The sequence below is a fragment of the Camellia sinensis genome, chromosome 2 (genome assembly GCF_055761805.1).
Source record: "Camellia sinensis isolate YWXY chromosome 2, ASM5576180v1, whole genome shotgun sequence".
NCBI classification, from domain to species: domain Eukaryota; kingdom Viridiplantae; phylum Streptophyta; class Magnoliopsida; order Ericales; family Theaceae; genus Camellia; species Camellia sinensis.
Window position 1 is genome coordinate 184,717,484 of NC_138962.1, and position 72,089 is coordinate 184,789,572.

Consider the following 72,089-nt stretch of genomic DNA (forward strand, 5'->3'; position numbering starts at 1 on the left):
ACACATTCCGTCACTCGGAGTACGGAACGCACCTCGTTTCCCGCGCCCGGGCTAACTCCTATCCCGGACACGATGCAATATGCATGACATGCATGAAATGCGACTAAGATACAATCCTAACATATACAATGCTGTGAAAATGAGATGCCTCGAAGTGCGTGCGCACGGGCACGCAAACCGAAGAAATGACATACACGATGCAAATGATATGAAATGCGATATGGGTTTACACTAACATGAGAGAGCCTCAGCCACACTCACGTAAGAGGCCGATAGATGAAAATGAAGTGCCTCGAAATGCGTGCACACGGGCACGCAAACCGAGGCAATGGTATATGCAATGCAATGGCATGGAAATGGCATATAAAATGCAACATGGACTTATACTAACATGAGAGAGCCTCAGCCACACTCACATAAGAGGCCGATGGATGAAAATGAAGTGCCTCGAAATACGTGCACACGGGCACGCAAACCGAGGCAATGGCATACACAATGCAATGGCATGGAAATGGCATATAAAATGCAACATGGACTTATACTAACATGAGAGAGCCTCAGCCACACTCACATAAGAGGCCGATAGATGAAAATGAAGTGCCTCGAAATGCGTGCACACGGGCACGCAAACCGAGACAATGGTATATGCAATGCAATGACATGGAAATGGCATATAAAATGCAACATGGACTTATACTAACATGAGAGAGCCTCAGCCACACTCACATAAGAGGCCGGTGAATGAAGATGAAGTGCCTCGAAATGCGTGCACACGGACACGCAAACCGAGGCAATGGCATACGCAATGCAAATGACATGAAAATATGATATGCAAACATGCTAATGGATTTTCAGCAATGAAATGTGGGGGAAAACAGCCCCGAAATGAGGCGAAAGCACACCCGATGCATGGAATCTCTCCCGAAATGCAAAATTAGGCACATAGAATGAACTACAGCTATACAAAGCATGCATAATTGGTACATGAGATGAAAATACAGAAGCAAGGCGGCCTCAAAATAAGCATTTTTACAGTACAAATCATGGCCAAACAGCAAGCAAAGATAGGGCAACAATGGCATGCAAAAATGGCCCTAAACATGAGATTATGAAGCAACTCATAGCTGCTAACTCCAAATAGGTTAGGGCCCTTCAACAACATTGAAGAGGGGCCAAAAATAAGCCACTTTACAGAACTGTAAAAACCCTAAAAACAAACATAGATATGGATAAGCTCTCATGCAAGAAAAAGGGCCAAAAGGTGGCCAAAGAGGCAAGTGGTATATGCACAGCCCAAACTGAAAAATTCCCTTCTACAACATTGAAGAGGGACCAAAAATAAGTATATTTACAGAACTGTAAAAACTCCAAAACAGTATACAAACATGCTAGAAATGCAATGCAAAATGAGGCTCAAAAGAGGCTATAACACAAAGTATACAAAATATTCCACAAACAGCCAAAGACCCTTAATGAAACATGTTAAGAAGGTCAAAATAAGACTATTTCTAGGCCTGTAAAAAGACCAAAAACAGAAGCATGATAGGCTGCCAAAGCATGCAAGAAAATGGCATTCAAGGAGGATATTGAAGCAAGTGCAATATGGAGGGCTCAAACAGGGTTGAGCCCTTAATGAAACAAGAAAATGAGCTCAAAAAAATGACCTTTTCAGTTTTGGTCGGAGCTCAAATCAATAAGCATGTATGGCTTATAAATGGTGCAAGAAATGGACCAAAAAGGGGGAAATGCTACTCACCTTTGAAGACCAATGTTTTTGTTGCTTCTTGGACCAACTTTGATGACTTCAAGCTGCTGGAATTCCTCCCTTTGCTGCTGGAATGGAGGGGTGGTGGCAGGGCTTGATGATGATGAAGAAATGAGGTGTAGAACTTGGATATTTTTGAGAAAATGAGAGAGATAGAGGGAGAGTTGTATGTAAAGCTTCAAAGCAATTTTGTTCCAACCACTCATACAAGTGTTGGCAGCTGGCTATATGGAACAAAAAGAGGGTGTAAAGTTGGGGAAAAAAGGAGGCAAGCTTTCCCCCCACAAAATATTCCCCGGATTGAGATATTTTCTAGGGGAAACAGCTATACAGCTATAAAGTGTGCAGAGAGAGGAACATGGCCGGCCCATTTTCAAAGCTCCATGTGGCTGGCCGGCCACCTACCCTAGCCGGGCGGCTAGGGGTCAAAAAGGCCAAGTTGGAATAGTGGCCGGCCACCACAAAAAGGTGGCCTCCTAGGTCTCCTCTTCACAACCCTGTAATTTGAATTTGGAAACTCTAAAACAGGAGAGAGAACAAGCCATTTTGAGGAGGGGTTCAAAAGGTTTAAATGGAATTAATGGCCGGCCATAAACTTTTAGGGTCCTCCCATGTGTGTACAACACAAATATGTGGTTTGGGGTTGAAGAAAGTGGCTCCAAGGTGTTCAACATTGGCTCGGAAGTGCGAAAAAACGGGTGTCGGAGGGCGAAAATGGAATATAACTGGTTGCTCAGATAATTGCTGGCCTCCCACCCTCCAGTGACCTTCCTGGTGATAAAACAGAGGCACCTGCCAAAAATGAACGAAAACCGATGCAAAACGAATGCTCGGGGGCCAAAACACGCAGTTCGGGGTCCCGAAAATTGCCTGTTAAGCACCGAAAGTGGCGTTCGGCCACGAAGTGGGTTTCTCAGACCCCAGTGTCCCTTAAAAGGGAGAAAATAAGATGTATGCCAAAAACTGGAGCAATAGGAGATGGTTAAGCGGTCCCGAACCGAGGCACACGACCAACGGTCCCGAAAAACCGGAAATCGGGCTCCGAAATGGGCAAAATGGCCTATGGCCACGAAATGTAGACCACGGCCACTAAGAGATGGTCTACAGGACCTCTCCCTCCCCTCAGGAAAAGAAACAGAGAAAACCGAGTCTGGTTCGCAAATCGAGGCAAGGCACAGAAGAGGGTTCGGAAGTCCAGAGGCAGGGCTCGCAGCCAAGACTCTGAAACTTCTGAACGAGCACATTATGCAACATCACCAAGCGCTCAATCGGTGACGTCTGAGTCTTAAGGTCGGTCAAAAATGGGGTGTCTACAGTTACTTTTCATTTTCCATTTTTCAACAGATAAGCATATTAGCTCCGTCATCATTTCAGCAGATATATATAAAAACTATATCCCACATTCACAGATAAGCATATAAGCTGTATCCACATTTCACAAAGATAAGCATATGAGCTCTATCTTCACTTCTCTAGACAAGCATATGAGCTGTATCTACGGAGTTCATCCCCTATCTCCTCCCAACGCTATCCGGTTTAGAGGTACATCCCCCATCTTCCTCTAAACCGCGGAGTACATCCCCCATCTCCTCCTCTACACATAACGTATACAAACACATTGGTTCTATATGAAATCACTCAATACATACAGTTAATGTATTCTATCAACCGTCAAATTCCATGACACATTCCATTGATTAGTTTCCGTTTGCCTAATCATCATGCATTGTCTACAACAATCACGACTATCCTCCACCGATAGCCCAAAGCAGTTATCTCTAAACAGAAAATAAATGCACAATGGATATTCAATCAACATTTCATTCCGGTGAGTGACAAATAATTCAACTACACCCTTTAACCCCATACATTCCCACTCTCAACAATTCCATTTCATTTCCTCATTTCTCACAATTAATTATCCCAATTAATCAAACAATGTAATTAGGTCATTTTCCATAATTAACATTCCAACCCTTAGGTCCCATTTTCATCAATGATTCAACATTTATTCCATTTCTCTATGCCAAACATGCATCTAGGTTTATTATGAATAAAACCCCAACTTTTGTAAAATAACACAAAAGCCCCAAACTTTCACCAAATTACCAAACCAACCCCAACATCTCAAAATACTAAAATTTAAAGACAAAATCCATAGAGAGGAGTAGGATATCCCTACCTCGAAGTTTGAGCCAAAAAGGAGATGAAGACTCGAAGATCAACGTGCTCCAAATCCAAACTTTTTCAGATTAAGTCGAAGCTCTCAACGCCCTCTATCTTTTTAACAGGCTAGGTTCACACTCTAGGGAGATCAAATCTTAGAGAGAGTGTAGGTTTAGAGAGAGAGAGTCTCGAATCTAGGGTTTGAAAGAAAAAGAAAGTGAAAAACTGATGTTCAAAAACGCTACTGACCGCTGATATAAAACACGCTCGCTCGAGCGAAGCCTTTGTCGCTCGAGCGACCAGACACAGAAAACTCTCGCTCGAGCCAAGAAGTTCTCGCTCGAGCCGAAAAGTTAGAAGTGCACTCGAGCGAAAGAATGCTCGCTCGAGCTAACAACTCAAACCCTCAAGTCTGAAACCAGAAGCACGCTCGAGCGAAGAACAAACCAGACCGCTCGAGCGAAGAAAACTCGCTCGAGCCAAGAAATGTAGCTCTCAGGTCCAGAACCAGACGCAATCGCTCGCTCGAGCGAAGCCACTCTGGCTTGATCCACCAGACACGAACTCAACTCACGCTCGAGCGACCAACTCTTCGCTCGAGCGAAGGTCCAAAAATCTGGGCAGCAGCACTAGGCTCCCAAACACAACCAACCTGTAACAAACCTGCCCAACACATCCTATAACTCAATATACAAAGTAGTAACAGATGTAAACAAGACAATAATCAATTATTATCATCCACGGACACATGTCCGGATCACTGTACAACAAGGGTAAAACCGGGATCGCTATAACCTCCCACCCTTAAAGAATTTCGTCCCCGAAATTAAGCACAAGTTTTCAAAAACAGGTTTTCCTCCATTTTAGATAATGTTACATTTTAACATTCAACAATTCGACCCATTACCGGTCATCCCATCCCTTTAACAAGAGGCATTTCACAATATGTAAACAACATATGTACTTTCAACATGCATCAACATTACGCATTATCTTTCCAATTTCAACAATATATTCAACATATATAGTGTTACATTCAACTTCCATATGAGGCAAGTTCCAAAACATACTTCCAATAAACCAAAACATTTTCAATGTTTCACAACTTAAGACATATATAAAAGCTCTTAAGTTCAACAATAGTTCAAAATTTAAATACAAGATTACATATCAACAAACAAGTCCGGATATTTCTCACGGACTTCCAACTCACGTTCCCAAGTGGCTTCCTCCACTCCGTGATGTTTCCACAAGACTTTCACCAAAGGAATGGTCTTGCCACGCAGGACCTGATTCTGCTTATCCAAGACCCGAACCGGTCTCTCCTCATACGAGGCATCCTCACCTACCTCTAAATCGGTCCAATCCAACACATGTGATGGATCTGGCTCATACTTCCGAAGCATACTCACATGAAACACGTCATGCACTCCGGACAACTGCGGCGGTAAAGCTAACCGATAAGCAACCTCGCCAATCCTCTCAAGGATCTCAAAAGGACCAATAAACCGAGGGGATAACTTCCCACTCTTCCCAAACCTCATCAAACCTCGCCTAGGTGATATCTTCAGAAAGACATGATCACCTACCTCAAACGCCAAAGGCCTCCTTCTACGGTCAGCATAAGATTTCTGACGACTCTGGGCTGTAACAAGCCTCTTACGGATAAGTTTAACCTTCTTCGTCGTCTCCCTAACCAACTCTGGACCCAACAAAGGTGCATCACCCACCTCGGCCCAACAAACTGGAGACCTACACGGTCGGCTATACAAGGCCTCAAACGGTGCCATACCGATGCTAGACTGAAAACTGTTGTTATAGGCAAACTCTACCAATGGCAAGTGCCTCTCCCACGTCCCGCTAAAGTCAAGGACACAACCCTGAAGCATATCCTCAAGGATCTGAATAGTACGCTCGGACTGCCCGTCAGTCTGTGGATGATAAGCCGTACTAAAGGTCAACTTAGTGCCCAAGGCACTCTGCAGACTATGCCACAACCTAGCAGTAAAACGAGGATCTCTATCCAAGACGATCGTCACTGGGACCTCGTGCAATCTCACTATGTCCCGAATATACAAGTCGGCAAGATGATCCACCGAGTCTCTCACGCGCATAGGAATAAAGTGCGCCGACTTAGTCAACCGGTTTACAACCACCCAAATAGCATCACTACCCCGCTGAGTCCTCGGAAGACCTACAACGAAGTCCATAGTGACATGCTCCCACTTCCACTCGGCAATAGGCAAGGGTTGTAACAAACCCGCTGGCCTCTGATGCTCGGCCTTCACTTGCTGGCAAGTAAGGCACTTCGATACGAAAACAGCCACATCTCTCTTCATACCCCGCCACCAAAGCTGGCGACCCAAATCCCGATACATCTTAGTGCCTCCCGGATGCACCGCAAGACGTGAATGGTGAAACTCTCGGAGCACTTCCTCTCGGCAAGACTCCGGTACAAACAAACGGTCTCGATATCTCACACTCAGGTCGGGATACACCGTCAAACCCTTCTCAACTTTCCCACTGGAGATCTTCTCTCGGAGGGATTCTACCTCAAGGTCACCTCTCTGTGCCTCTAACACTCTAGTCACAAGTGTAGGCTGCGCAACAACAGAAAACAAGGCCGCAGCCTCAACAGATTCGCCCAGTAGCAAATCAAACTCGCCAAGTGCTCCCAACATCTCCCATTCCCGGATGGCTATACAAGCTACATCACTAATGGACTTCCTACTAAGGGCATCGGCCACAACATTGGCCTTTCCCAGGTGATAGTGTAACTCAAAATCATAGTCCTCAATGAACTCCATCCATCTCCTCTGCCTCAAATTCAAGTCTCTCTGTGTAAACAGATACTTCAAACTCTTGTGATCCGAGAATACCTCGAACCTCTCACCATAAAGGTAGTGCCTCCAAATTTTCAAGGCAAAGATCACTGCCGCTAACTCTAGGTCGTGTGTGGGGTAATTCTTCTCGTGTATTTTCAACTGACGTGAGCCATAAGCTACCACTTTCCCCTCTTCCATCAACACACAACCCAAATCCTCTCGTGAGGCATCACAATAAACCGCATAACCCAACCCTCTCTCCAGAATATTTAACACCGGAGCGGTGGTTAATCTAACTTTTAGCTCTTGGAACGACTTTTCACAAGTCTCACTCCACACAAACTTGACTCCCTTCCGAGTCAGTCTAGTCAACGGTGACGCTAACCTGGAGAAATCTTTCACAAACCGACGGTAATACCCAGCTAATCCCAGAAAACTGCGGATCTCAAACACACTCTTAGGCTGTGCCCAATCTTGCACTGCCTCAACCTTGGATGTATCAACAGACACCCCTTCCCCAGATACCACGTGGCCTAAGAATTTGACTTCCCTCAGCCAGAACTCACACTTCCCAAACTTGGCATACAGCCTATGGGCTCTAAGTAACTCAAGCACCACTCTCAAGTGTGCCTCGTGCTCCTCCTCAGAAGGCGAATAGATAAGGATGTCGTCCACAAAAACGACTACAAACCGATCCAAGAATTCCCTGAAGATCCGGTTCATCAAGTCCATAAAGACTGCCGGTGCATTGGTAAGCCCGAATGGCATCACCAGAAACTCGTAATGGCCATACCGCATACGGAATGCCGTCTTAGGAACATCCTCCTCCCAAACCCTCAACTGGTGGTAACCCGATCTCAAGTCTATCTTAGAGAAACAACGAGAACCCTTCAACTGGTCAAACAGGTCATCTATACGGGGCATAGGATACTTATTCTTAACCGTAGCCTGATTCAACTTCTGGTAGTCAACACACAATCTCAAGACACCATCTTTCTTTTTAGCAAAGAGAGCCGGTGCTCCCCACGACGAAACACTAGGGCGAACAAAGCCCTTATCTAGCAATTCCTGGAGCTGAACTTTCAACTCAACCAACTCTGCTGGAGCAAAACGGTAAGGTGCCATAGAAATCGGCGCTGTGCCAGGCACTAAATCAATAGAGAACTCTATCTCTCGGTGAGGTGGCAAATTAACAAGGTCTTCAGGAAAGACATCTGAATACTCACAAACCACTCTCGGCAACACAAGCTGGGTCTCACCACTCTCACCACTCTCAAAGCTGGCAAGTAGACTACTAAGCTCACTTCGCCCTCGCGAATCATACCCCGGTGGCAACACACAACCAACCCGGTCTCCCAAGAAAACCACTCCCCGCTCAAGGTACATAACGTGACCTTTTGGCGGTAGCAATCGATAACAGCCCGGTATGACGATAGCCAGTCCATACCCAAAAAAACATCAAAGCCCTTCATGGGCATGACAACAAACGGAAAATGAAGCCTATAGTCGGCGACCTCTATATCACAACCTCTAACACCTTGCTTCAAGATCAACTCACCACCCAAAGGCGATACCACACAAATAGGAGATGCTAACTGTGCCAACTCCAATTCTAAAACAGATGCAAATGCAGCAGATACAAAAGAATGAGATGCACCCGTGTCAATCAACATACTAGCAACTGAGTTGCAAAACAGAAAAGTACCTCTCACTACCGATGGAGCCGGTACTAAATCCTGCGCGGTAACAGCATACACGCGCCCCGTAGGCCCCTGGTCTACCTGCTCACCTCTTGGAGCAAAAGACTGCTGCACAGACTGGGATGACGAAGCTCCCGGATTGGCCCTCGAGGCCTGCACAGACTGAGCCGGCTGAAAACCCTGCGTCTGCCTAGAACCAGACGCTCCCGAAGTGGCACTCAACTGCGGGCAAAACCTCTTCAGGTGCCCAGGCTGTCCACACTGATAACAAGACAAGGGCTGCCCCCTGCCCAAACTCTGACTCTGCGGTCTAGCTGAAGAAGAAGCAGCTCTCTGACCCCCACCCTTCTGCGGGCAAACAGAAACCTTGTGACCCAGCTGGCCACACTTGTAACAAGCACACTCCCCCTGATTGCCTCTTCCCGAGCCTGCACTTGGCACTGGAAAGGTCGATCTAGAAACTGCTCCCTGAGACTGCTGAGGGTTATAACCCCTCTGTCTCCTACCATCACCCTGACCATCTTGGCCCCTCTTGGAACCCCTCTGTTCTTCCTCCTCTTCCTGCATCATAATTTCGATATGAGCAGCGGCATCTACCTGGTGCCTATACTCTCGGATATAAGACCCACCAACTCTCAACTTGAGGCCCCGCCTCAACTTCCGCTCAAACTCATAGCAACGGCGTTCCTCAAACGCCACTAGTTCCGGTGCAAACCTGGACAGACTGGTAAAAGTAGCCTCAAACTCGGCCACTGACAAGCCCTACTGTTTAAGCCGGCTAAACTGGTCCCTCAGCTTCTCCCTAGCTGCTGCAGACAAAAACCTCTCCTGAAAAGCATTCACAAACGCCTCCCAAGCACCACCAACACGAGCCTTCTCGTACTTCCACCATTGACCCGCATCTCCCTTCAGTTGGAAGGATGCCAAGGTCACTTTCAGTGCTCCGTCCTCGATGCCAAGCATCTCGAACGTCTTACTCATTTGCTCTAGCCACTCATCAGCCTTCAGTGGCTCCTTCGGATCCCCGATAAACTCATCCGGATTAGACCGAAAAAATTCCCTCTTCAAGAAAGAAGGCCCTGCCTCAGCTACCTGATTCCCAGCTCTAAGAATACCCAAAGCTCCTGCTATCTCTCTGGCCAAGGCACCCATAGCCTGCTGACCTGCTGGCTCGGCCACATTGGCCTGGCCAACTCCCTCCTGCACTGCCGGAATCTCACCCGGTAACGGTACTTCCTGTCTCGCAGGTCTACCACGCCTAGCACCTCTTCCTCGTCCTGACATCCTAATAAAGGTAATACAGAACGTTAGAACATTCACAAATGTGCCAAAACTAAACACTCACGTCCTAATGCATGGACAACTGTAATTCACTCCACGTAAGCACATAAACACATAAGCACTTACGAATTTCATTTCCGGATAATAATAGTCCCGAGGCGTTACTAGAGTTCCGGTTAGAAATAGCATTGATCAAGTGCCTTTCCAACAAGACTCCCAGAAACCCAAGGATCCAATCAACATCCTAGAAACTAAATCCCATACCCACATAGTCACATAAGCATGTTATCAATTAAGCACGTAGCATATAACACTACATCTAAGTCTCTATCAAGCGAGACAAACCCATTGTGACACTAATCACTTCCCACGTACCCAAAGTATTCGAACCCGGTACGCTCTGATACCAAGTTGTAACGCCCTCAAAATGACAACATTAAACCCATCAATAAAGATATGCATTGATATGTAAAAGTTCCACATTCTTCCATTTATCAGAGTTTCATTACAAAAAGTATTACATGTTAACAACAAAAGCAAATGCCCTATGGGCTTACAGCTTTCCAAGTTAACACTTGGTTACAACAAAAGAGTACTAACTCATTTACACATTGAGCCCTTGACTTGAATTTACATGTAATACATCAAAAATAAAACGACAAAAGTATGTCCGCCTCTAGCCTCCCAAGCTATGTCCTTGGAGGTGGCATGCTACCTGTACCTGAAAATGATATTCCCATATAGGGTGAGCCACAGCCCAGTAGAAATACACTAAACCAATCATGAACAATGACTAAAAGATTAGCAATTGATAGATGGCTAACTCTGATGCATTCACATAAATCATATATTTATGTCATACGACTAATGAGTCCAAGTTACTTTTTATTTTCCATTTTTCAACAGATAAGAATATTAGCTCCGTCATCATTTCAGCAGATATGTATAAAAACTATATCCCACATTCACAGATAAGCATATAAGCTGTATCCACATTTCACAAAGATAAGCATATGAGCTCTATCTTCACTTCTCTAGACAAGCATATGAGCTGTATCTACGGAGTTCATCCCCTATCTCCTCCCAACGCTATCCGGTTTAGAGGTACATCCCCCATCTTCCCCTAAACCGCAGAGTACATCCCCCATTTCCTCCTCTACACATAACGTATACAAACACATTGGTTCTATATGCAATCACTCAATACATACAGTTAATGTATTCTATCAACCGTCAAATTCCACGACACATTCCATTGATTAGTTTCCGTTTGCCTAATCATCATGCATTGTCTACAACAATCACGACTATCCTCCACCGATAGCCCAAAGCAGTTATCTCTAAACAGAAAATAAATGCACAATGGATATTCAATCAACATTTCATTCCGGTGAGTGACAAATAATTCAACTACACCCTTTAACCCCATACATTCCCACTCTCAACAATTCCATTTCATTTCCTCATTTCTCACAATTAATTATCCCAATTAATCAAACAATGTAATTAGGTCATTTTCCATAATTAACATTCCAACCCTTAGGTCCCATTTTCATCAATGATTCAACATTTATTCCATTTCTCTATGCCAAACATGCATCTAGGTTTATTATGAATAAAACCCCAACTTTTGTAAAATAACACAAAAGCCCCAAACTTTCACCAAATTACCAAACCAACCCCAACATCTCAAAATACTAAAATTTAAAGAAAAAATCCATAGAGAGGAGTAGGATATCCCTACCTCGAAGTTTGAGCCAAAAAGGAGATGAAGACTCGAAGATCAACGTGTTCCAAATCCAAACTTTTTCAGATTAAGTTGAAGCTCTCAACACCCTCTATCTTTTTAACAAAGGCCCTAGGCTAGGTTCACACTCTAGGAAGATCAAATCTTAGAGAGAGTGTAGGTTTAGAGAGAGAGAGTCTCGGATCTAGGGTTTGAAAGAAAAAGAAAGTGAAAAACTGATGTTCAAAAACGCTACTGACCGCTGATATAAAACACGCTCGCTCGAGCGAAGCCTTTGTCGCTCGAGCGACCAGACACAGAAAACTCTCGCTCGAGCCAAGAAGTTCTCGCTCGAGCCGAAAAGTTAGAAGTGCGCTCGAGCGAAAGAATGCTCGCTCGAGCTAACAACTCAAACCCTCAGGTCTGAAACCAGAAGCACGCTCGAGTGAAGAACAAACCAGACCGCTCGAGCGAAGAAAACTCGCTCGAGCCAAGAAATGCAGCTCTCAGGTCCAGAACCAGATGCAATCGCTCGCTCGAGCGAAGCCACTCTGGCTCGATCCACCAGACACGAACTCAACTCTCGCTCGAGCGACCAACTCTTCGCTCGAGCGAAGGTCCAAAAATCTGGGCAGCAGCACTAGGCTCCCAAACACAACCAACCTGTAACAAACCTGCCCAACACATCCTATAACTCAATATACAAAGTAGTAACAGATGTAAACAAGACAATAATCAATTACTATCATCCACGGACACATGTCCGGATCACTGTACAACAAGGGTAAAACCGGGATCGCTATAAATATCTTCATTTCTTCCAAATAATTACAATGACAGGAGAGTTAGTATAATTTTCTAAACATCATGGGTGATATGTGTTAAACCCAAACCTTAGTACATCACCCCTAACGTTTAAAAAATTACACTAACCCCCTATCATTGTAATTATGTAGACAAAATTAAGACATTGAACTTCTACACTCTTTCTTTTCTTATTTTGCTTTACTTTGACAGGGGAATTAGTGTAATTTTCTAAACATCATGGGTGATATGTGTTAAACCCAAACCTTAGTACATCACCCATAACGTTTGAAAAATTACACTAACCCTCTATCATTGTAATTATTTAGACAAAATGAAGGCATTGAACTTCTACACTCTTTCTTTTTTTATTTTGCTTTACTTTTTCTGTTTTTTTTTTTTGCCCTTTCCTTTACTTTATTTTTTTTAATGTAATTTTCTCTATTTTTCTAATAAGACTTGTTGCCTTTTATATAAGCAGAGAGTTTGTATAATGAGACTATCAATCACAGGGTGAGAATGTAATTTCCAGATGGTCGGGGGGTAGGATGTAATTGGACTAAATCTCAAGAGATATTAGTATAATTTACCCAAAAAAATTCTCAAAATTTTAGTCTTTTACTAAAATGAATCTTAATTTTTTTATTTTATCAATTCATATTTTAATCTTTTACATGTTTCAATATAAACTATTCGCATATTTTTGTTAAATAAAATTGACAAAAATAATCATATATATGTATAAATATATTAAAAGTAATATTATTCTCATATTTACGTGACACATTATATAAGGACTTACTTTATTCTAATAGAGGCACGTTAGCATGTATTTTTTTAATTACATATAAAGTTTTACATAAATCCAAACATAATTTAAATTATACTAATTTTACCTATTTTAGATGGAGTTTGTTTGACAAATATTTATTTTCTATATATTTTTCATCGTAAATTGAGATAATCCATAATTTTTTCAAGGGTATTAAAATTTTTTTTTAATTCTAAATTATTTCTTTTTTTTATATTGTTATTTCTTATGTTTCGTGCATTATTCTATACCCATTACCAATTCTATATTATGGATTTATCATTTAAATTTTACAATAATTCTATATGAGATTATACTTCATTTTTTACATTATTTACATGACACAACTCAGTGAAAGAAAAACATGCACAACAATCATACACTTGAGGAACCTCTAAAGTTTAAATTTAAAGCTTGAATTATTTTTTTAATTGTTGAACAGTAAGTTCTTTTTTATTTTTTTAATATCATATTACAGATGATTAATCAATTCACATACTAAGATATATCTATTGTTTGGATGTTTTTATTATTTTTTCTTTTTGGATTAAGATGTTGTTATGTGATTCTTTCTTGGTTAATCGTTGTTAAATTTCTTTTATACGGTTGATATTTTTAATTTAATTAAGAGTGTTTATTTTATAATTTTATAATTTAATATATATCATAGAAAATCATATATGATAATCCAACTACAACAAATTTATATTTAATTTTTTTAATAACTTTTATATAATTTCTATTTTTACATATTTTTATTTTCCAAATGAATGTAAAAGAAAATTAAATAGTTAGAATTACTTTTAATTTTATATTATTAATTCTTCTTATAATTTAACTATTATTTTTAATATCAAAATGAATATTTATTTTATTATTTTATAATTTAATATATATCATAAAAAATTATTATATGATAATTACACTTTTATAATACGATAGAATTAAAATTATCAAAATACAAAAATAATTTAACAAAAATTAATATATATATATAAGTATTCAAGCAACAATTTTATAGAACGATAGCGCCAATGTCATCAAAATAAATAATTAAAATCATACTTTAATTTTAATTTTAATTTTAAATTTAAATTATTCTCTTATAACACATATTGTATCATCAAATATTTTTTGAAAAAAAAAATAATAACACGTGCATTGCACGGGTCAACTGCTAGTTTTAGTCATTAAATTCAATGTACGTGTACAAAAATATCTAAAACACATTTTTTTTTATTAAATTTAATGGTTAAAATATTTAATTTTATGCCAAATAATTTAGATTAGAAATAAATCAAAATATTAAAGTTTAAATTAATACTCAAACTGTGATTTTTATTTTATTTTATTTTATTAAACTGATGTCTTTTCAAAATTAAATTTTTGTCTATCTAAAAAATAGATAAATAGAATGAAATTTTTTGTAAAGTAATAGCTTTAAAACATCATTTATTATTTAAGTTTTGTTTAAAACACCAGTTTAATAATAATAAAAAAAAATTAAACCGTGACTCTAAACTTGAAGTTGTTACGACTTATAAATAAAAAAAAAAAGCAAGTTGAGAAAATAAATTCAAAATTACATTTAAAAAAATAAATTTTGTTCTGATCAGTTTGGACCGTTGATGGGGTTGCCCAAATTCTAGCTTTATACATTTTCCATTATGTTCAAGAATCAACTAAAAATAATCTCACACCTTCTTCTTATTTTATTTTAGGTTTGAGTGAATAATACTTTTTACTTATGCAATTCAATGTGAGTTTGCTTTGAGTGAGTTTTCTTAAAACAGTATATGAGCATAAACTACCTTGAGGCACTTGTACTTTCTCAGTTAAATTTTAAAATTTCATAACTTTCACTTCATATAGATATGGTTTTTCATTTTAAAAAAAACTATATATTTTGAGAAGCTTCTAGGATATCTATTAAATAAGATTCATATTCAATATACAAGTTTGAGGAAAAAAATTTGAGAAAAATTGTTTTGGCAAATTGAGAAATTTCTCAGTAATTCAAAAATTGCAAAATTTTCCAATTTTTGTACTGTGAATTTTCTCAATTAGCCACACAAAAACTATTAATTGAGAAATTTTCAATTACACACAAAAATTGTGAAATTTCTCACTCAATTTTTTTAGATCCAAAATGGATATTGTTTGATAAATTTTGACAAGTAGTTTCCAAGAATATAAATTTTATAAAATATGAATATGTTCCAATTAAAGTTATGACATTTTATAATCGAACAACTTAACAACTCAATTGGCGTTACTGAGCATGAAAATGTGCTCTACTAAAGGGTAAATCTGTTTGAATCGTCACTTAAAATTTTTAAATGAAACTCAAATCATTAAAAACTAAAATCAATGGGACCTATTAGGGTAAAAAAAAATTTATGGGTCTAATTTAACATGAAATCCATCTAAAGGACTTTTCACCAAATAATCCGTTTATTTTTTTTTAATCACTTGTTGCTCATGTGGATTCCATGTATGAGTTTATATAGATTTCACGTGGAATTAATCTAAGTAGATATCTTGTGTTTTAATTCTTTTAAATCTTTAATGAGAAAGTTGACAAGATTTGGAATCACTGAAACTAGTTAAAAAAATTCAAAGTTCAATGTATTAAAAAAAACGAAATTCGTCTTAAATTATATGAATAAAGAGTGAAATTTCCCTTTGTGTTTTTTATTATTTCATTGAATAACGATTCCAAATTAAATAAATTGATTTTTTTTTTAAAAAAAAAAAACCAAACAAATTCATGGTTGATACAATGAAAAATATAATTAGAATTTTCAACTAATTTATGTTAGAGCATATGTTGTCGCAATTGTAAAACTCAAATTTTTAATTACTTTTTAAAATTTATATTAATATAATTTAATTTTAATTAAAAAAATATATGATTTATTTTGTAACAATATAATTAATAAAAAATTTAAAAATCAAAGTATAAATAAGTAACTAATCTGTACTTATCCATTAGTGTAGGATAAGATTTAAACCTATTGATGATGATGGCAGCTACATATAAAAGGGTCATGTGGTGTGGCCACGTGTCACTTGAAGTTTCCTGAGCAAACATTTCACCTTGTGTAAAAGGAGGAGTGATTGTGCTATGAATGGAACAATGGAAGGAAACGAAGAAAAGGGAAATAAAATAGAAAAATGTTTGAGGGCTATAAAATTAGTGGTTTAAATGATTTGAAATTGTTAAAATGACGTCGTTTTGATTTGTTTTGTGTCCAAAATGACGTCATTTTGACAGTTTCAAGCCATTTGAGCCACTGAATTTCGGGCCACCAACCATTGCTAAATAAAATAATGGAAATCGAAAAAGTCTTTATAGTGGAAAGAAAGAGTAAGGTACTATTTTTAAGGTGAGTTATATTATACTTTGAGTTACCATTATATATATTACGTATGTTTTGAGTTATCATAATTTATTTTACGTAAATTGTGTTTTATATATTATATTAGCATTTTTAATTATGTTATTTATTTATGAACCTTATTTGATATATTAAGGAAAACCCATTGATATAACTATTTATTAAAATGTGTTTTGAGTAATTATTTTATAAGTACCACTACGGAGGTCTATGCATTTGGGGACTTAGATAACCATTGGCCCTCTGATTAGTCACTTTGTAACCCTTTGTCATGGATCCACTGGCACTCTGATTTCTGGTGTGAAACAAAGTGTTGTACGAAGCTAAGTGTTACACTATTGTGGGAGCCACCTTTAGAGTTCGTACGAGTCACCTCTTGAGTTTATACTGTTCTGTTTTGTATTGTGATTATGATTTCTGGTGTGGAGCAAAGTGTTGTACCGAACTAAGAGCTACACTATAGTGTGAGCAACTTCTAGAATTCGTACGAACCACCTCTTGAGTCCATACATCTGTTCTGTTCTATTTTGTACCGTGGTTATGATTATTTTGTTTATATAATTTCTATATTATATGTCAAATGATCTCTGTATTATATACCTTGTATTTTAATGTCAAGCTTGATTTAGCCAATAATTATCCATGGTGAATTTTATGCCCTTATACTCTTAGTATAATATTTCTCACTTTATCCTGTCCTTATAGTTGTTTACCACTTTCAAGTGACATGTCAGGACAGCACGTGGGGTAGACACAAAACACTTTGTAAATATAGTTCAACTCTGACAATTTAATTAAATAGAAACTCCAGTGATTATTTTGGTACTCTTACTTAAATATTATTTTCACCAGCATTTATTTATTTGTTCAAGAATTGACCAGAGATAACTTCAGTTATTGACCATCACAATACTTAACCCTTAGATACGATGAGCGGATCGTGACACCAATGGTTAAGACTCATGTCCCTCAAGCGTGAGCTCATTTGACTAGGATTCAAAACCCAAGTCTCTTTCCACTAGCGTAGCCAAAAATTTCATCTAGGGTTTTATCCAATAAATCATCATCAATGTCATAGGTTTTGCTAGTAATGGTAAACCAAACTTCTTCAAATGCTTGAATCGAGTTAACTTGCAAATCTTCCGGGCATCAACTACTAACAAGCTTTTTGTATTTTTATTTTATTTTAAAGATGGTGACAAGAAGAGTTTACATAAATGAATGAAAATTGAGAGAAAGAATGTTGTAGGCTGGTTTCTACAATCTTGATAAGTCATTTTTAGTGTTTGGTTCATTAAAATAAAAATATAATGAAAATAATTATTTCATTAGAATGTTCATTGTCATGTTTAGTTTATTAAAAAAAAAATGATGAAAATACATTGAAAATAGTGTCATCATTCACCATTTAAAGGAAATGATTATTTTATGGGGAGGTTAAGAAATAATTGTTATATTTCATTCCATTGACCTTATTTGGTAGGGTTTATTTTCAGTTTATTTCAACTTTTAGCTTAATTTAAGCTATTTTGATATGTTTGGTTCAGCTTAATAATACAGCTTATAGCTTTTTGTAAATAAAAAATTAACTTATTCTTTGAGTGGGGGAGGAGAAGCTTAATGTATAAGTCAAAAATCAACTTATGTTCACAGTTATAAGCTATAAGCTGTTAGGCTATAAGTTATAATTACTTTCCCACAGTTCTACTAAACGGGGCCATTATATTTTCATTCTAGTGACTTAAACAATACTTCAAATTATATATATATATATATATATATATATATATATATATATATATATATATATATATTCATTCCATTGGGGTCAATTTGTGAAACTCATACAGGCTGTTTTATGTTTTGTAATTCTACTGGGGTCATCTTGTAAATTTTTCAAAAATTTTAGACAAAATTCCTATAATTCAAAAGCATTTCTCAACTCAGTGGTGTCAACTGTTGTAGCTGTGGCTCTGCTCCTCCCTTTCCCCTTAAATAGATATGCACAATATTCTTGACGTAAATATTTATAATAATTTTAAAAAATAATAATAATAATATTCTAGGCTCACTTTCAACTTAGCATAGAACAAGGTATATTTTCTCTTTTGTTTGACCATTTTTAGATATGCTTGGCATCAAAAGGTTGCTCTCTAACTCAAAGGCTATAATTGTGAAAATTGTCACAAGTTAATTAGTGCCTAGGGTCTTATTATATGTTGGTTACAAAAGTAGACATCTATCTAAGACATTTCAGGCTATTTAGGATGACTCAATAGGTTGTGATTGGATGATGATTGATGAAACCTTTATATTTTGACCAATTTTAAAATGTAAGTTAAAAGTTAAATTTTTTATTTTTTTTAAAAAAAATATATATATATATATATAAAGAAATAATATAATTAAAAAAAATTTAAAATTTAAAAATTAATTTTTAACGAGTGGCTTTTGTTTAACTTAGCATTTGATACTTAGAGTCCGTCATTATCAAGCATATAGAGCCACAGTTATGATTCGTAGCTCGAAATTAGCGTGGCTCGAATGGCCCGACATCAAAACGACGTTGTTTTGATGTTGTTTTTTTTTTTTTTGCGTTTTTTTGCTTTTTTCTGATGAAGAAGAAGAAGAAGAAGAGGAAGAAGAAGAAGAAAAGGGAGAAGAAGAAGAAGGGTCTACTACAGATCTTGTTCATCATCTTCATCAATATTAACATCAACAAATTGCAACAACATCATCACCATCATCGCAAAGATCAGAAAAAAATCAAAAATTGATAGATTTACCAATTCTTTGATTTCTGATTCTTTGATAGATCTACCAATTCTTTGATATCAAGAACAAAAAAAAATCAGAAAAAAAAAATCAAGAACATCATCATCATCAACACATCAGCCAACAATTGCCAACAATTTTTTATTTATTTTTTCTTTCATCTTCAAAACAACATCAAGAACAAAACAAAAATCAGAAAAAAAAAAATCAAGATCTTCATCATCTTCAACATCATCATCATCTTCATCATCAACAAATTTTATTTTTTTTAACTAATCTTCAGATCCAGATCAAATCCAGATCAACTAAAAAAAAAAAAAAATTTGAAAGAGGAGATCGGGCCGTCGATCGCCTCTTCTTTTCTCTTCTCTCCTCTCTTCTCTCTCTCTCTCTCTCCCCTCTTCTCTTCTCTTCTCTTCCCTCTCTGTCTGTGTTCAAAAGAATGAAAAGGAAAGAATGAAAAGGAAGGAAAGAAAGAAGGAAAAAAATATATATATTGCCCAAAACGACGTCATTTTGGACAGTTTGGATCTTTCAAGCTAGCCGAAATTCGAGTTACAAGTCATTTTTCATAGAGCCATGATAGAAAATAGAGCCCGCAGTGCATAGGGTACATAGCAAGTCAAATAGACATAAATGATTTTGCTTTTATGTATTAAAAAAATTGTAGATGTTTGTTATACTGTAGAGCATTTTTAATAATTATGTTATAGTCAATTTTGACATGTTACAGTATCATATGTAATAATTTGACAATTTATAATTTTTTTCCTTCCAATAATGCTAAATAAAATATTATTTGTGAGTTCTACTATAAAAGAGATAGAGACAAACAAAATTTTTTCCAATTTTATCAATGTCAAAATCACAAGAGAAATAGCAAATCAATCAAGATTTTTTTGGACAAAAGTCTTGCTAAACTTTAACTTTAGTATGTGTTTTTAAACATTATTAGAGATGCTTTTAGGTCAATGAAATTGGCAAGATCAAAACAAGTTTTATTTTTAGCGAGCGGATCCTCTAGAGTGAATTCTCTGAAGTGATCTCCTAAAGTAGTTGATCGAACGGCTCAGAATAAAACTCACCAAAACGACGTCGTTTTGGTGAGTATTTTGAAAAAAAAAAAAAAATCAAATTTTTTGAAGGTTTTTTTACAGATCAACAATGGCTTCCATTGTTCATCATCATCACAACCCAACAACCCAATCAAACTCTCTTTCAACTCCGTATCACAGCAATAACTCTCTCTCAAATCCATTCTCTCCATCACTCTCCTCCCCCACTGGTGAGTATTTTGAAAAAAAAAAAAAAAAAAAATTCAGATTTTTTGAAGTTTTTTTTGCAGATCAACAATGGCAGCGAGGTTCAAGAGGGTGGCGGAGGCGTTTGATGAAGTGGCGCTAGGCTCTGCGAGAGTAGCGGAAGCAAGTACTCACCACCGGAGACGGCGGTGGATCTGTCGGATTTGGTGAAGTCGTTTATGGAGAGAGAGAGTGGGGGAGGAGAGAGAGAGAATGAGAAGGGTGATGGAGAGAATGGATTTGAGAGAGAGAGTTAATCTGATTTAGGTTGTTGGGTTGTGATGATGATGAACAATGGAAGCCATTGTTGATATGTAAAAAAACCTTCAAAAAATCTGATGATTTTTTTTATTTTTTTTTTTTTTCAAAATACTCACCAAAACGACGTCGTTTTGGTGAGTTTTATTCTGAGCCGTTCGATCAACTACTTTAGGAGATCACTCCAGAGAATTCACTCTAGAGGATCCGCTCGCTTATTTTTAGGTAAACTACACTAACTTCTTCTATACTTTGAAAAAAATATAATAAATTTCATAAATTTAACATAATTACACCAATCATTTTTAGTAATACTTAGCCCCCATTTCATTAATAATTCATTAGATAATGAAAAAAATGATATTCTCATCTCATTTACATTGAAATATATATTTTACCTTATGTATCTTGTATCTTCATATTATCTGCAGTAATTTTGATCTCCTTAACCTTACTAAAAAGAAGAATAATATAATTATATCAAAACTATTGGGAAGTAGGTTAAAAGCCAACTTCTTAGTTTTTTTTTTTTTTTTTTTTTTTTTAAAAAAAATGTGTAAAAAAGTAGAGAGATAATATAATTTAAAAAAGCCAAAAAGTCAATAAACTCACATCTTTAATTGCCAAAAGAGACATTCAGCATTTATTATATTTTTTTTTCAAACCTTAAGAAAGGTCAGTGTAATTTATCCTTCATTCTTTTATGGAGCCTTTCTTACAAGGGATATGCTCTTTTAGTTACTCTATAACATCTATTGTCCATATTTTCAATGAAAATACAGAATTGTACTCTTTCTTTCACGGACACAGTGTGGGTGTTGTATATCACCACTATGTACCTAATGGGGCTAATTTCGGATTTCACCTTGATAATTTGAATCGTTTACTTTTTAGAATATATTGAATAGAATATTTCTATAAAATTTCAAATTGATCAAACATCAATAATTCTATGATCAGATCAATTTTGTATTCAATTTTATAATCAAAATTATGCCTACCATTTATTTTTGTAGATACAAATTTGATCAGATCATAGGGGCCAACTGATGGTCCAATCAACTTGAAATTTTATAGAGATGTTTTATTCAACGTATCTTAAAAAGTGAACAGTTTAAATTATCAAAATGAGACCCAAATTATGCCCCATTCTCTTTTACACTGGTCTAATTGTGATAGCAGAGAGAAAAAAATGAAAGGAGATATTTGGAAATTAAACATTTTAATAAAAAAAAGTAACTATAAGTTATCAAATTTTTATTTTTGTTTTTATTTTTTATTTTATTTTATTTTATTTTTTAAGAAACATCTTGCTGTAAAAAATAAAAAATCAGTAAAAAAAATTTAAATTAATTTCCAAACAAACCCAAAGTATAATTTCTTAGGTCCTCACTAAAGCAAACTTAAGTAACCACCATAATTGATCTAATTGGCACACAAATAATATATGCCCACACCTCTAATATGTATAATATATATATACTTTTTCTTTGCATATACATGCTTCTTCGAATATTGAGATATGAATTTATTTTAAATTTATTTAATTTGTCATTCGACCGGTCATTTGATTGGTCATTCGATTAATCATTCGACAAAAAAAAGTGACAATTATAATCGATAAAATGATAAGCGCGATAAATAGATACTTTACTCAGTCATCTGAATGGTTGTCTAAGGATAAGGGTCCACTGCTGTGCGTGAAGCACAGCAGGTAGTGATTGTGATACGTTCATTTGAGGTGTATTATGACTTTATTTTTATAATTCAAACCGTTTATTTTGTAGGGTTTGTTGAGTACTTCATGCCTACCAAAAATTATATTAATCAGATATCAAAAACTATATGATCGAATTGCATATTATTTATGTTATTTCTCAAAATAAAACTTATTATTTATTTTTTTGGTTATCGATCATATAGTTGTTGATATCCGATTAATATGATTTTTGATAGGTATGAAATACTCAATAAACTTTACAAAATAGACGGCTTAGATCATAAAAATAAAATCATAATACACCTCAAATAAACGTACCACAGGCACTCCTGTTCTTCACGCACAGCAGTGACCCTTATCCGTTGTCTAATGGTTGTCCAGGATCACAAATTTGCACTATTCACGCCTTTCGAGACCTGAACCATTATTTTTTTCTTTCTTTGGTTACATAGGGAGTGTAAGTTGACAAATTAACTAATGTAATGATTTGACAGCACTTTAGCAATGGTCAATGGATAACTTTTGGAACTACTGCAAATTGATTGCATCCCTACAAATGATAAAAAGTTGGTCACTATTTATTACCCTCCACCTAAAACCAAAAAAATAAATAAAAAAATAAAATAAAAAAATTCATGTTCTCATGTGTAATATACACCAAATTCACTGCATAGTAATAACTACTCACATGGTGGGGGAGGATATTTGGTGATTAAAGCATTTTCAATAGAGATGTTAACTATGTTAACTTTGTACGTTATATGATAAAAAATAATAAAAATAAGATAAAAAAATATATATTAAGAATATGTTAATTTAGAGAATAAATGATGATGTAATATATGTGTTAAAGATATATAAATAGAAGAATGATATATAAGTCCATTTCTAAACTTAGTTTCTAGACTTAATGATATGCAAGTAATATGATAATTAGGAAAGATAAGAAAGAGAATATTGTTTTAGATATTTTAATTAATTGCTACATCATTAGACTTAAAAAATTGGTCTAATTTTTAGACTTGAATAGAAATGTTCATATTTTTAACACACACCTTAACACATCTACCCAACTACACTGTCATTGTGCTTCTCTCTTATTCCTCTCTCTTTCTCTCTCCATCTCTCACCTAGTAGTGGTCTCGCCACATTTAACTAGTCTTGTAACATCTAATACCAAAATTTATTTTTAACATTATCACTAACACTTCAATTGTAGCAGAAATTCAATTAGTGTGTTCACTATGAATGCTCTTAAATCCTATTATTTTAACCAATAAATATTAAGTTGGGCACCATATGGACTTATCCCATAACCACTGAATAAATTTTGAAAAAAATATAATTTAGTGAGAAGTGGGACAAATAATTACTTGCGGATCACGAGCAATTTTGGAGACTGTTAAATGGGCTGTGAACAGGGATATCAAATGCCTCTCCATTTTTATAGATTGCAAGGTGTTAGTGGATAGTATATGAAGTGGGTAAAAATTAATCAAGTCTTGGTGCTAGGCCCAATGCGATACTCACTCCGAGGTTGAGCTAGGTTAGATCTCGGCCCTATGGCCAACACTTGCTCCGAAGCAAGACAATCATAGGAGCTCGGCCCAATGTACGAATGTCACTCCAAAGTGGGCCGCGCAACATGGTGGACCTCCTAGACGGGCAGCCAACCACTCCGAAGTAGGTTGAGTAACATGTTGAACCTCCTGGATGGACAGACAACCACTCCGAAGTGGGCTGAGTAACATGTCGGACCTCCTTGTTAGACAACTATTCTAGAGTAGGCCAACTCAAAGAAGACCAATTCACTGAAGATCTTTCTTGGGCCTACAAGTGACAAACAACTTTGCTTCTCTCCCTCTGTATGAACAGAACGTGGAGACATGGAGGTGCAGAAGGACAAAGTGCATATATGACAGACCTGCATCTGAATGACAGGCGGAGTGGTCGTCCTTCTCTAATGAGAGATGTCCGCTAATGAGACAAATAAAACAGACCTGCACCCGAGTGTCAGGCGGAGTGCTCGTCCTCCTCCAATGGGAGACGACCACGAATAAGACACATTGGACAGATGGCGGAGAGAGAAGGACTTGAATGACAAACAACCTTCTTCTATAAAAGGTGAACACTATTCACTCTCAAGGGATCTGAAAATCCACACACTCAACATATATATACTCTTTGTATTCTCTTTTCTTCCTCTCCCCGAGTCCCGGACTTTACCATCGGAGGGGTTTTCGACCAAACTCTGGTCGGGTAGCTTCACTGTTTGTTATTTTGTGAGGATCTTTAATTCCCAAAGCCCGCTGTTCATCCACGAAGTTCAACGCTTCTTCATAGTGCGGAAATCACCCCCGCACAATATAGATAAAAAATGTAAGCTGGATTGGGATGTGGACTTAATAGTTAAAGATATTTTGCCTTTAACTAAGTATTTTGTGTTTTTATGTATAACTAAAGTAGATAGACAGCTAGTTGAACCAGCGCACAAACTTGTATATATATATATATATATATATATCTTTTGCTAGTTCTAAAAAAAATAATTAAAAAAAAAGGTTATACTCTCCATTTGTAATTATTTTTAATCATATACACTTGTAACTTTCACATAATTTTTTGAAATTGTGAGTGTTGAGGTTATTCACTCATTTCTTGAATGACAACAACAATGAAATCCCATTACAACAGCAAGATGGTGGACAATGACATTTCAACTGCAAGCATTATTATAAATAAATAAAAGAGGAAGTCTAACATCAACTGCAACCATTATATAAATAAGGGTAATAATGATATATAAAATATGTTTGATACAGTTTCTTGCCTAACAAAACTCGATAATTACAAAAGGTAGAAATGGAAGTAGAAATTGTACCAAATAATATGCACAACTTTTCAAAATAAAAAAGAAGTTATGAACAACCTCAGCCTCATAAGTTGCACCACACAGAGATGTAAGCAAAATTTGTATAAAAAAACTTTATATATAATAATGTGTCTCATTATTATATCAATTCATTAAAAGTATATCAGTCTCTCTTATTTTTATAAATAAATTTACAGTGATAAATTTATCAGTCAAAATCTGTAAGTAAACAAGTCTAGTTAATAGAACGGATTAGTAAGTGTCCCTACAAAAAATGTCATAACTAAATCATTTTATATGAGATTTTTAGTCAATAATTTTATATGTTTAATATTATCCCAAAAATAAAAGTCTAGCCTTGAGCTGAATACTAATCTTGGTGTCCATATATAATAGCAACTAGTACTCCTTTGGAGTATAAAGACTGATATGTCATAGAGTTTATTTAGTATTGAAATTATTTATTTGTTCCAAATATGCCCCCAATAGATATTATCAAATAAAATTTGAGCCAATGACTTTACATTAGCAAATTTGGACTTTTCTTATAAACTAATCAACATTGCAGTGAACACCATTTAAGTAGTTGATTTGTAAACTGATTTTTGGTGTCAAATCTTGACTGGTTGAAGAAGAAAACCATTGTCATGAACTTCTTGGCAAGATATGATTGTTTAAATTATTTGATTAATTTTTTTGGAAACTTACAATAGTGTATATACATTGTACCCATTTGACAAAATTTATTTACTTTTAAATTTTAAAATTTAAAATTCTATACTTAAGTAATTGTACTTTGAAAAGTTCATACGTTTGATAAAACTTTTTAGGTTTTCATTTTCTTTTCAACTAAAAAAGTTCAAAATAAATTCAAAAGACTAATTTTTTTTTTTTACACATTCTTTTTGCTTCGGTAAAAAAAAAACATTTTCTATATTTTTTGGTGTTTGGTATGACAAGAAACATTTTTAGTGATCAACATAAACTAAACTTTTTTTTTTTTTTTCACTTTTGAACTATAAAAAACATAATCTGAACTAAAGTTTTACCAACACCAACACACTACAGCTAGTCTATGACCTTGCCAACACCTTGCCGTTACCACCATACCAACACCATCACTAGCACATTAATTTTAAAGTCGCAACCAAATATGAAAAGGTACTCTCTACTAAAAATAATTCCTTGTAAAAATTGTATTTCAAAAAAAAAAATGTTGCCAAAATCAATGGAGCACAAATTTTGTCAATAGTTCTGCTACTAGTGATAGAACCCACTTCATCACATAATATATGTCTTAGTTTTAATATCAATCAATAAATAAAAAATATGACAAAAAATGATGCGTTTGTAATTAGTATTATTTTGTTAAACGGCCCTATCATGTCCTTCCAAATTGTGCGAAAAGGATGGGGTGCATTAATGGCTCACTTTTGTTCTAAGTAACAAATTGTACCCAAACTCCTCCATTCATGTCATTATTTTATTTAGGCTCCGTTTGGCAAGAGCTAAATCGGATTTTTTTAACTATTTTAGTCACAAAAGACAAAATAGACTATTTTAGCCACAAAAAACAAAATATCACATCCAACCCATAATCATTACATTCTTCTCTCACAAAACAAGCAAAAAAAGTCAAAAAGTCAAAAAACTCTTCCCAAACCAAACTTTTTAGCCCAGGCTAAAATAGTCAAAAAAGTCAAAAAGCTAAAAAGTCAACCTAATTCCCAAACGGAGGCTTAATTTATTTTATTATTGTCACAAGTGGGAGTGCACATGCAATCCTTTAGATGCTAATTAATGGGCAATCCTTTTTACATTATTAATTTCAATGCAACAAACAATGATCTTCCATTGTTCTCCAACTCCATTAATCTATAAGCTTTTCAAAGCTTTTAACTCAAGTCTTAATAATAATTAAGGGCTTGTTTTGAGGACCACAATCATGTTTTTCCACGCGTAATCCACGCGTAACAATCATCATATGACACAAAATTTCAGTTTCTTCATTTCGAATAATTATTACTCATTCTAGAAAGTGTAATAATATACAAATTTTACAAAATTTCAATTTCTTTATTTCAAATAATTATTACTCATTTCAGAAAGTGTAATAATATACAAATAAAAAATTTATATAGAATTTTTATCGAGATTGATGTGGCTCAACATACATCTTTCATTTTTATAAATATTTTTAAATAAAATATTTGTACAAGTGAATTTATTTATAAAATGACATTGGTCCATCATTTTCGTGGAGCTTTTTGTATGAATTTTATATATGAATGGACTTTTCCTTGCAAAAACGTTAAGTAGGTTACACCTAGAATGATAATCTACAATTCAAGATGAGATTTATATTTAAAATAAATCTGAATCACATATTCATTTTTCTGACTAAAACTATGAATATGTAATATTGTACCAAGTCACCCCCAACATAGCTGCAAACCCTGCCGACAGGACAATAATTTCAATTTTGAGAGTTAAAAAGACAATTAGGTGTCGTTTGGGAAGAGTTCATTTGGGCTCTTTTGCCTCTTTGAGTCACAAAAGACAGAATAGGTTATTTGAGTCACAACAGACAAAACATCACATCCAACCCATAATCATTACACTCTTCTCTCACAAAAAAAGTCAAAAAAGTCAAAAAGTCAAAAAATCCTTCCCAAACCAAGCTTTTGAGCCCAGGCTCAAATAGCCAAAAAAGCCAAAAAGTCAAAAAGTCAACCCACTTCCCAAACGGAGGCTTAGTTAACTTTGTCAAATTTTAATAATAAATTTTACTGTCTTTTGAAATAGAAATTTATAAAAATACAAAATTTTGGATGGATTTCACTACTGTGACCAGTGGCGGAGCCAAGAAAATAAATCAGAGGGGGCACTTCTTAATTACAATATTAAAAATATTTACAAAAATATTTCATATAAATTTTTACGATTGACTTCAAGAAATATAAAATTAAAAAAAAATCAATGTGTTTGGTTTTAATTTTTTGAATTAAGTTTTTTATTTTTTTTGTTTTTAGTGAATATTTTTAAAATTTTAAGCATTTTTTTTTACTTTTTTAGATACATGATGTATCTAAAAAAAATAAAATATTTGTGAAAAAATATTTTTAAAAATTAATAAATACATAAAAATACGAAAAATGTATTGATTTTTTGTATTTTTTTTATATTTTTGATATTTAGTGACTTTTTTAAAGATTTTTTCAAAAATTATACTTTTTAAGTATATTTATGTTAGGTGTGTCTAAAAATTAAAAAAAAATTGCTTAAAATATTAAAAAAATTCAATAAAAACAAAAAAAATACGAAAAACAAAAACGTAGAATTTTTTGAAAAGTGTTTTTAGAAAACTCAAACCAAACAAAGTGAATATGTTATTTGTAATTAGTGTATCATGGACAACATTAAAAAAAAGTCATGGATATAAAGTTTTAAAATAAATTATATAATGATAAAGTAATTTTTTTATACAAAATATGCGTAAAAATTCAATATAATAGTCATACCACGCAATCAATGACATATGATATATTACCAATCAATAATAAAGAAACACATGGAGAGTGAACCTTGCATATTAAATGTAACAAACAATTCAATAAATTCTATATTTTCATTGAAATTAATTATATTTACATATCAATAATGATAGAGATCACCATTATATTGAATTTCTCATAGATAATAATATCGTAGTCTCTTTATTTTCAATCAAAATAATCATTATTGTTCTTATAATTTTAAAAATATCATTGACATTTCACTCTAAATAATATATTTATAATTTTTTTATATAAAATATTTTCTTTATGCTTGTTAAAAATAAAAAAAAAAAACTCCAAATCTCAGGGGGGCACGTGACCCCCCAGAGCCCCCCTTTCCTCCGCCCCTGACTGTGACATTTCGGATTAAAAAAATTACAAATCGATCGAATCCAAACTAAACTATATATATGGTTTGTTTAATAGCTTCTTGGTATTTTTTTTTTTTTTTTTTTTGATGTTTTAGTTTATGGAAAATAAATGAAACTTTTCAAATTTTCTATTAATTTTTTTTGATATATATATATATTTTTGTGCAAAAATAAATTTAAAAAGGGAAAATTAGTAAAGAGTTCATTTTTTTTATTGTGTACGACATTAGCTCAAAGGATTGTTTTGTTTTGTTTTGTTTTGCTGATAAAGACATCATTAATGACATTGTTTGATGAGAATGACAAATTATTTTTTTTCATTTTTACCCAATGCTGTTAGATCGCCACTAGCCGGTTGCCAAAAAAGTTGTTGTTGGCACCGAAAAAGTAGCTAGAGGTGGTTGGCGGGTGATGGCTACTAGTGACTAGGGGTGATGGTGGTAATATAGACAAATAAGCAGATTAGGTAGACAAATAGAAGATGACACATGGACAAATATATAACATGTGGGTAGATAAGTGACATACACAAATAAGTAGGCGGAGAACAAATAAATTAAGATAATATAACATTTCAAATTATTATTCTCCTTTTAACCTTAAAATAATAGAATTTGAAACTATTGTTTCAAAAATTTTAATTTTTGATCTGGAACCATTTCAAATTTGATCACGGTAGGATCCGAAGTATACTTTCGGGATTAGCTTTTGAACCTCTCCCAAACTACCCCTCCACGAATTCTATGAAGATTTTGATCTGGAACTGTCGCAGGACAGGAAACAATACCTTCAAGCGTAACTTAAGGGAGCTCCTTCGAGCCCACAAACCTGAAATTCTTGTCCTTATGGAAACGAAAGTAACCTTTAGTTCCTTTGGGAATTTTTTCAACAACTTGGGCTTTTCAGCTTCCACTGTGGTAGATCCAATAGGCAGAATGGGGGAAATCTGGCTGCTATGGGATACAGCTCATGTCAATGTCCGTACTTCCTCTGTCTCTAACCAATATATCCATGCCACCATCCATAAGGAAGACTATGAAGAATGGGTATTATCTGCAGTTTATGCTAGTCCCAACCCTGTAACAAGAGAAATTTTTTGGGAGGAGCTGGAAAGGACAACTACCAACATGAACCAGGCCTGGCTAGTTGCTGGAGATTTCAACAATTTCACTGATCACAGTGAAAGAAGGAGCTTTACACCCAACCACAACTTTACCAGAGCACAGAGGTTTAGAGAACGAATAAACAACTGCAACCTCATTGACCTGGGAAGTGTAGGTCCTAGACTTACCTGGACTAACAACAGACAAGGTCTGGCCAACACTATGGAGCGCTTGGATAGAGCAATGAGTAATGCACAATGGCGAACACTCTTTCCTAAAGGCACTGTAAGGACTCTCCTTCGCACATACTCAGACCACTCCCCTCTAGTGGTTTTCACTCAAGGTATGCACTCCCTTCACCCTCCTAATAGACTGTTTAGATTTGAAGCAGCCTGGCTTAGCCATCCTAATTTTTATGAAGTTGTTCAACATTCTTGGCTCAACATGAATAATAACCTTATTGAAGCTGGAATAAGGATGTTTTGGGGAATAAGGATGTTTTGGGGAATATTTTTAAAAGAAAAAGAACTCTCCTTGCTCGTATAGAGGGTATCCAGAAGGCCCAAGATACTACATTTTCTCACAGTCTTCATATCTTAGAAAATGACTTGGTTAAACAATTCAATACTACCCTTTTTCAAGAAGAGGTCCTTTGGTTTCAAAAGTCTAAGCCCAAATGGCTTACCATGGGTGACCAAAACACCAGATTTTCCATATATCTACCCTTAATAAAAGAAGGAAGCTTAAAATCAATGTCCTTAGGGATGATGAGGGAAAATAGATCGTTGACACCACTGAACTTAAAGCCAATATCATTGACCATTTTCACAATCTGTTTAAGTATGAAGAGATCACCATTTTAGAGGATTGGAACAATATTGCTAGAACCAGATTCACTATTGAAGATAATGATAGGCTCTTAGCCCCTATTTCTTACTCTGAGATTTGGAAGACCATAAAAAATATTAAAGCTCTTAAAGCACCTGGCAAAGATGGTATTCAAGCTGTCTTCTATCATCAACATTGGAACATTGTTAGCCCATCCTTTTGTTACTTTATTAAGAATTGTTTTCATAACAAAAAAGTCCCCAAGGATGTTAATGAGACCCAAATTGTCCTCATTCCCAAAATTGACAACCCTGAGACCATTAAACAATTCAGACCCATTAACTTTTGTAATGTCACTTATAAGGCCATTACCAAGATCATTGTTAACAGAATTAGACCCCTCATGCCAGACCTTATCAGTCCTAACCAGAGCAGTTTCATACCTGGCTGAACTACCACTGATAATATTATTATTACTTAAGAGATCATTCACACTCTTAGATATAAGAAAGGAAAGTCTGGGGTTATGGTTCTTAAAATTGATCTGAAAAAAGGCTTATGATAAAATCTCTTGGGATTTTATTCATCACTCCCTAAAAGAATTTAAACTTAATGATGATTGGATCACCCTTATTATGAATTGTGTTTCTAATGTTAGTTCTAATATTATCTGGAATTGGGAGACCCTCCCTAGCATAACCATGGGAAGGGGACTCAGGCAAGGAGACCCCTTATCCCCCTATCTTTTTGTCCTTTGCATGGAGAACCTCTCTAACATGATTAGAATTCAAACTGAGAAAGGTAGGTGGCAGGGCCTGAAGGTTGCCAAGGATAGCCCCCCCTATCTCCCACCTTTTTTTTGCTGATGATCTTATCCTGTTTGCCAAAGCCAACAATAGAAACTGTGATTGTATTATGGAAGTGCTCTCTGATTTTTGTGTTATGTCTGGCCAGAAAATCAACCTCCTAAAATCTAAAATGTTTGTCTCCCCTAATCTATCTAGAAGAGAAGCTCTTCCTTTCAGCCATAAGTGTGGCATATCCTTGCCTAATGACCTTGGCAAATACCTGGGCACTCCCATCCTACACCATCGAGTTAACCAATTCCTCCTAAAAGATATTATTGAAAAAATGTCCAAAAAACTCTCAGGATAGAAAGCCAAGAATCTATCCTTTGCTGGTAGAACTACCCTGGTTAAAGCTGTAACCTCTGTTATCCCTAATCACTTGATGCTAACCTTGGAAATCCCTAGGGAAGTGTGTGGCCAAATTGATAAATTGAATAGAAACTTCTTGTGGGGCAGTTCTGAAGGTGCTAAAAAGGTTCATCTTGTGAACTGGCACCAAGTCTGTAAACATAAGAAACATGGTGGGCTTGGCATAAGGAAAGCTAGAGAGCAAAATTCAGCTTTTATCTCTAAATTGGGCTGGAAGCTTACTAACAATGCTGAGGAGCTCTGGTGCAAAGTCCTCAAGACCAAATATCTCAAGAATCATTCCCTTTCTAACTGGCCCAGCAAAAGAAGAGCTTCTCATACCTGGAAGAGCATTATCAAAAACAGAGATGTACTTGATAAGAATATCAAGTGGAATGTGGGTACAAGGGAGGAAATCAATTTGTGGACTGACTGGTGGTGTGGGTCACAGGCCCTTTGCAACAAGTATCCAAAACCTCATGTTGATAATGGAGTTATGGTTAATTCTATCATTGATGATGAAGGTCAATGGGATTTATCTACAATTCAGGATGTCATCTCTCAGCAGGATAAGGAAGAGATTCTTAACATATACCGGCCTAGGTATGTAACATTCAAAGATAGTCCCACCTGGAAGGGTTCTGCCAATGGTAATTACTCCACTGCAGCAGCCTATCAAGCCATATTAGGGCATGAAGACAGTGATGAAGACTGGCAATGGCTACGGAAGTTCAAGGCTCCTCAGAAAATTAAAAGCTTCCTGTGGCTAGTTGTTAAAGATAGACTTCTAACCAACGACATGAGGCTCCTCAGAAACCTTTCTTCAACTGATACTTGTCTTAGATGCCAGATCAGTAGGGAAGATGTCCCTCACTTACTCAGGAGTTGTCCTAAAGCTCAGGCAATTTGGTTACTTTTAAGGGGCTGCAATTGGTGGCAACACAGTATATCAGCTCCCCTTCAAGAATGGATTAAAGCTAACCTTAGGAGTAAAGGGCAATACTATGGTATACAATGGCCCACTCTTTTCCTGACAGCAATTTGGAGCATTTGGAAGGAGAGGAACAAAGAAGTTTTTGCTAACCACATCCAACCGCCTTCAGTCAGTGTCAACCTCATTTTACGGCAAGCAGAGGCAACCCAACAAGCCTTCCAGAATGCCCTTAATCCAAATTATGCTACTCCCACACTAACTTTCTGGTCTTGTCCTATTGCAGGTAAACTCAAACTTAACACTGATGGTTACTCCAGAGGTGACCCAGGACAGTCTTGCTATGGAGGGCTACTAAGGGATAAAGTGGGCTCATGGGTGTGGGGCTTCCAGGGCTACTTAGGGCACTGCACCAGCTTGGAGGTAGAAATTTGGGGCATCTATAGAGGTTTGACTATCATCATGCAAAAAGGGATGTCCAACATCACCATTGAAACAGATTTCCAAGCTGCCATGGACCTGATCAGAGATGGTGCTGCAAGCTCATCACCCTTTCGAGCCATTGTAGAAGATGCAAACTTCTTTCTCAATAGATGTCAGTGCTCCATTCAGCATGTACCCCGAGAAGGCAACCAGAGTGCTAATGCCTTGGCAAATCTTGAAGCCAATCAACAAGAACATCTGATCTACCTGGAGGATCCACCTAGCTCCATACTTTCTCTTCTTATTACTGATATGGTGCATGCTTCTGTAAACTCTAGAAGGGATTGATATATCCCTGGACTATTTTGTATGCAACTTTGGTTGTTTTTTCCTATGAATCAAAAAAAAAAAAAAAAAAAAACAACATTAGCATAAACTTGTGCGAAATGGCCATTAAAGCAGTCACATCAAAGCTACAAGCTTGTTATTTTGTAAAAACTTTTGGACAGTTCTCTAGGACATCATGGTTTGATTTAGATGATCATTTGGATAAGGTATAGTTTCGAAAGTTAAAAAATTTAAAACTGATATTAGATTAAACAATGACTCTAGCCTTACTAATTAAACATTTTAATAATCTTTCATGACTCATTTGAACTATAAAGACTCATTTGAACTATGAAAAAATTGAAATAATTGCGATGTATTCAATGAATGTCATAAAGTATTTTTTAAAATCATTGTGAACAAAATTTCTACAATTACGGCTTGATGGATGGACAAAACTAATGTGGTTTACCTATCGTTTAACTTTCTTCATACAACTGCATTTAATCAAAATTGCTTTTAAAAAAAAAAAAAAAAAAAAAAAAAAAAAAAAAAAAAACTATACAACATATGATAATGACTCGATGGTGGCTTCAATGTTGCTCAAAATTGAAGCTCAAAAAAAAAAAAATTAATAATAATAATAATAACTAATTGGAGTCTTTTTATAATTTTTTACATTATAATTTTTCTTTTTTGATACTATAATTTTATTTAAAATTTACTAAAATGGTCTTATTTGGTGCAACTTATATATTGTTTATAATTTTTTATTTTGAAAATTTGGAGAGAAAAAATACGTAAATATAATAAATCATTATTGAGAAACAAGTGAAGAAATACTTTAACTTCTATTTCCGATTATTAATTTGCAACTTATAAGCAGCTACATCAAACATGTCTAATTTTCTTAAACTTGACAATAAAAATAATATTGATAAAGAGACATTTTTTTTGTCCACTGTCCTGTTTGTTTACTGTATATAAGGGACGGATATGAGGATGGGACCGAATATAATATGAGTGGATCTCACATATTTTTTTTGCCTTCTTATATCCCGTGTTTGGTTGCTCTGAATTTAGGAAGTCTGAATAGTATATGATGCAAAATGGGAGATATGCAATACCAACCCTCCATAATATTGTATATCTCCTATTGTCGGATATATGAAAATTTTCATTCAAAGTAAAAAATAATTACTTTCCTCTTATATGATCCTAGATCATGTCCTAACCAAATATAATATAAGTGACATCACAATAACATATATAATCCATCTCATATATTACAATATATTATATTCAATTTTGATGTTTAAATATTACATATCCTCCCTAAATCCTTATATTTCATCCCAAAAATAAAATGGGACCTTTGAGAATAAAACAGGTCTAATACAAATGTAATGATGAGACCACTTTTTTTTTTAATCCAAGAGGACATAATATGCTCTTTTCGACGAAGTGGTATTCTTTTTTAATAATTTAAGATTTAGATTTAATTATTTTTAATTTATTTATAGTGAGATTTGTTATTATTCTTTCAAAAATATAAAATTATTTTGATGATAACTTTTTTACGTATATACATTTTGTATGATAAATATATAATAAGTGGTGTCATCTTCTACACGGGACCCTAAGCAAGCTCCGAAGTTGCTTATCGGAGCCACCACTGGTCAAGAGCCCATGATCAAACCCTTAGCCGTGAACATAATTAATATTCTTTTTCTTCAATGAAACCATTAAATTAAACTAATCCAATTCTGGCCCTAAATAATTCTACTAAAAGCTACCCAAAAAAGATTTGGATGACATCTGTAAAATTAAACCAATTTATTGCCATTAAATGAGTGTTTGGAAAGTTACTATTTTAATAAAATATTTTAGTTTTTAGCTATTTTAAGAAGCTAAAATTTTTGTGTTTGAGAATATAGTTGGATTTTTTTATAGTTAGATGTGATGTTTGTGAGATAAAAAGTGAAATGATTATGGGTTTGATGTAATATTTTATCTTATTGGCTACTTTAACATATTTTATCTTTTAGTGCTATTTTAGTCAAAAAAAAGTCAAAAAAATTGCTTCCCAAACACCCCCTTAGTCAACTTGTGTAATCTTTGACCCATCAAATAATAATAATAATAATAATAATATTCCCATAGATTTCAATTTTCCAACCTGCAGAAGCATCACTTTGTACCACCTAACTTGCTAGACATTTGTCTATTGGAGCAAGGTGAGAAAGTGACACATATTTAGGGGGCATCATACAAGGTTTTAGAAGGCACTATCCAAACATTACATTCAAAAGTGTGAGGGACTCTACTTTTCAGTTTTTATTTTGTAGTCATTTAAGTAAATGAACAAAGGAAGTTTTTGTTTCGGTCAGAATAATTTTATTTCTTAGAAAGATTATTCGTCTGAGTTGATAAATGATAATTTCTTTTATATAGTATTTGGTTCATTAAAATGAATAAAATATTAATTATGTAGCCTTTCTAAAATAATAGGAAATATCATAATAATTTCACTTATAATACATTTTTTATTATTCTTTTAGTGTCTGGAACGTAACTATTATAGTAAATGATTATTTCATTTCAATAAACTAAATAGAATATTAGCATGTAAAATCGTTTCTTTTTTACCAAACAAAACATAGGAATAAATATTTCAACAAAATAATCATTTTATTCCAACCTTAATTCTAAAAGTAAACTAAACGCTACCCAAAGGATTAGCCTCATACATGAGAGTGTATTAATTATTTGGGTTCGAGCCACAATCCTTTTCCTTATTTCTCTCCTACGACTTTGAATAATTTAAAAAAAAAGAAAGAAAATACATAAAAAATAAGAGATTTTTACCATCTAGCTCTAGCTCTGATCTATCTTGTGGACTAGATGTTAACTTTTGGACAAGTCATTTTGAATTTGTGTGAATGACACACAGAAAAAAATGTTGAAGCTTAATCTAGCTGTGGCCTATATAGGGGAGTGTTTGTTTCAGTTTTTCAGAGCTAACTTATGGCTTTTAGCTTTGAAAAAGTTATTTTGGACTGTTTGGTTAAACTTATTTCAAATAGTTTCTGGTTCTAACAGCTTATTTTAACTCAAAAAAGTTGATTCTGAGAAGCTGCTCACCCCTTGCTTCTGATTATCAGTTTCTGCTGTGGACATGTTAATTTATAGTTATACTCTTAAATTTTTTTATTTTTTATTTTTTTATTTTTTTAAAAATAGAAAAAGACCCAAATAGACTATAGATTATTATTATTATTTTTTATGAGAAATGTAGACAAACAAAAAATAAAAAGTAATTGAAAAAGCTATTTCACAACTTATTTAACAAATACTACTCAGCAACTTAAATCTATAATCCAATAGTAACACCAAACAGATTAACAACTTCTGATTAAAGTCATAATCTATAATCTGTTAAGTTATAATTTATAAGCTGTTTTAACAGATACACCAAACGGGGCCATAATCCTGTGAGTTTTAGTTTTAAAAAAATAATTTTTGGTTAAAAATAAAATAAAAAAAGAAGAAGTTGATTTTAGAAAAAATAGTTGTTTCATTCATTCTTAACTATTGGACTTTTCTAAATAGCTTTCAGAATGATTAAAATAAGTTTTTAAAATAAAAAATAAATTTATCAAATAAACGAAAGTTATTTTTTAACCACAACCAAATGAAGTAATTTGCATCAACATGTGGACTAAGCTCAAAAGTCATGAAAGGTTTGACAATCTCACAAAGTTCATGTATTATGATAAGGCATAGTGAACCACTTGCTGTAACTCTAGAATTCAATTCTTGAAATCTGTCATGCTACAACAAAGTCCATAAATTATATAACCCAACTTTTTAATAAGAGATGCTTTAAAGATGGACAAAAGGTGGGCATATCAATCATTGAACCACAGTATTACTGTGCTATTTTTAAAGAGAATCCAAAAATTTAAAACAAAACAAAACAAAACCTAAAAAAGAATAAATAAAGAAAATAAAGAAAAATCAAACACTCTGTGTGATTTTGAGTTTTCAAAAATAATTTTTTGAGTTTTCAGTTTATATATTTATATTTTTAGTGATTTTTAAAAATATTTTAATCAATTTTCTTTTAGTTTTTAGATCCACTTAATCTTGATATACTTAAAAGATATAAAATTTATACAAAAATTGTTAAAAAATTCATATAACAAAATACAAAAATGTACTAATTTTTGTATTTGGTAAATGTTTTTAAGCTTTTTTTCAAAAATATTATACTTGTTAAGTATATCTAGATTAGGTGTATCTAAAAAATAAATAAATAAATTGTGTAAAATATTAAAAGAATTCACTATTCACTAAAAACAAAAAAAAAATATTAAAAATAAAAAACTCCATTTTTCAAAAAAACAGTGTCAACTTTAAAATATTTTTAGATGGTAGAATGGAAACAGCTTTCCACCGATTTAATATAGAGGCTCTATGTTGTAACCAATGGCATTTATTATCGACACTTTTAGGTTATGTTTGGTTTATGAATTTAGATAGAGATTTAAAAAAAAAAAAATGTGAAATGTAATTATATTTTATTTAAATTTCATTAAACGTTTCTATTTCTTTTTGTAAATTTTTATTCAAATTCATAAATCAAATACCACATTAGTGTTTATAGTTTTTAAGGAGTTTTGACATAAACTTGTTATAACATAGGGAATTTGATGTCGATATATTTTATGGGGCAAAGTTGTGGGAGATTATTTGATGTTTTTATCATGAATATACACTTTATATGGATTTATAAATAACTTTTTTTGATGAATTTTTTTTCTATCATTTTTTCAAACTTTTTAATTTAATGCTAATGTTTATTTTCATTTACTTTAGTATGAGACTTTTCAATTTAATTATTATTCTTGTCTACCTTCAAATCAAGATCCTTTATGTGACAATTTATAGTGACTTTTTAAGTCACTATAAGTTGTCACATCCCTCTTTACTTTTCTGTACATCTTTTTGTAAAAAGTCAAAAAAATTACTAAAATAATCTGTTCTCAAAGGAGGCCTTAGCTTCATCCTAATTGGTTCCATTTAATTTCACTTATAAGTAGTTTTTATGATTATAATTTTTTTTATTATTAACTTAAAAAAAAATTAAATAAGTTAAATATATTAGCATAACTTTCGATAATATGTGAAAAAAACAGAAGTTGAACATGTTTGGTTAATTAAGTTGTCAAGTACCTTTTTCTTGTGCAAATTAGAATACCAAAGGTCTTTTTACTCCACTACAAGAGATGAGACTATTTTTTCCACTCGTATTTAAGGTTTAAACTAAAAAGAATCTAGAATACCATTAAAAGTCTTTCTACTCCACTAGATCTTTGACAATTTTTAATTTTAATTAAAAAATTAAAAAATTATTATAAGTTTTAACTTATCACATCACTCGTTTTTATTTTTTTATACATTTTTTTGTAATTTTTGTACATCTTTTTATAAAAAATTAAAAAATATAACATGTTTCCAAACGAGGCTAACTAAAGAGATGAGATCATTTTTTCCACTCATATTTAAGGTTTAAACTAAAAAATGTAACAAATTGTAAATTAAGAAGAACTCAATTTTTTTGGTCAAATAAAAAAAAATGAATAAGTTATAATTTAAAATTCAACCAAGCACCACTAGTCATTTTTTTAAAACAAATACGTTAAATAAGTTGACCTCTAATTATTTCCAAATGAGGGCAATTAACAAGTCACCGAGCATCTCCAATGCACTAGGCATTTAATACTTGTTAGTTAAAATGCCTAGTGTGATTCACTTTTTTCAATTCCAATGCACTAGGCATATGATTAGGCATTTTGGCTCAACTCATATTCACTAGCTACATGTAGCTAGCCTTCAACGCTAGGCAAAATGTATTCAATCATTAGGATCATTTCCCTCCATCTTTGTTGTTGACGTGGCATTCTATAAAATTAATAGTATTTGGATAAATAGCTAAAATAAAGAGCATGGTTGGAGTAAAAACATAAAACAGTTGATAGGCAAAATAAAATATATACTTTATAGTAATATTTGGATAGGTAAAATGCCTACTACCGTTGGAGATGCTCTTACAATGTATCCAAAAAAATAAAAAATAAAAAATAAATTACACTCAACTCCCTTGAGATTTGGAAAAAAAAAAAATACAATTAGCTCTACACTTTTGACATAATTATAACTTCCTCCCTCGAGATTTTAATTCAAATAACACTGATGTCTATTTTCATTAATAATTTGTTAGTCATATATATAAATAGTCAATGTTATCATCTCTTTTCAATTAAAATAAATATTTATCTTTGTTTATTTTAACATTTACCCATTAAGTGTATTAGTTTTAATCGCTTTAGCGTTACTAAAAGAGAAGTGTAATTATGTCCAATTTGTGGGAACTATTTTTTAAAAAATAAATAAAATGTTAGAGAGAGAGAGAGAGAGAGAGAGAGAGAGAGAGTAGGTCAACAAAAATAGTACACTAATCACAATTATTAATTTTAAAGTTGCCTTCTATGAAATAAGATCAACCTTAAAAAAATGTGACATATTCCAAATTGTGGGCAGAGTATGTTATTTTGCTAATTAGGTAGTAGAGAAATGTCATGGCTCAACCATAACTATATAAATAAATAAATGAATGTGAATGTTTTAAGACTCACATTAATTTTTGAAGAGCCAATATATATATTTTTTCATTTTTTAAATTTGGTTGGAGAAAAAAATGAAACTAATATATATTGACATACATTATCATGTGTAATGTTTATTTATTTATTTATTTTTAAATCAAGGAAAAGGAATAATCGTACCTGTTCATTGCTTATATAAAATTTTAAGCCAATAACCTATTAATCTTGATTGAGATTGATTGATCTCTTAAATATATGAATCCTGGGATAGAGAATTGTCAATTTGTCATATTGGGAGGCTCTTACAATGTGAAAATAAATAAATTAATTAGATCAACAAAGTCATGGTTAGAGCATGGCATTCTAGTTCTTCGTTATTTTACAAACAAAAAATTTATTAATAATAAGGTTGACAATGGAATCACATTTTTAAATGAATAATGATATATAAAAAATATAAAAAAGTACACAAAAATTGATTATAGAATGATGTGGCTATAGTTAAACCTATCATTTTTAAACAAGATGTTAGGTTTTTATTCTTGGCAATCCCGTTTGACAAAACTCCTTTCAGTTGTACTAATTTTCACACTTTTTATTTCAGTGAGGTTATGAGTTTTTAGATGCGAATCCAACTCGAATTGTGCCTTGCAGAGAAATTTTGTGATGTTAATTCTTTCAAGATTGCCACTTCGCTGATTATGACAGGGATTGTAACAACCCTCGTCACTGTTTATCGATTAACCACTGATTACTGCTAAACTGAGACTGATTATGATTGGTAACTGAATTGATTGAACTCCTGAACTGATTGACTGAAATCTGGAACTGAATTTAAGTATATCTGTTTAATTGTATGTCTATCTGTTGACTGTTTGATTATCTGTTCATGCCTTTGTGTTTAAATTGCGAATTGAAGGCCTTATCGGCGGCCGAATCTGAAATTGATTGATGATTTGTGATCCTTAGAATTAATGTGATTTTATGGCATATTCAGTTAAAATGTGATTCAGTATGATTAAATTAAATTAAAGAATGTAAAACACATAGGTTGCCTTATCTACCAAATTGTCATTGTGAGTAGGCCACTACCTAGGACATCTTTGAGCCTTATTACACTCAAACAAAAACATTTCCTCAGCCCCTTTGTCCTTGCTAGCCGACCAAGAGAGAGTGACAGTGAGAGTAGTGAATTCAACATAGAGATTTGGCTTGAATCTTGAAGAATTGAAAGCTTAAGTGCATAATTAAGCCTCTAGACTTGTAATTGAGGAACCTAGGTATGAATTTCCTTCTCTTAATTGTGTATTTAAGTTCCTTCTAGCATGGATCATGGTAGATTAAAGAGTTAAGTCATGAATTGGTTCAAAAGTGTTGAATTGAAGCTTAATCATTGCATGCATGGCATACTCTTGCATTTTAGAGCTTATTCTTCATGAATTTGCCACATGCATGTCCATGTTTTGATCATAAACCATGTTTTCACCTTGTCTTTGAAAGAATTGGCTCATTAGAGCATGAAATTGAAGCTTTGAAATGGTTTAAATTCATACATGTTATGTTTGATTTATGTTCATGAAAATTGGTTTCAAATTGAGTTGAATTGATCTTCCTTTTGGGGCTTTAATTTTACAATTGAGCTTTGAATCATGTTAAACTATGAGTTTTGATGTGTTTTCCAGCAAACTAGCCCAAGAGGATCGAAACTTATGTTTTAAAAGTTGAATTTAAGCTTGAGGTTCAAATCTGGAAATTCCAGATTTTGAACTCACGCTCGAGCGGGGTTACTGGCGCTCGAGCGTGAAATTCGTGCTCCCAGTACTTTGCACTGTTTTGATGTCCGCTCGAGCGGAATAATTGACGCTCGAGCAGGAAATTGTGTCTCATGCTTGAGCGGGTGTCGAGCGCCCAATCGAGCGTGATTTTTACCTATCCAGCACTTTTGACTGTTTTGCAGAACACTCGAGTGGGTAAGTCTACGCTCGAGCGGAAACCTTTGTCTGCATGTCCACTCAAGCGGAGTAACCTACGTTCGAGCGTGACCCCTATTTTCTGAAAATTCTGAAAATACTTTTAAAGTGCATCCTCATCTCATTCTAGGCATTATTAGGCCTAGTTTAAGGCATCTTAATGAGGATATAGATGTAGAACACACCGAGGCAAATTAGGGATTAAGTTATTATTTTCCCAACTATGTAGCTTAGTGTGTGTTCAATCTGTAACTGTAGGGTTGGCGACTGGGGACGCGCTCTAGCTTTACTGTAGCCCAGAACTCTGTGAGTAACAACTGTGTAAAGATATGTTCAAAATGATTATCTTCTGAACAATCGAACTGTACTGCTTTCTGAACTGATACTGTTAATTGAATGAATGTATGTCCTATATTCTGAACTGTATTGTGGCATCCTTAGCAACTACTGTTTACTGTTACTGTTACAGAGATCTCTGTCGGTTCCCTTGTTGGAACCACTACTGTTTACTGATTAATGGCCATCATTTACTGTTCGGTCTTTTAAGACCTACTGTTCACTGTACTGTTATGCTAATGAATGTACCACATATGATTGAATAACTAATATACTGAATTAACAAACTGTTTTCATTACTGTAAGGACATTCATTCTTAACCTCTTTACGCATTACGTTATTCACTGGGCTTTAGCTCACTGCTTATATATATATGTAGGTGTACAGGCACCAGACCGCGGCTAGGAGCGTCGAGGTTAAGCTCCAGTTTTGTCAAGCCAACCACTGTGCCTCACTGCGAGATTCCGAGCCTGTCAAGTTATGGCTTAAGGGTGTTTTAATTTCCCCGTCTGTCTCTGTATCTGTTTTGTATAACTGTATAGACTGTTACCGTACTGTTTAATAGGGATTAGGTCCCTGAACTGAATGATTGTTGGTATGTACATACTGTTCATGTATATGTGTATGAAAAGTCTTTTTGGCATACAGACTGTCACAGCTCATTGGACATTGTTTATTTACTGTTTTGGCTTCTGCCATACCCTTGTACTCTGGATTACTGTGTTACTGTTAAGCAGGCCTTCGGTAATCTTGGATTACTGGCCGGTTACGGTGCTAAACCCATAGGGGCGGGCTTGGGTCGTGACAGGAATCGAGCTGCCCGGTCAGCTCGCGGGGGTCGAGGGGGCAGCGCCCCTTGGCAGGTCCGAGGCAGCGCCACTGCGGGGTCGAGGGGCAGCGCCCCAGAAGCAAAATGCAAAAATACATTCTAAGTTGCCAGTTCGCTCGAGCGGACATTCCCCCGCTCGAGCGAAGAATGCTGAGTTTTAGAAGTTTATTTGCCTGCAAAAATACTGGATGTTGTTTTTTCCCGTTCGAGCGGAACTTTCCGCGCTCGATCGTAGGTCCGTTCGAGCGGCCAATCTGACGCTCGAGCGGAGATCGCGGGACAGTTTTCTATAAATACGTGTTTCAGTCCAAATCTAGGAGAACTTCTCCAGATCTTCTTCTTGGGTTCTAGGGTTTATATATGGGGATATTTTGCTAGTTTTCTTTGATGTTTCGATTGAGTATTCAACTCATGGTTTAAAGAGTATACATCAAAGGATTATTTGTTTGTTCTACACAAAAGAGAGAGTTGTTCTTCGGTGGATTCTGAAAAAATCGAGCCTGAAGTTTTGGTGGATTCCGAAGTGGCTCATCGTCAAGACAATTCCGAGGTGAAGACGGGGTTGGAAGAGGCACATAGAGGTTGGTTCAATTCGAGCGTGGATTCGCTAGGTAATTGAGAGTATACCTGTGTAATTCCTTTATATCTTCTTAGTGGATTGTTTTGTGGCTGTTGCTCGTGATTTTTTTTTATCACAATTGGAGGTGTCCAATTGTGGTTTTTTCATGTAAAATTGTTGTGTCGATTTGTCTTGATTGTTCAATTGGGATTGTTATATTCTGCTTAAAATTGATACATAATTACAAATCAACATTTAGGGGATTTCTAAATTTTTCACAAGAAATTCAATTAAGATGACTTTTAATTATAAATCTGCTTATGCCACATCCCTGTATCATTGTAATGGAGAATTCTACATAAAAATTCAGTAATAATATTTTCTAAAAATGGCTTAAATTGCCAAACATTCAACTCTGTAAATTAACCAATTGAATTATTTCTATTTGTCATCATATGACTTTCCTATGAAAGTCACAAGTTCAATCTTTAATGAACCAATAATTAACAAATATATTAATTTTACATACAAATAAGATGACATAAAATATGTGAAGTTCTTGAATTTATCATTGCATAATGTCACACACACCACACACAAACAAAATTACAATGTTGGAAAATGACAATTGTTGTTGATCTTTATGTTTTTTTATAAGGAAAATAACAAATCAGTGTTATTTTTGAAAAATAATGATAAATTTGTGGTAAATTTTGTTGTGAGAATTGAAAAATAATTACTCTAAATTAATTTTACAGAATAATGATATTGAATAAAACAGATTATGAAAATAAGATTTTACAATTCGATAAAACTATATATACATATATATATATATAACAGAATAAGAAGAAAATGAAGAAAAAAAGGTTTAGAAAGTAGCCTGTGTAATTGTGAGAGACATGTCAAAGACGTTGTCCTAATGTTGTTATGCGCTCCCTCCGTACATGTTCTAACTATCACAAACGACTCCAAGATACAACTCAAGAATTCACAGGAGTCTAATACAATGCACAGTTGCACCAGATGGATTTGCTAAGTCTGTATCAGTTGCCAAAAAATATAGAATATAAAGAATACAAAATCGAGAGAAATAACGGAATATGTTGTTGTATTTTTCCTAATGTTAGAGTCCTGTATGGTGTCTGTTAGGAACAGGCACATCTATTACTTTTGAAACCAAATACAAATTTTAAATCCAAATACATAAATAAATAAATAATAAAAAAAAATTAAAGTTTTGAAACTTTTAGGAAATCTCCAACAAATTTTATACACTTTAATAATTAAAGTAATTAAATTTTTCATGAATATGTAATTATTTTAATAAAGTACCACTGATTTGTAAATTTCTCTTTATATAAATATATATATATATATATATTAAATTACAATAATTTAACATTGTAATAATATTTAGGGAAAAAAAAAAAGAAGAGAATGTGTGTATATATTTAAAAGGAGATGGGTTTCTCTCCGATCCACAATCGAATTGGAAAGGTGGTGTTCAGCTCAATGTGCCCATTTTTGGGGCTTGTTTCGATGATTCGAACCGTTCATATTTTCGGGTTCATCAAGTACATAATTCTTGCAAAAAAATCAAGTCAATCGGATAATGATAACTATGTGTTCAGATCAGTTTTGTATGAAAAAAAATGATCAATGAAAAAAAAAACGGTTCACACAAAATTGATCCAAACGCGTGTTGTCGTTATTTAATTAACTTGATTTTTTATATGGATAATGTATTCGACCAATCTTAAAATATAAATGATTAAGATTATCGAAATGAAGTTCAAAAATGGGCCTATTGAGCCGAACAACACCTCTCTAATCCGATTATGAACCAAGGAGAAACCCATCTCATTTAAAAGAAGGAAGGGATTTGGAAGTTCGAAAAGGCTAAAATTAAGGGCTGCTATTAGTGTTAAAAAGGTATATAGAAATTGTATTAAAATATATAAAAATATTTTGAGATATGTAAAAAGTGTATTGAGATTATAAATATTTTGACATTTTTTACTTTTTATTAACATTCCTTGGACTTATCATAACCAAGACCCTTGAAAATTCAAAAATGTTAGAGGCTATAAAAATTCTACCAAAGGTCTCACAGGAATGTGGGTCTTTCACTCATGTGGGATCTTATAGGACCTATACTCATTGAAACATTTAGTCAAATATTTGGTAGAATTTTTGGTATCCCCAACATAACACTTGAAAATTTGCTTCCCATAATTTCCATTCCTCTTGCAATTTTTGCATTTTTTGTAAATTAAAAAATTGATATAACATTTTACTTTTTAAACTACGAACAAACAAATTTTGATTTTTTTAAAATTTTTTTTTATCGACAAAAAATTTTCTCTTTTGATTCATCCCATTAAAGCTAGTAACACTACCTCCAATCTAGACCATGAATTTTACATAGCGTTTTAAAAGTAAAAATCAACACTTCAACAAGTTTCAAATAAATATCCCAACATTTACTTTTGAAAAGCAATTGTGATTCTCGTAACGATTACGATTACAATTGTGAAGTGTAAAAGTCGTAGCGTAGTGATTGTAATAGTTGAAATTGTAATTTTTTTTTTATATTTTTAGCATAATTTGAAAAAAAACTTATCAATATATATATTCCAGAATTACATTTATTGGAGTTTAAAATATATTTTGATCAATTTTCGTTAATTTTTAGATATGATCTAATATATTTTATATTTTTAAATCACTATAAAAGGAACTTTTTACATTTTATTTCAATAGTTAATAATTTTTAAAATAATTGATTTTAAATGTCTATAAATTATTTTTGATAAATACTTAAACTAACTGAATAAAAAATATTCAAAATTATTAAATAAAATGATTATAAAAATAAAAATTATGCCTCAAATAAAAATCATTTTTAAGTTATTGATTTAATTTATTTTTAAAGACATTTTTTAGACAATATATTATAGTAACAAAATAAAAAAATATTTATAATGAAATATTAAATAAAATGATTATAAAAATAAATACAATCACTGTTTATATATTTTTTTATTTTTACATGTTAATGTAATGAAATAAAAATTTAAAAATAAATTATAAAGAAAAAAATTCTATAAGATTTTTTCTTTGGCCTTGAATCACTTGAGTATTTGTTCTTCCTTTTTTTTTTTGTTTTTTTTGTAAACTTTTGTTTTTTTGTTTTTTTTGAAAGGAAGCTATTCAGAGCATTATAAAAGTGTGTAACGGACTATTACGGCCATTACAGTATTGCTACGGCTGTTACATAACACCAAAATGAACATGTGAATTTTCGTCACATTGCTATAGCGGCTGTAACGGGTGGCGGTAACCACCATAATTGTTATCTAACGGTGTTATGTAACGGTTGCGACAGTTTTTTAAAACTTTGTCTACGTGGCATTTGGCCTTACTTCCTCTGTCAAATTTGGCATATGGGAAAGTGGGGCTACACTTCCCTCCAATTCAAGATATGGACTAGAGTTGTCTGGGCTCATAAGATTCACTACAGACCTTATTTCAATAATTTGAACCGTTTATTTTGTAAACCCTTCGTGTATATTATCCACACAAAAACTAAATCGATTTAATAATCGTAACATATTTAATTATTTGCTTCCAAAAAAATAGATCACAACTGTATTTTTGAAATAGACCATCCGTTTTTTTGATGACAAACGTGATAAATTAAACATATTACGATTATCGGATCGATCAGATTTTTTTTGTAGCTGATATACACGAAGAGCCCTATAAAAATTAATTATTAAGATTAAAAAGGAACCATGGTAGGCCCTACGTGCCCGGATAGAATCTTACAGTCCAGATCAAAGACTAGATGCAATCTAGCCATGAGAAAATAAGGCTAAGTTTGACAACTGTAAAATAATTCATTTTTTTATCTTTTTATCTTTTTTTCATCACATCACTTCTTTACTTTTCTACACATCTTTTCGTAAAAAAACAAAAAATACACTTATTCAAGTCATCCCAAACAACCCCTAAATATCAATTCCTATCAAAAACTTCTAAATACACAGGAGAATTCGATTACATTCTCCAATATTCAAATTTTGTGTACATAAAAATACTAATTCTTTTTATTATTATTGTTATTTGTTTATTCTGTGAGACCTACAATAAAGTGCATTACCAGGAAAACTTGACATTTGAATCTAACAAAGTTAAAATAAAATAATAAATTTGACATGTGAAATAAAATACTTTTTAAAAATTTATATATCAATTTTCTATTATAAAAAAAAAGCAATAGATCAAAATTTATGTGTCAATTTGTCAATTTGAGCGTTCAAATAAATTTATTTTTAAAGTTTTGGATAGAGATACTCTTAAACTTTTTTTTTTTCAAAAATGATTTAGAGCTCTAATATAGGAGCTCTAATAGCTCTAATGGGAATGTGAGACCCACTCTGATGTGATGTTTGTGGCTTGCCTTATTTTATTTTTTATTTTTTATTACTTGGACACATCACTAGAGCTCAAATTAAAGCTCTAGATTTAGAGCTCTCTAGCATCTCCCTTTTTTTTTTCCACTGCCAAAATCCAATTCTAGGTCAACTGTCATTTCAAATCACCAAACAGAGTTGATTGCATTAATCATTACAGGGTGTTCCCTTGAAAGATTGAACGTTAACTAGTGGGTGGTTCCTTCCGAGTTAACTTGTCATTGCTATTCGAGACTCACAGATTCAAATCATCTAAAATATCCTTAATAATTAATTTTTTTAAAAATATTTTGAAAGTGACATTTCATGTGTAACATTAGAATATAATTATTTAAATAAATATAAAATTAATTTTATATCCTCAAACTAATTTAATAATCTCAAACAAATCCCAAGCTATCCTCTCTCTCTCTCTCTCTCACGTGAGAATGATTAAAAATATTATAATTACAAACAAATCAAATTATTGATGAACAATTTAAAATGGATCAACTTGATCTAGAAATTTAGACCTGTTCAGTAATTTAACTTATCTCGAATAGGCTCATAAACACAATAATAAACAATTAAAATAAGTTTTCAATTTATATTATTTCCCTATTTATGTATGATGCTTGTGTGAATTTATATATTTAATTGATAAAAATTATTAATATTTTAGTCATAATTATTTATTTTTACCCTTTACGTGCATATTACTTAAAAAGTTATTTATTTATTTATTTTATCTAACTCGAACTCGACTCGTTTATGTAATTAAGTTTGTTCAAGCCTAAATCAAGTTTTTCAATTTTTTGATGAGCTGAGTTGGAGTTCAATTCTTTAAACTACACTTTAGCTTGGACACCTTAAAGTTTGGCTCAACTCGTTTGTTGTAAAAATTTCCATATAGTCATGCCGAGAGATGTTTATTACGCACTGATCGTCTCCTCTTACCCTTTTTTTTTTTTTTTTTTTTGGGGTTGGGGGGGGGGAATAGGGAAATATTCTGATCAAACATAGAACCTGATGATCCAAAAAATACAACAATGTTACAGCTTGAATAAATGAAACTTTACGACCGCACGATTTACCATATTCATTTTTTTGATGGAATTTCTAACCAAAATTTCACTAACAAAGCTGAGTCGAATCCAAACATATACAACTTCACATAAATTTTGGCAAAAAAATACTTTACTCACTGTTGGTCCACACAAGACTAATACAGATAACATATGACACATGTTAATAACCATCTGTTTTTAAGTTAAATTTTTTAAATAAACCAACCACACCCAAAAATTTATAAATAATATTAAGAATAAGAGATTTACAGATAAATGAGGCAGTAATCTTCAAGGGGCAGGTCTGGCAGCAGGAACTATATTATCAACAGGCACATCCTCCTGATTGTTGTGACTGAGATGCACTAGGGTTGCTAGACTTGAGATTGACATCAACCATGTCTTCTTGCTTTGTTGAAGAGAGTGTTTCCATTCCCGGTAGGGCTGCAGCAATCTTCCGAAATAATGGCTGGAAAAAGGTATTCATGGTTAGTACAAAACAAGCCTAACAAAATAAAAATTTTAAAAATCTCCGGAACAGGAACAGAGAAGGTGTTTTCTTTCAGTTAAAGTTAAAACACTAAGAGTGTGGTTGGTAACGTTTACGTTTTTAGTTTATATTTACAAAAATTTTATAAACTGATTTTTGTTTATTTTTTGTTTATTTTTAGAAAAACATAAACTACAAACATGTTTGGTAATTGACAAAATATTTAAAAAAATTTAAAAATATAAAAAGAGTGAGAAATGATAAGTGGTGGCAATTGGCGGCGGAAGACGGTGGTGGAAAGTGGTGACAGTGGGTGGTGGGTAGCTGGTGGTGGCTGGTGGTGGCAGGTGGGTGGTGGTGGTGGGTGGGTGGGTGACGGTGGATGGTGGTGGTGGTAGCGGTGGCAAGTGGTGGATGGTGGTGGTAAGTGAGTGGCGGATGGCGGGTGGTGGTGGGTGGTGGTGGCGGCGGCGGCGTCGGGTAGGTGGCGGGTGGTAGTAGTGGGTAGGTGGGTGACGGTGGTGGGTGGTAGCGAATGGGTGGTGGTGGTAGCGGGTAACGGGTGGTGGTGGCAGGCGGATGGCGGATGGCGGGTGGGTGGGTGACAGTGGCGATGGTAGCGAGTGAGTGGTGGTGGTGGCCTGTGGGTGGCAGATGGCAGGTGGTGGTGGGTAGTGGGTGGTGACAGGTAGGTGGTAATGGTGGGTGGGTGACGGCGGCGGGTGGTAGCGAGTGGGTGGTGGCGGGTGGTGGGTGGTAGCGAGTGGGTGGTGGCGGGTAGGTGACGGGTGGTGGTGGTGATGGGTGACGGTTGCGGGTGGTAGGTGGTAGCGAGTGGGTGGTGGGTGGTGGGTGATGGTGCTGGTGGTGGTGGTGGCAGTAGCGACGGTGAGTCAGCGGCAGGTAAGTGGTGGCTGGCTGGTGGGTGGTGGTGGTGGTGGTGGATGGTGGGTGGTGGTGGCAGGTGGGTGGTGAGTGGTGGTGGCAGGTGGTGGTGGGGGGTGGGTGGTGGTGGCGGAAGACGGTGGTGGAAAATGGCGGCGGGTGGTGGCTAGTGTTGGGTGGTAAAAAAAAAACTCAAAACTCAAAACGAAAACACATTTTTTGTGTTTTCATTTTTTGGCCAATTTTATAAACTGAGACCACTGATTTATAAATCAAAAATTTTACCAAACAAGTTTTTATTTGAGTTTTTAAAATTTTTATAAATATAAACAGAAAACTGAAAACGTAAGTGTTACCAAACGGCACCTAAACTTTCCGTTTGTTTCAGTAGAAAACATTTCCCAACAGAAAACTTTTTCAGAAAATGAGAACATTTTCCCATGTTTTGGTTGCATCCTCAAACTAATGTACTAATGGATGTATTAGTGGTGGTAGTGGTGGCGTGGTGGCCGTGGTGGCGGAGGTGGCGGCTTCAAATGCTAGAAAATATGAAATGTTTTCTGCCCAAACAAACAAAGTGTAAATATAACGCATTTTTCTCACTTAAAACATTCCCCTGATTCAAATCTAACAGATAAGGTGATGATTCTACCGAACCTTTCCTTTTAACAACGAACATGTCCAAAATGGTGTCACGTCATGGATCAGAATGCGATTATTTTGCTAGAGGCCCAAGTTTTGTGCCAAAAAATGAAGAAAGAAAAGGAACATGGGAATGTATCTAGGCTTTAAAATTGTCACACACATTAGCATTTTAATAAGCCACTGAATAAGATTTCTATGAAATCATAATCACATAAGAAATCCTAATTGCTTACCTTTATATTGAAGCCGGCCTTTGCACTGGTTTCAATAAACATAACATTTAGGTCACGAGCTTTAGCTTCTCCTTCCTCTATTGAGACTTGCCTATGAATCAACCACAAGATGCCAAATGTGAGGAAAAAAATTGTCAATTTGTATATATTATATGGATCAACCACCAGAAATCCTAATTATGACCACTTGTATTTTGCTTGAATGCCTAAAAATGAAAACAAACCAACCTAAAGACCATGTTACCATGAACTTATTTCCAAAGAGATAAGTCTGATGCTGAAAATGGATTAAGTTATTAGTCATGCATGTTCCATTCTCAACTGCCTTCATGAAACAATGATAGAACCCTATTGAAGTTGCCTTTTTAAGGCCTGCATAAATGCTAAAATTTCATCTTTTTTCATATTCATGCATCGGCCACATCAATAGAGCTAAACTGCATAGTGAATGTTACTTTTCACTGTGCATCTTGCATAAGTGTAAACTGTAAATTTATTCTATCTACAATATGTCCTAGGTATATATAGATATATAAACCAAATGACTAACTACAGAATGCTACCTGCATTCAGAATAAACTAAAACAAGAACTGTCAATCATTACCTTTTATCCACAAGGTCAGTTTTATTCCTGACAACGACAATTATAACGTCACTGCCTCGTTCAGTGCGAACCTCCTGAATCCATTTTGAAGTGTTCAGGAATGATTGCCTACCTAAACCCCACCAAAAAAGTATCTAATGAAATAACAGAAATGTATCATACAAGATTTCTACAATTAATCAAGTAGAAATTATACAATAACTGCAACAGAGGAATCCCTAATATAGCTTGGAATAAGACTCCTAAACCTTTCTTGACCAACAGTATCCCTTAAAACAAACCAAAACAAAGATAAAGCTTCCAAAGATTATAAATTCTGTGCGGGGAGCAAATATTCAGGCAAGCCCGCACTCCTTTCTTCTAAGCTCTTGTCTGTCCGATCGACCTGCGAGCACAACGGCGGTGAGCTACCAGGCGATGTGTGGCCGGAAAGCCCCTCTGACGATCAAGTTAGACACACACATAGGGATAGAGAGAGAGAGAGAGAGAGAGAGAGAGAGAGAGGACTGAGTTTTGTTTAGTGTTTATCTCACCAAAACGTTATCTGTCTCGTATGGGAGACGTAGACTCGCTTATATACCTTCTGCGCCCCAAACCCACTCCCATTAGTCTCTCGACACGTGGTGCTGCTATCCCATCTGTCAGCACAAATCTTGCTGAACATCACCTAATCCCAACTGCCAGCCCACTCTACTGGGAGCTCGGCAGTTGGGTTGCAGTATCTCGGCTTCCAACGGCCATGCTGCACTTCAAGCCCAAGCGTTCCAATATCCAAGCTCATTGAGGACCGAGCTCGGCTGCATCCCGGCATAGCCGAGCTCGGGACAGCTCATACTAGTTTGCCACCGGCCTTCCTGACGAGCTAAATAATGAACCGTGGAACCTACACGCCTTCAATGGCGCCGGTCATCCCACTTCACTGGCTTTTACACCATGGAGCCACGTAGCTCGGTCCGACCACGCCTTGCCTTAACCGAGCAAAACCTTTCAGGATAGGCCCGTTTCACTACGGCCCAAACTTGTTCGGCCCAAATCTGCCCGGCCATTTCCACGGCCCAAACCAGACCATAAATCTCCCTCTCAATTGCCTCTTAATTCCGTCCGCCAAAGCGTGACTGGGATTACCTGTTATGACTGGGGTAAACACTTCCTCGGTTCTCAGTTTTACAGGAAGTCGACCGAGCTAATTTCTGCGCTCAGTTCTTTGTCTTGCTCGGTCGACGCCTCCTCTGACCTTCCTGTATCTTGACTTGTTCGGTCGACGTCTTGTCTGACCTTTTTGTCTCTTCAGCTCTGATGCTGCCATTAATGGGACACGTGTCGTGCGCTGATTGGCCTCGAGCTGCCAACAGTCACGTCCCTTCAATTCAAATTTTGGGCGGCCTTTCCACCCCTATAAACATGCCCCATTTAATTTCCTTCCATTCTTACTGTCTCACCTCAAACCTTCAACGTTCTAGAGCTCAAGCATCCCTAGCAAGCTTCACCCCTGCCCTTTCTTGCACTCGTGCTCGAAGAAGTAATCCCTGCCCTCAACTGGTAAGTCCTTCAACTCTTCTTATTGTCATTTCGTTTGATATTACTCCTTTTAGGGCACCAAATCCATAGGTTTTAGGCCATAACCTTCCCAAAACGCACATTCGCCCTTATTCTTTTCATTGTTCTTCAATCCCAGTGATGAACACATGAATACACGAAGAATTGGGGCGGACCGGGCTCCAGATCGCCTTTTGATCCCAAAATACAATAAGACTGAGCAATTTACTAGTTTATCAAAACCTTTAGTAGAAACCGGGGTAGGCAGGGAACTTGGCCGCTAGACCGGGCTAACATCTAGCCCGCTTGAGCGACCGAGCTCCTTGGTTCACGTTCACGACCGAGGTGGTTAGCACTCTTCATGACCGAGCTAAAGTCAAGCTCGTTTTGCGCGACCGCGCTCACACTTACACCTGCCATCCTTTTCCTGTAGAGTCCAAGGGGACCACTACCCAAATATTAAGGCTCTCAAAAACCGAGCAGCCATCAAGACACCAGTCTGTGCCAAACCACCTCGGCCGAGCTAATCCAACCGGCTACACATGGGGCGTTTTCATTTCCTTGTTGACACTCCGGCTGCCTTGGCCGTGTTCCGGGAAGACTACGGTATCCTGGCAGACGTTCACCTAGAGCTCGCCGAAATTAAGACAACTCCTTGGGGTAGATTAGACCAGTGCCCCTTCACCGTGCTTTTCATCATTGAAGGAGGCCTCCGCTTCCCGGTCAACCCTCTGCTGACCGAATTCTTGTGCCGTACCGGGCTAGCACCCATACAAGTATCAACCAACACCTACCGAATAATCAACGGCATCCATAAGCTAAATAACCGGCTAGGGACCAACTTAGGTTTAGCCGAGATACTGAGACAGTACACCATTGGGCACACCAGCGATGGCCTCGCCTATTACTTAAAGATTAGGTCGGGCAAAGAAAAAATAGTGACCGGTACCCCAGACAAAGACTTACACGACGACGACTTCTTCTGGGTGTCCGGCAATTATAAAACGGCCGACGTACCGGGCTGGTTCATTAGCAAGAATTTCGGCGAGACATGTAAGTCGTGCTAACTGGCTCGATTAATTGCCTTTGTTCCATATTCTGTATTTTAACATTTTTCTTCTTTCCTTTGTAACGATCCAAGCCTTATAAGCCAACTACCACTACCCCAACGAAGAAGCCATCCGGACCGTGCTCCGCTACCGCCACCGGGATTGTAACGAGCTACTTGGTTACGTCCCAACATATAGATACTCAGCTCCGCGCCGGAGTAAGGTCACTGACTTCCTCCGTGCTCTGTCACCTCCTCCAGACCCTACACTACCGAACGTGCCCCTAATCTGGTTAATCGAAGAAGAAGAGATGGCAAAACGAAGCCGTATCAAGAACCTCTTCACAGCAACTTCCACCAAGATACCGAGCGTCATCACTCGCTCTCCAGCTGCCGGTCAATCTAGCGGGGCCGTGGTTGCGCTAGCGTCTCCTGCTGCCGGGCAAGCCAGGCAAGACAACCGGCGGGCTGGGAAACGGCCTCACGCAGACCCCTCTGTCGAGCTAATTGAAGAGCTGACTACTGAGCAACCGGCCGTCACCGTCAACCTAACACCGGCATGGCGACCGCAGCTCAAACACCGAGGTAAGGAGATCCCGGCAACAGCTTCCGTGAAGGGTGACAAAGAACATCTTCTCGCCTTTGACCTCTCCAAGGCCCTTTTCCTACCGAGCGACGTGGTCGGCAGCGACCATATTCCAATCACCCGGTTGGTGAAGTCGACCGTGAAGTCCATGACCAGGGTAAGAGTCTCAAACTTCTACTCAAATTTTCACAACTGTTTGCACGGTTTCCTCTCTGATCAATCTTTCTTCTTGCAGGCCATCCAGAAGCAACACTTGGTCATGGAGCACATTCATCGACTGCGGCAGAAGGCGAATAACACAGCCAGCCAAGTTCAAACCCTTCAAACCGAGCTCGGCCGAGCAAAGTCTTCACTGCAGATAGCAAACGCAGACAACTCTCGGTTGCTCGGCCAACTTGGTGACGCCGAGAAAGAGAGGGATGCGCTCCAGGCCGAGCTGGATGCACTGAAAAAGTCCAGGGAGAAGGAGCTGGAGGACGCAAATAATGCCGGCTTCAAGGAGACCGAGGACAGCTACAAAAAACAAGTGTTTGCCACCCAAGATATATACTTTAAAGCGGGTTGGAAGTCTGCTTGCGATCAGCTCGGCCAAGGCCTTGGGACCGACGTGTTTGCCTCTCCGCCGGCTGCCTTCCTACCGACCTATCTCGTGCCGTATGCCAATGACGTCTTTAGCGCGTTGCAGGCTGAGGCCGAGGAAGGACTCGAAGGAGAAACCAAGGCAAATGCTGCGGAATAGGACCGCCAAATGGAGGAGCAGGCGGGCCAAACTAAAACCGGTGTCCAAGACCAATCACCAATGATCAACTTGGAGGCAACCGAAGATGAATTCACTAACCTTTCCCCCTTGGCTTAGTTTTCTTTTTCTTACTTTTTGTCTAAGCATGTAACCGGGCTAAGTTCCCCACCTTTTTGTAATTATTTTCACATCAATGAAAAAGCTTTAATTTCATCAAGTGTTTGCACGGTTTTAAAGTCGAGTAACTTCAACCGGACAAAATACTTCAGCAACACTAACCATCTTGCATAACTTAATTAACCGGAAAAGACATCTTGGTTGCAAGAATGTAATTGAATAAATCATCAACTGTTTCAACCGAAACAATACATCTCGGTTTGAATAAATAATCAGCATACTCAACCGGAATAAATCATTTCAGTTAAGAATCTCAGAGTTGAGCAAATCATCAACTCGTTCAACCAGAGTAAATCATCTCGGTTGAGAATCCCAGGGTTGAGCAAATCATCAACTCGTTCAACCAGAGTAAATCATCTCGATTGAGAATCTCAGTTGAGCAAATCATCAACTCGTTCAACCAGAGTAAATCATCTCGGTTGAGAATCTCAGTTGAGCAAATCAGTAACTCGTTCAACTGGAGTAAATCATCTCGGTTGAGAATCTCAGAGTTTGAGCAAATCATCAACTCGTTCAACCGGAATAAATCATCTCGGTTGAGTATCTCAGAGTTGAACAAATCATCAACTCGTTCAACCGGAAGAAATCATCTCGATTGAGTATCTCAGAGTTGAGAAAATCATCAACTCATTCAATTGGAAGAAATTATCTCGGTTGAGTATCTCATAGTTGAGCAAATCATCAACTCGTTCAACCGGAAGAAATCATCTCGGTTGAGTATCTCAGAGTTGAGCAAATCATCAACTCGTTCAACCAGAATAAATCATCTCGGCTGAGTATCTCAGAGTTGAGCAAATCATCAACTCGTTTAACCGGAAGAAATCATCTCGGTTGAGTATCTCAGAGTTAAGCAAATCATCAACTCGTTCAACCGGAGTAAATCATCTCGGTTGAGTATCTCAGAGTTGAGCAAATCATCAACTCGTTCAACCGGAGTAAATCATCTCGGTTGCAATCTCAATTAAAAAGCAACAATCAGAATGCTAAGGCAAAGATGAGACATTTCTATATATTGACAAAAAGAATATTACATTCTGAACTGTAAGGCAAAAAATTCCTTTGCGCGAAAAGAAAACAAAAGCTAGAAAAAATACAGTTTGAGGTTGGCCGCATTCTATGGCCGGGGTATTCCTCTACCATCCAAGTCCTCCAAGTGGTATACCCCCTTGCCCGCCAGACCGGTTTTCTTATAGGGTCCTTCCCAATTTGCCCCTAGTTTGCCTTCACCTGGCACCAGGGTATTGCCCATGACTTTCCTCAAGACCCAATCACCTACTATGAACGGTCTGGGGTGCACCGTTTTGTTATATTTCCTTGAGAGCTCTTGTTGATAGGCGGCCACATGGATGAGAGACTTTTCTCGGCGTTCGTCCACGAGGTCCAATTCCAGGGCGATGGCTTCGGCGTTCAGTTCGGGCTTAAAACTTTCACTTCTGAGGGTGGGTATTCCAACTTCCAAAGGTATGACCGCTTCCATGCCATATTCCAAAGCAAAAGGAGTTTTCCCGGCAGATCGCCGCGGGGTTGTTTGGTATACCCAAAGGATGCTGGGGAGTTCCTCAGCCCATTTTCCCTTTGCCTTCTCTAGCCTTTTCTTCAACCCATCAAGGATGGTCTTGTTTGACGCCTCGGCTTGACCATTAGACTGCGGGTAAGCCGGGGTGGAGTTGTAGAATTCTATCTTCAAGTCTTCATAAAATCCTCTGAAAAGGCGTCCGTCAAATTGGGTGCCGTTGTCAGAGATCAGAATTTTGGGGACGCCAAACCGCGTTACCACATTCTGCCAGACAAACCGCTTGACATCTTTCTCCTTGATTGTTGCCAAAGGCTCTGCTTCAATCTATTTGGTGAAGTAGTCTGTGGCCGCGATGAAGAACTTCCGGTTGCCTGGTGCGGTTGGGAGTGGCCCCACTATATCTAGCCCCCACATCGCAAAGGGCCAAGGGCGGTGAGAGGAAGAAGTTCCCTGGCCGGCTGGTGGATCTGGTGGGCAAACTTCTAGCACTTCTCGTACTTACGAACATATTTCTGCACGTCAGCTTGCATGCACGGCCACCAGTAGCCCTGCGAAATAGCTCGTAGGCCAAAGATCTGCCCCCTATGTGACTGCCACAGATGCCTTCGTGAATTTCGTACAGGAAGGCTTCCACGCTGCTCGGGTGCACACACTTCAGGTAGGGACTGGTGAAAGACTTCTTGTATTGTAACGCCCTCAAAATAAAAGCAATAAACCCATCAAATAAGACATTCATTAACATATGAAATAACCACATTCTTCTATTCATCAGTGTTTCATTACAAAAGTATTACATGTTAACAACAAAAGCAAAATGCCCTACGGGCTTACAGCTTTCCAAGTTAACACTTGGTTACAACAAAGAGTACTATCTCATACACATTAAGCCCTTGGCTTATATTTACATGTAATACATCAAAAGTAAAACGACATCATTATGTCCGCCTCAAGCCTCCCAAGCTATGTCCTTGGAGGTGGCATGCTTCCTGCACCTGAAAATGATATCCCCATATAGGGTGAGCCACAGCCCAGTAGAAATATACTAAACCAACCATGAACAATGACTAAAACATTAGCAATTGATAGATGGCCAACACTGATACATTCACATATTTATGTCATACGACTTATGAGTCCAAGTTTCCTTTCATTTTCCCTTTTTCAACAGATAGGCATATAAGCACTACCCACACTCTCAACAGATATGTATAATAACAATATCCACATTCTCAGATAAGCAAATAAGCTATATCCACATTCTACAACAGATATGTATAATCACAATATCCACAGATAAGCATATAAGCTATATCCACACTTCACAAAGATAAGCATATGAGCTCTATCTTCACTTCTCTAGACAAGCATATGAGCTGTATCTACGGAGTTCATCCCCTATCTTCTCCCAATACTATCCGGTTTAGAGGTACATCCCCTATCTTCCCCTAAACCGCGGAGTACATCCCCCATCTCCTCCTCTACACATAACGTATACAAACTCAATGGTTCTATATACAATCACTCAATACATACAGTTAATGTATTCTATCAACCGTCAAGTTCCATGACACATTTCATTGATTAGTTTCAGTTTGCCTAATCAACATGCATTGTCTACAACAATCACGACTATCCTCCACCGATAGCCCAAAGCAATTATTTCTAAACAGAAAATAATGCACAATGGATATTCAATCAACATTTCATTTTCCTCTTTCTTCACAATTAATTATCCCAATTAATTATACAATGTAATTAGGCCAATTCCCATAATTAACATTTCAACCCTTAGGTCCCATTTTCATCAATGATTTAACATTCATTCCATTTCTCTAAGCCAAACATGCCTCTAGGTTTATTATGAGTAAAACCCCAACTTTTGTAAAATTGCACAAAAGCCCCAAACTTTTACCAAATTACGAAACCAACCCCAACATCTCAAAATACCAAAATTTAAAGACAAAATTCATAGAGAGGAGTAGGATATTCCTACCTCAAACCCGGAGCCTCAAAGGAGATGAAGACCAAAACCAAAATGCTCCAAAACTCGAAATTTTCAGATCAAAATGAAGCTCTCGACGATCAACACAACTTTTGTGAAGACAAAAGGTGAGTAAACGATCCTTACTAGATCAAATCTAAGAGAGAAGGGCCGATTTAGAGTGAGAAGCTCTGAAAATGGCTTTTTGGAAAAGTAAGAGAGAGAAGAGAAAGCAAAAAGTGATTTGAAGAGTCACAAATTCGGGACTTTAACCCAGGTCTACGCTCGAGCGTAAAACACCCCGCTCGAGCGGCCACTCACAGACTTACGCTCGAGCGGCCAACCTCCCGCTCGAGCGCAGAATGCACTCGCTCAGCACTTTAGCAGAACCAGACCTCCGCTCGAGCTCCCAACCCTACGCTCGAGCGTACAACACTGCACAACAAATACTGGATGGGTGTATTCCCCGCTCGAGCGCCAACACCTCCGCTCAAGCGGACAGGCCAAAAATCTGGGCAACTAGTTTTGGTTTCTAAACTCAACCAACCTGAAACAAATCCACCCAACACATCCCATAACTCAAATATGAAGAAAAAGGAATGTAAACACGATGATAACCAACTACCAACATCCACAGACACATGTCCGGATCACTGTACAACAAGGGTAAACCCGGGATCGCTATAACCTCCCCCCCTTAAAGAATTTCGTCCCCGAAATTAAGCACAAGTTTTCAAAACAAGTTTTTCCTTCGTTTTACACAGTGTTACCCGTTAACATTCAACAATCCGACCCATTACCGGTCACCCCATCCCTTCAACAAGAGACATTTCACAATATGTAAACAACATATGTACTTTCAACATGCATCCACATTATGCATTATCTTCCCAATTTCAACAATATATTCAACATATACCATGTTACAATCAACTTCCATATGAGGCAAGTTCCCAAAACATACTTCCAATAAACCAAACATTTTCAATGTTTCACAACTTAAGACATATATAAAAGCTCTTAAGTTCAACAAAATGCAAAATTTAAACACAAAATTACATATCAACAAACAAGTCCGGATATTTCTCTCGGACTTCCAACTCACGTTCCCAAGTGGCTTCCTCCACTCTGTGATGTTTCCACAAGACTTTCACCAAAGGAATGGTCTTGCCACGCAGGACCTGATCCCGCCTATCCAAGACCCGAACCGGTCTCTCCTCATACGAGGCATCCTCATCTACCTCTAAATCAGTCCAATCCAACACATGTGATGGATCTGGCTGATATTTCCGAAGCATACTCACATGAAACACGTCATGCACCCCGGACAACTGCGGCGGTAAGGCTAACCGATAAGCAACCTCACCAATCCTCTCAAGGATTTCAAAAGGACCAATAAACCGAGGGGATAACTTCCCATTCTTCCCAAATCTCATCAAACCTCGCCTAGGTGATATCTTCAGAAAGACATGATCACCTACCTCAAACGCCAAAGGCCTCCTCCTACGGTCAACATAAGATTTCTGCCGACTCTGGGCTGTAACAAGCCTCCTACGGATAAGCTCAACTTTCTCCGTCGTCTCCCTAACTAACTCCGGACCCAACAAAGGTGCATCACCCACATCGGCCCAACAAACTGGAGACCTACACGGTCGGCCATACAAGGCCTCAAACGGTGCCATACCGATGCTAGACTGAAAACTGTTGTTGTAGGCAAACTCTACCAAGGGCAAGTGCCTCTCCCACGTCCCACTGAAATCAAGGACACAACCCCGAAGCATATCCTCGAGGATCTGAATAGTACGCTCGGACTGCCCATCAGTCTGAGGATGATAAGCCGTACTAAAGGTCAACTTAGTACCCAAGGCACTCTGCAAACTCTGCCACAACCTAGCAGTAAAACGAGGATCTCTATCTGAGATGATCGTCACTGGGACCCCGTGCAATCTCACTACGTCCCGAACATACAAATCGGCAAGATGATCCACCGAATCTCTCACGCGCATAGGAATAAAGGGCGCCGACTTAGTCAACCGGTCTACAACCACCCAAATAGCATCACTACCCCGCTGCGTCCTCGGAAGACCTACAACGAAGTCCATAGTGACATGCTCCCACTTCCACTCGGCAATAGGCAAGGGTTGCAACAAACCCGCTGGCCTCTGATGCTCGGCCTTCACTTGCTGGCAAGTAAGGCACTTCGATACGAAAACCGCCACATCTCTCTTCATACCCCGCCACCAAAACTGGCGACCCAAATCCTGATACATCTTAGTACCTCCCGGATGCACCGCAAGGCGCGAATGGTGAAACTCTCGGAGTACCTCCTCTCGGCAAGACTCCGGTACAAACAAACGGTCTCGGTATCTCACACTCAGGTCGGGACACACCATCAAACCCTTCTCAACTTTCCCACTGGAGATCTTCTCTCGGAGGGATTCTACCTCAAGGTCACCTCTCTGTGCCTCTGACACTCTAATCACAAGCGTAGGCTGTGCAACAACAGAAAACAAGGCCGCAGCCTCAACAGATTCGCCCAGTAGCAAATCAAACTCACCAAGTGCTCCCAACATCTCCCATTCCCGGATGGCTATACTAGCTACATCACTAATGGTCTTCCTACTAAGGGCGTCGGCCACAACATTGGCCTTTCCCGGATGATAATGCAACTCAAAATCATAATCTTCGATGAACTCCATCCATCTCCTCTGCCTCAGATTCAAGTCTTTCTGTGTAAACAGATACTTCAAACTCTTATGGTCCGAGAACACCTCGAACTTCTCACCATAAAGGTAGTGCCTCCAGATTTTCAAGGCAAAGATTACAGCTGCTAACTCTAGGTCGTGTGTGGGGTAATTCTTCTCGTGTATTTTCAATTGACGTGAGCCATAAGCTACCACTTTCCCCTCCTGCATCAACACACAACCCAAACCCTCTCGTGAGGCATCACAATAAGCCGAATAACCCAACCCTCTCTCCGGAATAATCAACACCGGAGCGGTGGTCAATCTAACTTTCAGCTCTTGGAACGACTTTTCACAAGTCTCACTCCACACAAACTTGACTCCCTTCCGAGTCAGTCTAGTCAACGGTGACGCTAACCTGGAGAAATCCTTCACAAACCGGCGGTAATACCCAGCTAATCCCAGAAAACTGCGGATCTCGAACACACTCTTAGGCTGTGTCCAATCTTGCACTGCCTCAACCTTGGATGTATCAACAGACACCCCTTCCCCGGATACCACGTGGCCTAAGAATTTAACTTCCCTCAGCCAGAACTCACACTTCCCAAACTTGGCATACAGCCTATGGGCTCTAAGCAACTCAAGCACCACTCTCAAGTGTTCCTCGTGCTCCTCCTCAGAAGGCGAATAGATAAGGATGTCGTCCACAAAGACGACCACAAATCGGTCTAAGAACTCCTGGAAAATCCGGTTCATCAAGTCCATAAAGACTGCCGGTGCATTGGTAAGCCCGAATGGCATCACCAGAAACTCATAATGGCCATACCGCGTACGGAATGCCGTCTTCGGAATATCCTCTTCCCTGACCCTCAACTGGTGGTAACCCGATCTCAAATCTATCTTAGAGAAACAACGGGAACCCTTCAATTGGTCAAACAAATCATCTATACGGGGCATAGGGTACTTATTCTTAACCGTAGCCCGATTCAACTTCCGGTAGTCAATACACAATCTCAAGGCACCATCTTTCTTTTTAACAAAGAGGGCCGGTGCTCCCCACGGCGAAACACTAGGGCGAACAAAGCCCTTATCGAGCAATTCCTGGAGCTGAACTTTCAACTCAACCAACTCTGCTGGAGCAAAACGGTAAGGTGCCATAGAAATCGGCGCCGTGCCGGGCACTAAATCAATAGAGAACTCAATCTCTCGGTGAGGTGGCAAACTAACAAGATCTTCGGGAAAAATATCCGAATACTCACAAACCACCCTTGGCAACACAATCTGTGTCTCAACACACTCACTACTCTCAAAGCTAGCGAGTAGACCACTAAGCTCACTTCGCCCTCGCGAATCATACCCCGGTGGCAAAACACTACCAACCCGGTCTCCCAAGAAATGGAACCACTCCCCGCTCAAGGTACATAATGTGACCCTCTGGCGGTAGCAATCAATAACAGCCCGGTATGACGATAGCCAGTCCATACCCAAAATAACATCAAAACCCTTCATGGGCATGACAACAAACGGAAAAGCAAGCCTATAATCGGCGACTTCTATATCACACCCTCTAACACCCTGTTTCAGGATCAACTCACCACCCAAAGGCGATACCACACAAATAGGAGATGCTAACTGTGCTAACTCCAATTCCAAAACAGATGCAAATGCAGCAGATACAAAAGAATGAGATGCACCCGTGTCTATCAACACATTAGCAACCGAGTTGCAAAACAGAAAAGTACCTCTCACTACTGATGGAGCTGGTACTAAATCCTGCGCGGTAACAGCATACACGCGCCCCGTAGGCCCCTGGTCTACCTGCTCACCTCTCGGAGCAAAAGACTGCTGCACAGACTGGGATGACGAAGCTCCCGGATTGGCCCTCGAGGCCTGCACAGACTGAGCTGGCTGAAAACCCTGCGTCTGCCTAGAACCAGACGCTCCCGAAGTGGCACTCAACTGCGGGCAAAACCTCTTTAGGTGCCCAGGCTGTCCACACTGATAACAAGACAAGGGTTGCCCCCTGCCTGAACTCTGACTCTGCAGTCTGGCTGAAGAAGAAGCAGCTCTCTGACCTCCACCCTTCTGCGGGCAAACAGAAACCTTGTGACCCAACTGGCCACACTTGTAACAAGTAAACTCCCCCTGACCACCTCTCCCGGAGCCTGTACTAGGGACTGGGAAGGTCGATCTAGCAACACCACCCTGCGACTGCTGAGGGTTAGAACCCCTCTGCTTCCTGCCATCACCCTGACTATCCTGGTTCCTCTTGGAGCCTCTCTGCCCCTCATCCTCCTCCTGCATCATAAGCTCCATATGAGCTGCAGCATCTACTAGGTGTCTATACTCTCGGATATATGACCCACCAACCCTCAACTTGAGGCCCCGCCTCAGCTTCCGCTCAAACTCATAGCAACGGCGTTCCTCAGACGCCACCAGTTCAGGTGCAAACCTGGACAAACTAGTAAAGGTAGCCTCAAACTCGGCCACAGACAAGCCCTGCTGATTAAGCCGGCTAAACTGATCCCTCAGCTTCTCCCTAGCCACTGCCGATAAAAACCTCTCCTGAAAAGCATTTATAAACGCCTCCCAAGTACCACCAACCCGAGCCTTCTCATACTTCCACCATTGACCCGCATCTCCCTTCAGTTGGAAGGATGCCAAGGTCACTTTCAGTGCTCCGTCTTCGATGCCTAGCATCTCGAACGTCTTACTCATTTGCTCTAGCCATTCATCAGCCTTCAGTGGCTCCTTCGGATCCCCAATAAACTCATCCGGATTACACCGGAAGAACTCCCTCTTCAAGAAGGAAGGCCCTGCCTCAGCTGCCTGATTCCCAGCTCTAAGAATATCTAAAGCTCCTGCTATCTCTCTGGCCAAGGCACCCATGGCCTGCTGACCCACTGGCTCGGCCACATTGGCCTGACCAACTCCCTCCTGCACTGCCGGAATCTCACCCGGTAACGGTACTTCCTGCCTCGCAGGTCTACCACGCCTAGCACCTCTTCCTCGTCCTGACATCCTAATAAAGGGAACACAGAACATTAGCACATTCATAAATGTGCCGAAACTAAACACTCACGTCCTAATGCATGGACAACTGTAATTCATTCCACATAAGCACATAAACACATAAGCACTTACGAATTTCATTTCCGGATAATGATAGTCCTGAGGCGTTACTAGAGTTCCGGTTAGAAACAGCATTGATCAAGTACTTTTCCAACAAGACTCCCAGAAACCCAAGGATCCAATCAACATCCTAGAAATTAAATCCCATACCCACATAGTCACATAAGCATGTTATCAAGTAAGCACATAGCATATGATACTACATCTAAGTCTCTATCAAGCGAGACAAACCCATTGTGATCCTAATCACTTCCCACGTACCCAAAGTATTCGAACCCGGTACGCTCTGATACCAAGTTGTAACGCCCTCAAAATAAAAGCAATAAACCCATCAAATAAGACATTCATTAACATATGAAATAACCACATTCTTCTATTCATCAGTGTTTCATTACAAAAGTATTACATGTTAACAACAAAAGCAAAATGCCCTACGGGCTTACAGCTTTCCAAGTTAACACTTGGTTACAACAAAGAGTACTATCTCATACACATTAAGCCCTTGGCTTATATTTACATGTAATACATCAAAAGTAAAACGACATCATTATGTCCGCCTCAAGCCTCCCAAGCTATGTCCTTGGAGGTGGCATGCTTCCTGCACCTGAAAATGATATCCCCATATAGGGTGAGCCACAGCCCAGTAGAAATATACTAAACCAACCATGAACAATGACTAAAACATTAGCAATTGATAGATGGCCAACACTGATACATTCACATATTTATGTCATACGACTTATGAGTCCAAGTTTCCTTTCATTTTCCCTTTTTCAACAGATAGGCATATAAGCACTACCCACACTCTCAACAGATATGTATAATAACAATATCCACATTCTCAGATAAGCAAATAAGCTATATCCACATTCTACAACAGATATGTATAATCACAATATCCACAGATAAGCATATAAGCTATATCCACACTTCACAAAGATAAGCATATGAGCTCTATCTTCACTTCTCTAGACAAGCATATGAGCTGTATCTACGGAGTTCATCCCCTATCTTCTCCCAATACTATCCGGTTTAGAGGTACATCCCCTATCTTCCCCTAAACCGCGGAGTACATCCCCCATCTCCTCCTCTACACATAACGTATACAAACTCAATGGTTCTATATACAATCACTCAATACATACAGTTAATGTATTCTATCAACCGTCAAGTTCCATGACACATTTCATTGATTAGTTTCAGTTTGCCTAATCAACATGCATTGTCTACAACAATCACGACTATCCTCCACCGATAGCCCAAAGCAATTATTTCTAAACAGAAAATAATGCACAATGGATATTCAATCAATATTTCATTTTCCTCTTTCTTCACAATTAATTATCCCAATTAATTATACAATGTAATTAGGCCAATTCCCATAATTAACATTTCAACCCTTAGGTCCCATTTTCATCAATGATTTAACATTCATTCCATTTCTCTAAGCCAAACATGCCTCTAGGTTTATTATGAGTAAAACCCCAACTTTTGTAAAATTGCACAAAAGCCCCAAACTTTTACCAAATTACGAAACCAACCCCAACATCTCAAAATACCAAAATTTAAAGACAAAATTCATAGAGAGGAGTAGGATATTCCTACCTCAAACCCGGAGCCTCAAAGGAGATGAAGACCAAAACCAAAATGCTCCAAAACTCGAAATTTTCAGATCAAAATGAAGCTCTCGACGATCAACACAACTTTTGTGAAGACAAAAGGTGAGTAAACGATCCTTACTAGATCAAATCTAAGAGAGAAGGGCCGATTTAGAGTGAGAAGCTCTGAAAATGGCTTTTTGGAAAAGTAAGAGAGAGAAGAGAAAGCAAAAAGTGATTTGAAGAGTCACAAATTCGGGACTTTAACCCAGGTCTACGCTCGAGCGTAAAACACCCCGCTCGAGCGGCCACTCACAGACTTACGCTCGAGCGGCCAACCTCCCGCTCGAGCGCAGAATGCACTCGCTCAGCACTTTAGCAGAACCAGACCTCCGCTCGAGCTCCCAACCCTACGCTCGAGCGTACAACACTGCACAACAAATACTGGATGGGTGTATTCCCCGCTCGAGCGCCAACACCTCCGCTCGAGCGGACAGGCCAAAAATCTGGGCAACTAGTTTTGGTTTCTAAACTCAACCAACCTGAAACAAATCCACCCAACACATCCCATAACTCAAATATGAAGAAAAAGGAATGTAAACACGATGATAACCAACTACCAACATCCACAGACACATGTCCGGATCACTGTACAACAAGGGTAAACCCGGGATCGCTATATGTATAAAGTGCCAGATGAAGAAAGCCAAAACCGCTTTGACTTCACCCGCACTTTATGTGCTTCATTCTTGGCGGCTGGAAGGGTCCGGTCTTTGAGAAAAAGGATGATTAGGTCCATCCAAGAAGGACCTAGCTCAGCGCAGAGTACTTCTGTTTGTTCGGTTTCCTCAATGCTGGGCCTCGGAAGGAATTCAATCAAAAGAGGGTTGGGAGATGAGCTGTCGACCATAGAAGCAAGGCCGGCCAACTCATCTGCTCAGCCGTTTTCTTCTCGGCCGATCTGTTGAACGCTGATCGCCTGAAATTGCTTGATGTGGTCCCTGACCAGAGCTTGGTACTTCATCATTCGGTCATCCTTTGCCTCGTAAATCCCAGAAACTTGGTTAACCACAAGCTGGGAATCACTGTAAACTATTAGCTCGGATGCTTACATCTGAAGCGCGCTCTTGAGCCCGGCCAAGAGCGCCTCGTACTCGGCCTCATTGTTGGATGCTAGGAAGCCAAGGGTGATAGAATGTTCAATAGTCAGTCCGTCTGGCGAAATCAGAACTATGCCCAGCCCGACACCGTGACGGTTCGAGGCTCTATCAATAAAAAGTTTCCACATTTCGCCAACAAAGAGCTTCCAACACTCTGAGGGGTCTTGAGAAGCTTGAAGGTTAATGGGATCACGGTTGCTCAACTGTTCGGCCTCCAGTTCCGTGCTGAGCGGTTCCACTTTAGCCTCCCTTGGTGATTCGGCGCCGGACTCAGCAAGTTGATCCATAATGCCTAAGTCCGTAGGCGAATCGCCAGGTTACGGTATTATGCCGGCTGCAGGCTCTGTGTTGAGCGGTTCTACTTCAGCCTCCCTTGGTGATTCGGCGCTGGACTCAGCAAGTTGATCCATAATGCCTAAGTCCGTAGGCGAATCGCCAGGTTGCGGTATTATGCCGGCCGCAGGCTCTATGCTGAGCGGTTCCATTTCTTCCCCCCTTGGTGATACGGTACCGGACAGAGCAGGTTGGTCGGTGATACCCAACTCCGTCATCGCATCGCCGGGCGGTAGTGTCGTATTAACTGAAGGCGCCTCGGTGGGGCGCGCAAGTTTCGCGCCGCCAACACCGCCAAGCTGTGGTATTTTGGTAAGGCTTGCATTCATCTCTTCATCTGCCGCAGCAATATTGACCGGGCATACCGAATGAGTTCCGGGTGAGAATTTAGCAACGAAGTCAGCCAAAGTCTGGGCTTTTATGGCAGTGCGCGGCTGGAACTTGATGTCAAACTGTCCCAACTTAACCGCCCACTTAAGAATTCAACCGGAGAAGTCCGCCCGCTCGAATAAAGCTTTGAGGGGGAACTCGGTCAGAACGATTATTGTATGCGCATGGAAATAGTGCGCCAACTTCCTTGAGGCCACCATTAATGCCAACGCAAGTTTTTCTAGCGGCAAGTATCTCGACTCTGCCGGTAACAAGGTTTTGCTGACGTAGAAGATAGGGAGGTGCTTGATTCCTTCCGACCGGACAAGCACGGCACTGACCGCATGCTATGAAATGGCTAGATAAAGGTAAAGTTCTTCTTCGGGCTTCAGTGTTACCAACAGTGGCACCGAAGACAGATACTCCTTGAGCTCGGCCAAAGCCCGGTCACACTCTTCATCGCACGAGAACTTTGACTTCAATGCTTGAAAGAAAGGACGGCAGCGATCTGATGACCGGTTTATAAATCGATTAAGCGCGGCGGCCATTCCGGCTAGATGCTGCACGTCCTTAGCTAAGCTAGGCTGCTTCAATTCTTGTACGGCTCAGATCTGTGTGGGGTCTGCTTCGATGCCTCGGTTCGTGACTAGGAAGCCTAAGACTTTTTCGGATCCCACGCCAAAGGCATACTTAGACGCATTCAGGCGTAGCTTGTGTTTTTTAAGAATGGCAAACATCTCGGCTAAGTCGGACAAGTGGTCTACTTGATACTGGCTTTAACCACTATATCATCAATGTAAGCCTCCATTGTTCGGCCCAGCAAAAGAGCAAACATCTTCGTCACCATTCTTTGGAAAGTCGCCCCAGCGTTCTTCAAACCAAAAGGCATGACTCGATAGCAGAAGAGTCCCCTTGGTGTAGTGAATGAGGTGATCTCTCGGTTCGGGCCATGCATGGTAATCTGATGGTAGCCGCGGTTGGCATCCAAGAAACTGAGCCTGTTATGTCCAGTCGTTAAATCCACAAGCTGGTCAATTCTGGGCAGAGGGAAGCTGTCTTTCGGGCAGGCTCGGTTGATGGTCTTGTAATCCACACAGACTCGCCACTTCCCATTTTTCTTGGGCACCACGACCGTATTTGAAATCCACCGAGGGTAGTGCACTTCCTGAATTGTGCGTGCCTCAAGCAAGTTCTTCATTTCCTCTGCAACTACCTCGGCGTGATGCAGCGCCGATCTCCTTGTTCGCTGAATGACCGGCTTGGCTCCGGGGAAGATGTTGAGGTGATGGCAAATAAAACTCGGATCGAGGCCGGGCATGTCGTAAGGCGACCATGCGAAGACTTCGATATTAGCCATCAAAAACTCAACCATCTCGGTTCTTTCTTGGGCGATAAGGCTTGAGCCGAGCAAGAAGAACTTGTCCGGATTCTCTGTATCAATTCGTACTTCCACCAATTCCTCAACGGCTTTGTCCTCGGCCTTAGTACCCACATTATCAAGGACTCCCCAGTCTTCCGGTTCCTCAATCATTTGGACGAAGCCCTTGGCAGCCCGGCTCCCGTTTACTGCCACGAAGCATTGCTTCGGCATGACGTGATCACCCCAAATCTCTTCAACTGCCCCCATAACCGAGGGGAATCTCATTACCTGGTGGTAGGTTGACGCCACGGCTTGCATAGCGTGAAGCCATCCTCTTCTAAGGATCAGGTTATAAGAAGATGGCACCTGCAATATCCAGAACTCCACCTGCTTGACCACGGATCCCGCTTTGACCGACAGGATAATCTTTCCCAAAGGCCACTTCGGTTGTGAGTTGAAACCAACCAGTGGCGAAGTTGCCGGAGCCAAATCTGTATCCCGGAGCTTGAGCCGTTTGAACGCGTCGTAATACATGATCTCGACCGAGCTTCCCTGATCGATCAAGATCCGTTTGACATCAAATTCTTTGACGCGAAGTGTAACCACTAGGGCATCGTTGTGCAGCGTCTGAATGCGCTCTAGGTCCCTTAAGGAGAAACTGATCACATCTTTCTCTTCGGTCTTCCCCCTTTTGATCGCAGACTGAACCGACAAAATTTCCCTCATGTGTTCTGCCTTCTTGATCATACCGCGGAGCTCGCATACACTCGCCGGTTCTACTATGCCGTGGATGACATTAACAACCCCTTGTGGAGGAGCATCCCGGTCATCCGGTCCCCGCGGATCAACCGGAGCTTGATTTGCCTTCACGCCGCCATCAATGTAAAGGTCCAGGTGTCCGGCTGCGACTAGCTCTTCCAAGTGTTGCCTCAAAGGCAAACAGTCCTCTGTCCGGTGGCCGCGCTCCCGGTGAAACGT

The 72,089-nt window shown here is 37.6% G+C and overlaps 2 protein-coding genes across 2 annotated transcripts; one reads left to right on the plus strand and one right to left on the minus strand.

Moving 5' to 3' along the window:
• The first annotated feature begins 29,794 nt into the window (after positions 1–29,794).
• LOC114317817 (uncharacterized) lies at positions 29,795–34,250 on the plus strand. Its single transcript, XM_028264601.2, has 2 exons — positions 29,795–30,779; positions 33,678–34,250. The coding sequence occupies exons 1-2, from the start codon at positions 30,077–30,079 to the stop codon at positions 34,160–34,162; spliced, it is 1,188 nt and encodes a 395-aa protein (XP_028120402.2). The 5' UTR covers positions 29,795–30,076; the 3' UTR covers positions 34,163–34,250.
• Positions 34,251–50,142: 15,892 nt separating this feature from the next.
• LOC114298123 (ras-related protein RABH1b) lies at positions 50,143–54,198 on the minus strand. The gene is made up of 5 exons (XM_082913272.1): positions 54,127–54,198; positions 52,893–53,026; positions 52,288–52,378; positions 50,334–50,503; positions 50,143–50,303 (listed from the first exon to the last, which is right to left on the minus strand). Exons 1-4 carry the CDS (start codon positions 54,196–54,198, stop codon positions 50,360–50,362), a joined length of 441 nt encoding a protein of 146 aa, XP_082769398.1. The 3' UTR covers positions 50,143–50,303; positions 50,334–50,359.
• Positions 54,199–72,089: the final 17,891 nt, after the last annotated feature.

Bases quoted from the DNA above. Each gene is read 5' to 3' on its own strand.
- LOC114317817 (XM_028264601.2), top strand. From the start codon at position 30,077: ATGAAGATTTTGATCTGGAACTGTCGCAGGACAGGAAACAATACCTTC. The intron at 30,780-33,677 runs GTATGCACTCCC...GTCCTATTGCAG, and splicing joins TCTAGTGGTTTTCACTCAAG to GTAAACTCAAACTTAACACT.
- LOC114298123 (XM_082913272.1), bottom strand. From the start codon at position 54,198: ATGGCAGCATCAGAGCTGAAGAGACAAAAAGGTCAGACAAGACGTCGA. The intron at 53,027-54,126 runs GTCAGAGGAGGC...TTATTTCATTAG, and splicing joins ACAAGTCAAGATACAGGAAG to ATACTTTTTTGGTGGGGTTT. The intron at 50,504-52,287 runs GTAAGCAATTAG...ACCTTTTTCCAG, and splicing joins AGGCCGGCTTCAATATAAAG to CCATTATTTCGGAAGATTGC.